The sequence below is a fragment of the Malania oleifera genome, chromosome 3 (assembly GCF_029873635.1).
Source record: "Malania oleifera isolate guangnan ecotype guangnan chromosome 3, ASM2987363v1, whole genome shotgun sequence".
Classification (NCBI taxonomy): Eukaryota; Viridiplantae; Streptophyta; class Magnoliopsida; order Santalales; family Ximeniaceae; genus Malania; species Malania oleifera.
In genome coordinates this window covers 44,277,138-44,349,226 of record NC_080419.1, presented here as the reverse complement: position 1 = coordinate 44,349,226, position 72,089 = coordinate 44,277,138, and the positions used below count along the sequence as shown (strand labels likewise).

The following is a 72,089-nucleotide window of genomic DNA, read 5'->3' as shown; positions in this document are numbered from 1 at the left end:
TAAAGAAAGAGTCTAAAAAGAAAAACAAGAAGGCCATGAAAGCCACTACTTGGGATAGTACAAGTAATTCGTAGAATGAAATAAGTGACCAAGAGGTTGCTTACACGTGCGTTATGGCATGGGATAACGAAGAAAGCTCCTCAACTAAATTTTCAAATAATTCTTGTAGTGACGAATCAAGTGATGAGGGTATGCCATCTTATGATGAACTTCAAAATGATCTATTCAAAGTACATAAGATGCTGATAAAAGCAAATAAACAAAACACCTCATTGAAGAATAAGAATGAAAGTTTAATGAAAGAGTTAGAATTCCTAAAGAACATAAGTATGAATCAGAAATGAAAAAAATAGAATCCAAAAATCTTACTGAAAAAGAAAACAACTTGAAAATTGAGAAACTAGAAAACAAGAATGACCAAATGATAGAAGATCTTCGATCCTTTTCCTTTACCGTATATAAGAAAGATATGTATATTTCTGAATTAGAAGATAGAATCAGAAAATTATCTTTAGAATTAGAAAAATCATTAAAGAAGGTTGATAACAAGAAAGACATAGAGTTAAATGATCTCAAGAATCAAATCAAAGATAAGGATAAAATTATTTACAACTTCACAAAAGGAAAGGAAAACCTTGATAAGATGATTAGCTTACAAAGAATGTCTCTAAATAAAGAAGGCATTGGTTTCAATGGAATTGAAAATAAAAAGGAAAAGAATTCTAACATGGGATATTTCTCGAAAGAATCCAAAGACTATACTTGCACATCTTCTAATGTCTACACAAACATCATATGTTATCAATGTAAGAAAAAGGGGCATATAAAGTTTGAATGTCCGTTTAAGAGGAAAGGTGTTAAAACCAAACAAGTATAGAAAATAAAAGAAATCTCCCTTGAAAAATCCTCTGGACCCAAGAAAATATGGGTACCAAAAATGAAATAATAACTTCACACATATATAAAATAGAAAATGGCATTGTTGGCCAAAATCAAAAGATGACTTTTTACTAGGCTTAACTTAAGAAAATATAAAGAAAATATCAAATTTGAGCTTATTATATAAGTGCCTTGATGTTACATGCTACATGCTTACATGTTTACATGTGATGTATTGATATGCTATATGCTACATGCGTATTAATAAACTTGACTTGATTTATATTGAAAAGTATGGCTCACTATGTTGAAATTTGAGAATGAGATTTTGAACTTAAGCATAAATTTTTTATATAAGGATAATTGCGGAACATGCATGATTGTAAATGAATCACATGGATAAACATACTGCTCTTTATCTATGAGTTATGAAAGATATAGTAGTTATATTGGTATCCATGAACTATACATTATGTGATATTAAGCTTTGGTATCTATAAAGTATTTTTGGTTTCACATGTTAAAAATTTCAATAGATATCAAATCTAAAAGCTCACTTGGTATCACAAAGTTAAATTATTTATAAGCATGATTATGTCTATGAGCATGATGTGACATTGATGATCTTAGCATGATATTGATATTTGATACATGATATGATTCAATATTTTACATGGGATAATAAAAGTAAAATTAATAACAAAACTGAATGTATTGAATTCAGGGGAGGTGTCATGAATCATTAATCAATTGATATCATGAATTAAATTTTAAATTTTAAATTGGTAAAATAAAAAACCTTCAAATTAATTTCAGTTGGTATCTTGAATAAATGTTGTGAGCTACACACTACCCATGCTATATTAAAAAACAATAACTTGAGTGTGTACATATGTTTGGAATATATGATTATTGATATGTTTAAAATGATTTGTATTTCAAATTAAATCATTTCTTTTCTTTTTGAATGATGTCAAAAGGGGGAGAAGTTGTGAAGCAAAAATTGAGCATAATTGAGCATAAACATTATATCTATTCAAAATAAGTATTTAAGTATTTAATATTGATTGAAAAAGCTTGTAAAACCAAAAGAAAGTGATGAGCATGATTGATGAAATTAATATTGATTTAATTAAGACAAAACTTATTGAAAAGGAGAGCCTTTTTAAGGCTTACTCAAATTTTTGCTTCTCGTTTGTCATCATCAAAAAGAGGGAGATTGTTGGCCTTACAAGGCTTAAAATCTTGTTATCTTGTTTTGATGCTAAGAAACAAGTGGGATTTAACATATTTGTGTGAGTAATGTTATTTTAGAGCTCAAATATGATAAAGTAAGGTCAAAGTGCTCACAAGGATCAAATGAAGCTTAAATATGTCAAAGCATCGATTTAAAGATGATATATTAAACCTTGAAGAATATGAGGTCATGCATGATTTGTTGAAAGCCAAGGAATGTTTAAAGTCAAAAGAGCCAAATAAAAGCAAAGTGAGAGAGCTCAATGAATATTAAAGCTTGAAGACCAAGAAAGAACCAAAGCAAGCAAGAAGACTTAAGCGTTTAGAATGTTAATGTCTTAGAAGTCTCATGTAAATGCTTTAATGTTTAAAATATCGTTTGAAATACTATGAAACTCTTAGGTTAATTTATTAGACCTAGATACCTTTTAAAATACTTGAAAAATATTTTTATAAGGTCAAAAATTATTTTAAAAAGGTTAGAATCACTTTTGGAATGAAAAGCACCAAAAAGAGTTTTTCCAAATGCTGTCAGTTTTTATACATCCGCATTGAGGTGCATTTGTCTCTATTACAAACTCATTATTTTAAAAAGTGTTCAACATAAAAGTTGTAGGATTTTCTCTTATATTTCTTTTGATACCAAGAACACCTGATTTGGAGTTATATAGAAAGAGTTATGAGCAAAAAACTGAAGCGGGGTCACAGATGTCAGCCAACCGAACACTGTTCACGGGAGGAACTTCAGCTAACTGAACAGTACACAAAACCACTTCAGACGACCGAAGTGTAACTTCATATGTCTGAAGAATAACTTCAGATGACTAAAGATTAAGTTCAGTCATCTGAAGATTTTTTGCTGAATTTTTTTTAGAGGCAGAACCACCTCAGATGACTAAACCCGAGACTTCAGTCATCTGAACACTATTCAACGAGCAAAAATTTTAGAAGTTTTAATTTTTAAATATCTGTTGCTTGGGCTCCAAACTTTTTAAAATTTTGGGAAACACTCCAAGGAAACTTTAGCAACATGGAAACAAGTTTGAAAGCCTATAAAAACATGGTTTTGCAAATCAAAATACATCCAAGTATTGAAAAATCTGTTTTGAGAAGCTAAAAGCATTCTTGTTCTTCCAAAGTTCTCTTGTTTACTCATTGTGAATCTCTTTTTCTGAGATATTCTGAAGTGCTAATCCTTCCTTCTCTAAATTCCTACTGCTAATCCTCATCTAAGAAGGATATTGGTGAATTCTACACTTAAGCTTCATTCTATTTCATATTGACAGTTTACATTGAAGTATATAGTGCTGAACTTGTACTAACTTGCTCTTTGTGAGAGTATATTTGTACGCATACTATATCTTGTTTCTTGTAGTTCTTTGACATTCCAACGATTGTTTGGATCGTTGGCTAAGCAAAGCAAAATTGCTTAGAGGGGCGGGCTCTAGCCTAAAGGAGTGACCGAACGAGAGGACATCGTTTGGAGAGGTAGGCTCTAACCTAGTGAAGGAGTGTTTGAGCGTGGGGTATTGCTTGTAAAGGTTTTTTTTCACCCGTCAACGAAATAGGTTTAGTGAATCCTTTGGTGGTTTGCCAAAGGCGAGGACGTAGGCTGGGTGTAAGCCGAACCTCGTAAAAATCCCCGTCTCACTCTTTCTTTCCCGATTCTTTATTTTCAGTTCATATACAAATGCATTGATGTTTTAAATATCTAAATTATACATACTACTCATATTTGGAAATCAAATAAACTTAAAGTCTAATTTTGATTTGGGTTGCGGAAACCGAAAGGGAGTACATTGGTTACACCATATCTTACGGAAACCATACGGGAGTACATTACTTGGTTAACATCCCAAAGATAAATTTACCAAGAGTTTAATTGAATTCTAAATATTTGGAAAGAGTGATTTGATTCATTTATACAGGGCTTTACATCAGCAAGCATAAATTCTCATTCATTACAGGGCTTGGTTCAAAATTGGCTAATATCTATAAACAACCATTTTGAGTTTTTAAATTACATAAGTGTTGTGTATTGACTTGTTTGTTTGCTTTCTATTATAGTTAATTGGTTTGGTTGAATCATTGGATGGTTGTATGGTTAAGGATTAAATAAAGAAATTAAGTTCTTAAGTGCTTAACAAATTAAAAAAATAAGTCACGAATTGGTTAAAAAAAATAAAATAAGTTTAAGAATTCTAAAAAGGAATTAAAAGAAAATTTTAAAAGTCAATTCACCCCTCCTCTTGGGAAGTTATTCCTAATTTCATAATGGAGTATGGCTCTTGAACTTGCATTTCTTTTGTTCTTTTGAAGTTTGTCATTTAAGCATTCCGGAAATATCATCACTTAACAAAACATGTTAAATCATCCTTTATGTGATATCATCAAAACGAGATCCGAAAGTCATGTTAGGCTAATAGGGTTGTAGAGCCCAAGCACCACCACATTCTTGAGACAGCTTGAGCTTTTCGTTTTTGACTCACTCGAAAAATGAGCAGCTCGAAAGCTATCCCAAGTATAGGAGTTACGTCATGTAATATTAAGCCCAAGGGTTAGATCGTCTCCTCAGGGAATGCGTTTTAATTTCAAACTTCACGTTTTTCCAATCGAAAATAAAAATGGTACTGAACTCGGTTCAGATTCGAGATTTTCAAAATTGTGGAGATTCAAATTAAATACACATGCAAATTAAAGTCCTAAAACTAGAACGCACGAAATTAAATAACAATAACGGAAACCCTAGTCTACTTAAGGAAACACCGGAGCACAATAACTAAAAATGGAAACTTTAAACATGGAATTAAAAATACGCAATGGAAACTTAAATGGATTTAACACACACACACTAAAAATTGGATCTTTAACCAAAACAATAACTCATACCACAATCACAATTTAAACACGAAACAAACAAAAATTTAACACATAAACGATAACAAAAAAAATAATAATAAAAACATGAGAAATCAAACCAGACTTAATTAAAAAGACTAAATTAAAACTCCCACTAACAATGTCCAACTTAAAAATAAATTTCAAATAACATTAAAAAACTAAACTTTATTTAGTATTTAAAGACTGAACAAAAATAAATAAAAGAGTGAGAGAGAGAGAGAGAGAGAGAGAGAGAGAGAGATAAAGAGAGAGAATGCAAAGAGCCATGTATGCTGCTGTCGGTGTTTCCGTAGAGTTCCTAGTGTTGCTGTGAAGGCTTGGTTTGCTGCTGGAGGTCTGCTAGTCTGGAAGAACTGTGGTGGGGTGGCCATCGGGAGAGTTACAGAGGATGGCTGTAGGTGGTTGGTGCTCTGTTCTACTGTGGAGGCTGAGAGGCAGAGGTGGCCGAGAGCTATGCTGTGTTTCTACAGAGGAGTTCTGGCTGCTGTGGTGGCTGCTGGCAGTTCTCAGGTGATGGCTGTCGGGTGTACAGCAGGGAAGAGGAGAGGTTAGGAGTTGAGAGAATGAAAGAGTAAGAGAGAAAGGAAGAGCAGGGGAAGAAGGAAAAGGTGAGAACAGAGACAGAAGAAAAACAGAGAGAGTCAAAGGAGAGAAGCTAAGGGAAAGAGAGATAGCTAAAAGAAGAAGAAGAAGAAGATGAAAAGAGAAGCCCCGCAAGAAAGCTGCACTGGAGTTATATAAAGGAGGCATTATGCAGCCCTACCCGGATGGGGAAATTCGACCCAATTGGGTCTGACCCGGGTTACATGGCCGGGTCACATCACATGTCCTTATATATATATTTTATTTTCTCCATTCTCTGTTCATCGCCATATTTGACCCTTCTGGAGCCCATATCTTGCAAAATGCAAAACACAAAAGTTGTAAATAATTCTTTCCTATTTCTCTAGAAATTTGAATTGTCTCGAATGGAAAAGTTATGCACAAAATACGAACAGGTGTCGATTTTGGTTCCCAGGACTTTTCCTGCTACAAAAAATTACCAAAAATTCATAAATTGTACAATAAAATTCAAGAATAATAAATTTGGCACTTTGTTAAAATATTAGACAAATTTGGACATTTAATTAAAAATATAAGTCTTAAAGACCGGATTAAAGTGCCCAATTACGCAGTTTTGACGCGTAATCACACCCCCCAACTAACATTTTGCTAGTCTCTAATAAATGACGTGAATGAATTTCAGGGTAGTGCCTACAACTACGAACTCTAGTGATCATGAAATCAATGCACATGCGACACAAGCATACCGTTTCACATACAAGAATACCACTGAATTTCACACAGGCTTATTCATATTCAGTACACACAACTCCAAAGCACGTCACTCATGCAAGTTTCATCGTTTATATGTCATTTAAGAGCAGTATACTCACATGAAGTTAATCAGTGGCACATTCAGAGTTAATGCAGTCATATAAGTTCGAGTATAAACAAGTAAACTCTCAAGGTGTGTGTGATGTGTGTGACTCAATACACCTAGGATACCAGTGGACACCTACAGAGCGGTCGCTTTGACTCGGCCTAACTGGTATACCCTAAAAAATACTCAAAGAAGATGGGTTCACTCGTCATATGTGAGGAGGAGTGTCGCGATCAAACATCCCACATATTAAAAGGAACAAAAGCTAAGTATATGGAGTGGACTAGTCTGGAAAGGATCTAACCTATCTATGAGGTGTCAGGTCCTTCACCCTAGCATCTTCTCACCTACTCGCCACATCCAACCGAGACCACCCTAGATCAACTTACTCACAAACTTGTCATGAATGCATCTGAGGCATTAATCGGTTGAAGAATCTTCATACGTGGAAAAACATGTGTCATGTCCTTGACTTTTTGTGATATGTACGTGGACCGGCACTGACATTTCATTTCATGCGCATGTGTATTGCTTATTATTCCTTCTGCTCTTTCTTCATTTTCTGTCTTTTCTTGATCAATTAGGACAATCATAACACTTCTTTTGTAATTTTCAAACAATCAATGGGAATTGAGCTCGAATAGTGGTCTATGAACTAAGTATATCTCTAGGGGTGGCTCAGCCTTCACATCTTGAGTAGACCATAAGAATTAGGTTTCTATCTCCCCACTAGGTGTCACCTCTAGGCTAGCAAATCAAAACATAGACTAGTGTACAATGGAATCATCTAGAAAAAAGGAATTGAGTTCCATGAATTCTGATTTGATATTAACGCTCAAAATGACTATAAATAGCTCAAGGATATCTCACAAGGTGTCATAGTCGCCACGGGTGCTCTCTCAATGCTCACAAGAAACCCTAAGTGCAATGAATCACGTGAATGTGTTTATTCAGCCTCGTGAGATGCCGTGTAAATACAGGAAATTATATAGCCAAATTAACACGAATGTACTACCAATAGATTCTTCATGGAGTCATAAAATCATATAAAGAGAAACTATACATGATTGACTCAAGTGTGTCATTCTTAAGTTATACGCGAGTATGTGAAAGGTATATGCAATGTTAAGCATGGCACATTGCAATGTAATCCCTCAGTGCTCCTCTTCCTTTCTCTTTTTCTCTTTGATTTTTTTTTTTTATTTTTTTTGTTTTTTTGCTTTTTTTTTTTTGAAATATAAAACCCGGTACGTGTTCGTGCACAGTGTCACATGTGAATGCTCACCCCCCCCCCCCAACTAAAGTGGAACATTGTCCTCAATGTGAAAGCATAAGGAAAATAAAATTGTGCACGGTGAACAACTACTGGGAAATTACTACCGACTAATGCAACAGGAAGGAAAAAGGAAAGACACAAATAAAAAAAATAAAACAAAAGGAGAAAAGAAAAAAAACGACAAAGAAAACAGTAACATAGAAAGGTCAGAAGACTCCCCTAGGGTCTTGCAGAAGCAAGACCGCCTTATTAGGATCGAATGGAATCGTGGGAGGCTTGAGCTGCTGCTCCTTGTCTTTGACATTATTATTATTCATTGGACCCACTAGTTCTACTGTGCTGTGGGAACGAGCATGTTCAACGATATACGAGCCACAACGGGGTTTTAGCTTCCACGGAAACAGACTGTATTTAGAGTTGCAGAGAGAGTCTTGCTGACTTTGGGAAGGGTTGTTTTTCCTTGAGTTTATGGAGCACCTTCATCGGCCTCTTCTCTAAGCTGTCCTTGTCATTGGCTTTCCTTTTAGATTTTGTGGGCGCATGCACCTGCAATTTTCTCAACCCTATGGCATTATCAAGTAAAAAGTTAATCTATTTTATGATCCAAAATATATAATGCTGAATTTTAACAGGTACATCACATGTCTTACCGTAAATCAACCTGTATGGAGTCATTCTTGAAATTATCTTGATTGCAGCTTGGTAAGCCCAACGCGCATCGTCCAATTCTTCGAGCCATGCTTCGTGGTTAGGACAACCCATCTTGTCAAATATAATCTTGACTTTTGAAAAGAACTATTGCTTGTCTTGTAGTAATGTTCGATTGGTAGCAAAGTAGTTCACAATATCATCAACTTGAGGGTCGTATGACATGTCAGTGATTGGATTGGTGATGTTTAACATAGTCAATTCCGGCGGTCTCCATTGCTCATCACGGATCGGTATTTCATCTATCCCTATGGACAGCTCATCAATTACCTCAAGTTGTCCAGGAGCTTCACTTTCACATGTACCATCCAGACCAACTGCTGAAAACAACTCCAATGCATCCAAGTCATCCACCATGTCTACTGCGTGTACCTATGATTCCTCACGCCCAGTCGGTGTTTTATTAAACACGTTCATTTCCTATGTCATGTTCCCGAACGTAATCTTGAGTACTCCACTTCAACAATTAATTAAGGCATTATAAGTTTCAAGGAATGGTTGGCCAAGGATAACAGGGGTCTGATAGATGGTGGACACAGGCTGCTGCATTTTCAGAACAACAAAATCCACTAGGTAGTAGAATTTGTCGACCTGAATCAATACATCCTCAATGATGCCTTGTGGAGCTTTTACGGATCTTTCTGCTAACTGTAGCATCATATTGGTCCTCTTCAGTTCACCTAAACCCAGCTGTTTTTATATCGAGAATGGGAGCAGATTCACACTACTCCCCAAGTCAAGTAAAGCTCTCCCAATGCGAGATTCACCAATCAAGATCGAAATCATGGGAGACCTAGGGTCTCTAAGTTTCTGTGGAGTCTGATTTAGTATCAACACGCTAACTTGTTCAGTCAAGAAAGCCTTTTTCTTCACGTTTAATTTCTTTTCTACTGTGCATAGGTCTTTCAGAAATTTTGCATATGCTGGGATTTGCTGTATGGCCTCTAGAAGTGGAATATTGATCTTCACCTATTTGAAAATCTCCTGGATCTCCATATGATACTTATTCTTTTGACTTGATGTCAACCGCTGAGGGTACGGTACCACAGGTTGGTATTCCTTAACTGGCTCATCCTCTTTATTATCTGACTTTGTTAAACTTGAGCTGGCCTCATCTGATTTTTCTTTTCCTTTATCTGTCTCATTTGTCACCTCAGGTGCCAGCGCAGCTGTTTGTTGGTCAGTGGGCATTTCAGAACGGGAAACTTCTTTTCCGCTTCGCAAGGTAATAACTACCTTTACTGACTCAAACGTATCCCCTGAAACATGGTGCACCGGTTGCGGTTGTTGTCTATATACCTGGGGATTAGGCTGAGGCTGTCTAGGGAATTTTCCTTTTTCCAGGGTATTAAGCTGTGTACTCATCTTACTTACGGCATCTTTCAGTTCTCCATTGGTTGAAACTTGCATTTGCATGAATTGCTTAAGCATGGTTGCCACCGGCGCTACACTATCATCAGAAGCTTTCTTTACTAGAATGGGGACTAATGCTGGTTGGAATCCTAGTGGTGCGTAGCTCCAAGAAAATTGTTCTGGTTGATACTGCGGTTAAGGATCTATGACTGGATTGTATGTTAGTTACGGAGGTGGTGCAAATGATTGAGGTGCCTGCTAATACCGTGAAGATGATGGACCAGGCTAATTATTTTTCCATTAAAGGTTTGGATGATTCCGCCACCTCGGGTTGTAAGTGTTTGAAAGCGGCTAATTCTGCGTCTTGTTGACCCAATTTACCGATAACACCTGATCAGATCTGCTCTCTTGCAACACAGGTAAGAATTGACAATCCTGAGGTCTATGGTCTGAAGTCTCACAAATCGTGCAAATCTCAGCTTTCGACTTTTCGAAATCCATAACTTTCAATTTCTTAGATAACGCAACTACAAGGGCCTGTAAGCTAGTGTCCTCTTTGACTTCGTATCTGCCCCCGCCACTAATTGCTCGGATAGGTTGGGCAGCTATCGACACCCGTTCAAGTCGTGCGTTCCACTGCTGGGCACTCTCAGTGAGATAGTCTAAAAATGATAAGCTCTCGTTTGGTTCCTTACGGAAGAACATCCTATTGCACATAGACTGGACAAATTATTTGCACACAGGGGTTAAAGCAGTAAAAAAAAATAGTTCACTAACCTCCAGGATTCGAAATCGTGGTGCGGGCATATGTTCATCAGGTCCTTGAATTTCTCCCAACATGCCTGGAATGTCTCGCCATCTTTTTGCATAAACTGACTGATCTGCTCCTGCAGGTACTGAGTTCTCTGAAGAGGAAAAAACTTATGTAAGAACTCACGCTGCATTTCATTCCAGCTAGTAATAGAGTTAGGGCGCAAAGAATTAAACCAGATTTTTGCCTTGTCTTTCAAAGAAAAGGGAAACAAACGCAGTTTAATGTATTCATCAGTCCCAGCCCTATAAATGAATGTGGTGCAAACCATCTCAAAATCTATCAAGTTTTGGTACGAACACTCAGAGTCCATCCCGTGAAGCTGGGGAATCACAGATAACATGCCATGCTTAAGAGTGAAATTCTGTGCATCTTGTGGCAACACAATGCATGAAGGTGTAGATGTGCATGTAGGCTGTAGAAAATCTTTACGTGTACGTGGTGCATGTGCAGCCATAGCTTCTTCGAAATAGTGGTCAAACAGATTATTCAGCTCAAATTCAAAATCACTCTCAGGACTAACAGGTGAACAGTCAGATTCGATACTATGTGTATCCCTACTGGTGCTAGGTGAAAGTCTACACAATCGATTTGAATTATCTCGAACCCAGGGCATCAAACATCACAATGGCCAGCAAAAATCCACTAACACAGTAATAAACAATTTTTCTTTCAACTTTTTTTTCAATTTATAATTTTTTTTTATTTTTCTATATAGTTGAAGAGAAAAAAAATCAAAAAAAAATAATTGGGAAAACGCAAAATTCGAAATTAAAACTGCCAATCCCCAGCAACGGCGCCAAAAACTTGACTCACTTGAAAATGAGCGGCTCGAAAGCTATCCCAAGTATAGGAGTTACGTCGTGTAATATTAAGCCCAAAGGCTAGATTGTTTCCTCAGGGAATGCATTTTAATTTCAAATTTCATGTTTTTCCAATCAAAAATAAAAATGGTACTGAACTCGGTTCAGATTCGAGATTTTCAAAATTGTGGAGACTCAAATTAAATACACATGCAAATTAAAGTCCTAAAACTAGCACGCACGGAATTAAATAACAATAACTGAAACCCTAGTCTACTTAAGGAAACACTAGAGCACAGTAACTAAAAATGGAAACTTTAAACATGGAATTAAAAATACGCAATGGAAACTTAAATGGATTTAACACACACACACTAAAAATTGGATCTTTAACCAAAACAATAACTCATACCACAATCACAATTTAAACACGAAACAAACAAAAATTTAACACATAAACGATAACAAAAAAAAAAATAATAAAAACATGAGAAATCAAACCAGACTTAATTAAAAAGACTAAATTAAAACTCCCACTAACAATGTCCAACTTAAAAATAAATTTCAAATAACATTAAAAAACTAAACTTTATTTAGTATTTAAAGACTGAACAAAAATAAATAAAAGAGTGAGAGAGAGAGAGAGAGAGAGAGAGAGAGAGAGAGAGAGAGAGATAAAGAGAGAGAATGCAAAGAGCCATGTATGCTGCTGTCGGTGTTTCCGTAGAGTTCCTAGTGTTGCTGTGAAGGCTCGGGTTGCTACTGGAGGTCTGCTGGTCTGGAAGAACTGTGGTGGAGTGGCCGTTGGGAGAGTTGCAGAGGATGGTTGTAGGTGGTTGGTGCTCTGTTCTGCTGTGGAGACCGAGAGGCAGAGGTGGCTGAGAGCTGTGCTATGTGTTTTTGTAGAGGAGTTCCGGCTGCTCTGGTGGCTACTGGCAGTTCTCGGGTGATGGTTGCCAGGTGTGTAGCAGGGAAGAGGAGAGGTCGGGAGTTGAGAGAATGAAAGAGTAAGAGAGAAAGGAAGAGCAGGGGGAGAAGGAAAAGGTGAGAACAGAGACAAAAGAAAAATAGAGAGAGTCAAAGGAGAGAAGCTAAGGGAAAGAGAGATAGCAAAAAGAAGAAGAAGAAGAAGAAGAAGAAGAAGAAGAAGAAGAAGAAAAGAGAAGCCTCGCAAGAAAGCTGCGCTGGAGTTATATAAACGATGCACTATGCAGCCCTACCCGGATGGGGAAATCCGACCCAATTGGGTCTGACCCGGGTTGCATGGCCGGGTCACATCACATGTCCTCATATATATATTTTATTTTTTCCATTCTCTGTTCATCGCCATATTTGACCCTTCTAGAGCCCATATCTCGCAAAACGCAAAACACAAAAGTTGTAGATAATCATTTTCTCTTTCTTTAGAAATTTGAATAGTCTCGATTGGAGCTCGAACGGAAACTTTATGAACAAAATACGAATAGGTGTTGGTTTTGGTTCCCGAGACTTTTCTTGCGACAAAAAATTACCAAAAATTCATAAATTGTACAATAAAATTCAAGAATAATAAATTTGGAACTTTTTTAAAATATTAGACAAATTTGGACATTTAATTAAAAGTATAAGTCGTAAAGACCGGATTAAAGTGCCCAATTACGCAGTTTTGACGCGTAATCAGTTTTCAAGCCCACCTTCCTTTACATTTTTGGGAAAAATGTGTTTCTATTTCTATTCATATAATTAATCGTTTGCCCACACCACTCCTTTCTTGCCAAACTCCTTTTGAACAACTTTATGGCAACCTTCCTTCTTATTCCCATCTTCGAGATTTTGGGTGTCTTGCATATGCTAGTATTGTGCATGTTCACCATAAATTCGCTCCTCAGGCCAAATGTTGTATTTTCCTTGGCTATCTAGTTAGTCAAAAAGCTTACAAGCTCTATGACCTTGCCACCCATCAAATGTTCACTAGTCGTGATGTTGTTTTTCATGAAACTATTTTTCCCTGTAAGTCCATTATGTTGGCCTGACAAGGCTTAATCTCGTTTTGATAATGACAAACTAAAGAATCTAATTGTGCTTTCAAGTGAAATTTTAGGCATTACATTTCTTACAAGAACAATGGTTAAACTCAATGAAGATTGGCTGAAGCTCAAGTTAAATTCAAAGCCATGAAGAAAACAAGCTCAATGAAGATTAACAAAGCTTGGGCGAAGTTAAAGCTTCATTGCATGAATACTTAGGATTTACTTTTGTTTAAATGTAGTCGAAGTCTCATGTAAGTGCTCTTCAACTTTAAATTTGTTTATGAAGCTCTTAGGATTAAATATTGGACTTAGAGACCTGTTTAAAAACTTGGAAAATATTTTATAAAGTTCAAAAATCTTTTCAAAATAATATAAATAAGTTTTGGAATCAAAAATATGGAAAATACTAAATTACAGAGTATTCAGACACTTAACGAATATGCTCATTCGACTGAATTTCTACGGCCAGTGTGGAAAGATCATAACAGTGTTAGTTTAGGCGATTGAATGAAAACCCAGTCACCCGAACATGGTCAGGAGACTGAACTTATAAGTTCAGCCGACTGAAATGCTACTGCCAGTTCTGGAGTGCATATTTTAATTGGTTCAGGCGACTGAAGATCGCAATTTAAACTTGCGAACAGCTTGATTTCATTGCTATTTTTACGATATATGGTTTCCAAAACTTGGGCAAATGGTGATATTTCTACCCTAGTTATTTAAGGGTAATTATAAAGGCATTGGGGCACCAAAAATATAGTGAGATTTCTTGAATACATCTTTATTCATTCTTGAAAAAATTGTTGTGTGAAAACCTTTTGCTCTAAACTGATTTTTGGTTTTTACTTCTGATTTTCACATTCTCCAAACAAGAAAGCCCTTGATTAATTTCTAAGCTTCATTGCAAATTTTTTTTTAGAGAGTGTGATTTTCTATTATACAAATTCACCCTTTGAGAGAGTACTTTGATTGTATGAAAAATTGTTGTTACTCGTTTTGTACTTGACAATTCGGGGATAGTGTTGGTTTTTTGAGTTCGATCTCTATTTTGATGCTAACAAACCACCAGTATCTTTTGTGTGCATTTAGTGTGTGAACAGGTTTCCAATTCAGCACGAACATAAGACACCGACAATGGATGCCAGACAAACTTGAAGAGCGATATTATCTGGCATATTTCATAAGGACATGAGAGCAAAGAAGAAGAAGAAGAAGAAAACATTTGTTTCAATTTGATATGCATTTTAATTTTATTACTCTCATTTGTAATAATGTATGCATATGCATGAAATGATTTGAATGCTCAGACAGAACCGTAGACAAACTTTAGGGCTGACTGTCGACTGACGCCAGGTTTTTAGGGTAAATTAAAATTCCTAGACCTTAGATTGACCCTAGATCCCTGCACATAATTTTTCTAAAAATTAGGAAAAAATCGTAAGTACAAAAGGGCTTTGGGCGACCGAACTGTGTGCGTTGAAAATGTCTCAGTTGACCAAATGTTTGACTGGTCAACAAATTTGACTTGGTTTGGGGGACCAAACCAAATTGAACTAAGTGTCCCTGAGCGGCCGAACATTTGAGCGGTCACTTTTCACCTTCCCCGGGTGCCCGAACATCACGTTTAAATTTTCCTCGAGCTACCAAACACATGCGTTCGACAGACCAAACTCAGGACAGGGCATCCAAACCACGGTCTTTTGAAATTGCCTTCGATTCAGAAAATCGAGCCCATTTTCAAGCTCCTGAACCTCAAAAACTCGTTTTTTCTCTTATGTCTGTTCGGGCGACTGAACTCAAGTTCAATCGACCGAAACTCTCGGGTTGCTCATTTTTAACTGCAGTAATTAAGGTTAAAACTTAATTAAACTTTTCTGAAATTTTCCAATAGGTCCCTAACGGTCATAATTTTTAGAAAAACTATAAATACCCCTTTATTTGTCAAAATTAATAGCTTTGATTAGCCAATTTTTCTCTCTAATTTTCTCCAAATCAAAGTTCCCCCAAAACGTGTTTTTAGTGCAAAAATTTTTTATGGGGTAAATCTTATACTCTCCAACTCTCTCTATTATTCTTTGAAATATTTTTTAAAGAGAGTATTTTAGTTGGGCATTTGTTTTTTAAGTATGTTTTCATTACAAAAATCTTTTGAGCTAAAAACCCTTATTTTCCATGAACTTATTTTTAACATCTTTACTTGGGAAAATATCTAGAGGGTCTAAAGATCTTTGAAAAATACTTATTGCATATTTCATTTTTGAAATCAAAGATCATATAAATCTTCGATGTGCTTTTCATATAAATCATTTTCAAAGATTAGAATTTTATTTGAAAAACACCCTTACTCTACTGAGCATACATTTCATATCATACTAAAGTGTTTGCATTTGAGCTTAAATGTGTACATTTCTGCTTGTATCTAGAAGCATTGTATTATGTACAAAAATGATTTTTATTGTAACAGTTGGATTCATCCTGGAATTGACTGGGGAGTCTCAGCCCCGTAAATGAGATCAGTTCGGTTTAGCCCAGAAATTGAACTGGAGAGTCTCAGCCCCTTAAGTGAGACTAGTTTGGCTCTGCTTAGTAATTGAGCTGGGGTTTTCCTCACTCCGTAAGGAGAGGATGTAAACCACTTCTGCTCCGCCCGTTTAAGTGAGCAGGTATAGTGTAATCCTTGGAAGGGTATGCCCAAGGCAGGGACGTAGGCTGATTTGGTCGAACCTCGATAACAAATCGTGTGTCTCTCTCTCCTTATCTCATTTAAATTACTGCACTTTAAATTCAGTAAGTGTATGCTTATTTATTTACTGTTATATTTAGTTGCATGCATACATTTACTTTGAATGAGATACGCATGTATGCATGAACCTAATAGCTTAATCTTTTTGTTGGAATTGGTGTGATCCCAAGAGGGGGGGTGAATTGGGTTTTAAAAACTTTTTGACTAATTTAAACAATTCGTCGATTCACCACAGTATCATATCCCATTCAACTTGTATACGTGTATGTAAAGCGAGTTTAACAATAAAAGCAAACATACACGTGTGCAGTATCTTATTTAAATCAAATGCGTGCATGAGAATAATTTTGACATTAAGTAAACATTCATATGCATACTGAAATTAAAGTGCAGGAATTTAAATAAGATAGAAAGAGCGACACTAGATTTGCTATCGAGGTTCAGCCAAACCAGCCTACATCCCCACCTTAGGCTTATCCCCAAGGATTCCACTATAACATGCTCACTTAATCGGGCAGAGTAAAAGTCTTTTACATCCTCTCCTTACAGGGCGAGGAAAACCCCAGCTCAATTACTAGGCTGAGCCAAACTAATCTTACTTACGGGGCTGAGACTCCCCAGTTCAATTTTGGGCTGAACCGAACCGGTCTCACTTGCGGAGCTGAGACTACCTAATTCAATTAACAGGCTGAACCGAACCATTACATGAAAACCATTTTTGTACATAAAACATACTTCTGAAATACAAGCAGAAATTTACATAATAAGCTCAGTAAAAGTATGCACTCCAATGATATGAAATAATGCTCAGGGGAGTAAGGGTGTTTAATTATATTTAAACCCTAATAAATGTTTTCTCCAAACAAATATTTCAATAACACTATAGGAGAACCTAGGGTTTTTCTCTTTCAATGATTTTTTGCACAAATAGATTGTATATGAATGGGTATTATGTTCTCCAATCAAAGATTTATACAAGTTAGAAATACTTGGAGAATTTAGGAGTTAAGCTCAATAAAATATTTGCACAATAGATAACTTCTCCCAAAATATATATAATCCAGGAGAAATGCAAGCAATACTCTCAAAGATTGATTTTCAAAAAGTAAGTAACAAGTGAAAGTATATGCATGTAAATACAAATATAAAGCCAAAAATAAAATATTTTCTTTGAAAGTGATTTTGAGATAAAACAAGTGAAAGAGAGTATGAGAGATTTGAATAAAATATTTTGCCCCAAAGAAGAAATTTTTGCAATAAAAACAAGTTGGGGGAACTTTGATTAATAGAGAATTAGAGAGAAATTTAGAATTAATCAAAGTTGCTAATCTAGAGTAATGAGGGAGTATTTATAGAGTTTGTGGAAAATATGACCATTGGGGACACATTCGGTATTTTGGAAAAGTTTAATTAAGTTTAATGACGTTTTAAACACTTAAAAAATATTCCAACCTGAGAGCACTGGTCGACTAGAAGACTTTCGATCGACCGAAGTTCATATGGCTCGGTCAACCGGGCCAATTTTGAACTTCAGGGTCGGTCGACCAGGAAGGGCGATTTTTCCAAATTAGTGTAGTTCGGTCGACCAGAGTGAAAATGAACTAAAGATTCGATTGATCGGAAGAGGCGATTTTTCAAAACAGCGAGGTTAGGTCGACCGGAACATTTTGAACTGAGAAGTTTGGTCGACCAAGTTGTTAGGGCATTTCCCGAGGACCCTCGGTCGACCAGAGCGTTGGAATACATTTTGAGCTCGGTCAACTAGGTGGTCAAAAAGTTGACTTCCTAGGAGGTTCGGTCGACTGGGGCCATTTGAACTACAAGAGTTTGGTCGATCGGGACATGGTCAACCGTTGACCTAGATTTAGGTTCGGTCGACCGGGTTACAAATGAACTATGAGGGTCGGTCGACCAAAAGTGCAAAACTTGTGCATTTCGGTCCTATTTGAGCCAATAATCACCCTATTTCAAATGACCAAGTATGGGTATGCATAAGTGAGTGTCCTAAGGTCATTTTTAGGTCCTTTTTGAAGACACCGAAAAAATTCAGTGTCGGTCGACCAAAGTTTTTGTAAACTTCGTTCTAGTTCTGATTTTGACCCTAAAGCTATTCCAAAAACTTTGTATGATTTTGGTCTATTTAGAAAAGTTTTTTTGGTGAGATGTGCTAGTCCCTAGGGTCTATCTATGGTCGTTCTAAGCATTCAAACACATCATGCAGATGCATGCAATATTACAGACCAAAGATAAAAAAATAAATGCATATACAAATTAAAAACAAATTTCTTCGTCTTTTTGCTTTTTCGACTTCACGAAATGCACTTGATCGTATAGTCTTTAAGTCCTGTAAGCTTCCATCGTCGTTGCCTTATGTGTGTGTTAAATTAATGGACATGTTCACATGCTAAGTACACACATAAGAAACATGTGCATTGTCAACATCAAAACAGGGTTCGAACTCAAAAAGTCAACAATCTCCCCCTTTTTTACGATGACAAATGCACCAGAGCAATATGGGTACAGCTTAAAAAGGCTCCTCCTAAGAATATGCATAACATAAAATACAAACAATAAATCTTAGGCATATTCACAAAAGAAGACATTACAAATGATTATGCATTTAAATTTTTCATTAAAGCACATGCTCAGAAATTTGCCCATATGTTTTTTTCCCTATGGTCATAAACATTTTACTCAAAAACATTCTCCCCCTTTTGTCATCAGTAAAAGGGCAAAGTTAAGTAGAAAAGATTGATCATTTAAAACAAACTTAGCAAAGAGAACTCCCCCTTTTTGAAAAACTCTCCCCTTATGTGATGTAGCAGTTGGGCATAAAAATTTTATAACTATTTTAAAAATATGTGGCAGTTAAGTACAGAACAATTTTCATAACTAGTCATTAAGAAATTAAAAAGCATATAACAAACAAGATCAAACCAGGATTATCCACAAACCATGACAAATTAAACATACCATAAGACTCGTGAAAGATTTAAGTTCAACACGCACGACATATGATAGCAAATGTAGGTTTGAGCATAAGAGTGGTCTAACGAATACATATGCATTTTATATATGATCCATGAACCAGTTATGTAGCACCCTTTAAAAAAGATTTCATGACACAAAATTTCAAGACAATACAAGCACAGTCATGAAGACATTTCAGCATACAAGCAAGACATAGAATATATTCTATATAATTTTAATTCTTGCTTTCATAAATGTGTATATATATGTATGTATAAAAATATATATCCCCTTAAAATTTTCAATGAATACTGGAGGATTTATGCTTGCTGAAAAAGAAACTTTAATTTAAAACTCAAGCAAGCATTATTTTCCTGGTTTATTATTTAAACACAAATCACAAAGTACCAAAAAAATGCAACTATATAGATCCAAGGATATTAAATAAATTTAAGAAAGGGGATCATCTAGAAAAACCTAAAACACTGTGGCAAACAAAATATTTTCATTTATTATATTCAATGAAGACATTACAATTAAGCACATGACACAATGAATTAGAAAAAAAACAAATATAAGCTAGAAATGTTGTGAGCACAACAGGATAGAAAAAATAATTTCTAGGTGCTCCCCCTATCAATTTGAATACATGCTTGGATTCTTTTAACTACTTATACTGATATAATTTGTGAAAATTCATTAAAAGTCCTAACAGTATAAGTATTAATTTCATTTTTTTTTACCGGATAAGTGTTAGACGAATAAATTTCACCAATAAAATATCCCTAAACACACATGCGCTAAAAATCAAACACTAATTCATGCATGGTGTTCGTGTGTACCCGGAACAATCCATATCAAAGATATTCAGTAAAGACAAGATATGATGTTCATGGTTCCTAGACAACCTTCGAACTCAAAAAGTAGAAACAATAGAAATAATATGAGTCCATATTCTTTTCATTTTTCAAAGATGGGGCTTAACCTCCCCGGTATAGTCTCAAGCATACAAAAGTGCATTAACATTCAAGGATGGATTTCATTTAAGCATACTTAGCACATGTTCATCCTTCTAAATATTACTTAACATGCAGAAGATTATAGGCATTAAGTTCAGGATGATAGTCAATTAAGAACATTCCTCAAAAAATCATCCTTTCAAAAGATTTTCAACATGCAGCAAATATAGGCATTTTGCACATACTAGCATGACATATTGCATTTCAATTTAAATGGACAATAGTCAATCAAGGTTATACTCAAGGGTAATGCAATAGGGGTTCAATAAGGATGACACAACTCAAAATTCACAATGAGTGTATGTGAAATGAAAAACTCCCCCTAAGTCATGCAAATTCCTTAGTCAATTGACCATCATCAAAATATGGGGCGTTCAATTTAAACAGGATGATGCTTTACCATTTGGTTCCAGAGTGAAAGTACATAATCTAAAGAATTTGACCAAATGGTGTCCATGAACTAAGTTCATCCTAAGACACAACCTAAATGTGTACATGTCTTCAAAATACATAGCGGTTTGGATTTCACATGTACTATCCTATGTAATTACTATGCATCCTAGGAAGGGAAATGTGATGCTTATACTAATCAAAAATTGATTTCACTAGGTATACTAGATAGTATAAGCGGTCCTTTTAATGCAGCTATACTAGTTATCTGTTAAAAGATTTTGTCATATGTTCAATATGGTCTTCCCTATAAGCCATAGATGCATCAGAAAATATATATAGAGCATGCAATAATATTCATGACCCAAGAACATTTCATATCAAATCATTAGACTTTAAGCACTGGATATAATGTTTAGGGTATTCTCAAGAGCCTCGATATTCAATAAATGAAGATGATGCATATGGATCATTTTTGTGCTTCCTATAGGGATGGAGCTGGGCTCTCCTAGTTATTCGATGATTATGCAAGGATGAAGATTAATTATCTACTTGAGTTTTCACTCATCCTTTAAAAAATATTTTAAAGTTAATTTCATCATAATCATATTTAACACAAGGTTTTGGTTTAGGAAAAATCCTGTCGAAATCTCGACAGCATGCCGTCTGTAAATCGGACATTTCCCAAATTTACCATGTACCTAAAACCAAATAGATTCACGCAATCAACAAGTAATAATCTAGTTTAAGCATGCAAGAACCTATTTCCACTACCAGCATGCAATTCTCATCCGCCATGCAGGAGGCATTTTAGACTAAGCATGCAATCAAGTAGTTCAATCAATATATCGAATAAAATATAAACTATCCATATGAAGATATGACCATTAGGCGAGTGATGGATAGTGGTATTCAATACAAATAAGTTATCCATCAAATATAATTGAACTTAAATTAAAAGATGGATATAAGCATTTATTTAAAAACAAATTATCCATTCATGAGACACTATAGTCATTTAAATAAGAATGGACATAGGCATTCAGCTCATATTAGATCATATTTAAACAATATCCATCCATCATAAAATATATTCATTTAGCACACATGGATATTTGCGTTCAGCTTATACAAAGCATCCAATATATATGAAATAATAAGCACAATACAACAAAGTGCATATTGGATGAATTTTCAAAACATGCTGCTCCCCCTCAATTATGTAGCCAAAGAATTTTACATTCACAGTATTTGGCATAACAAAATTTTCGAATATGGGGATGAGCTTATGAATTTCTTGAATTTAATTTTATCATTTGAAAATGATTTATTGTTTAAGCTCCATAAAAAGTTTGGGGTAGCATGATATATAATATTATGATAGATTCCCTAAACTTTAATCTGTGTGATGGACAAAACATGCTATATTTAAGATTTTTCAAATTACAGTACGCACACACACACAGATATATATATATATATATATATATATATATATATATATATATATATATAGCATTATGAATATAATGAACTTTTAAAATCAATTTGTCCACTTGAATGGGATTTTATTTAAACATGCTTGTGACATTTGAATTAAGAATTGATAGTTCTATATAAGCATGCACTAACCAAAATTATCATATATTAACCAATCATAGTTATATGTATACATATTAAGCTCAGATTGGATGTGATCACTAAAACTCAATATTGGCTAGATTTCCTTAGGGTTCTCGGAGTGATAATAGTGTATATTAAGGTTTTGAATTTTAAGCATTATACACTATTTAGGCATTTAAAGTATTATAACCCTATGTATAACAATTTCTAAAATCTTATGAGTATATGAAATTTCCTTTGAGATGTATCTCATAAGACATCTTGCTATTATCATAAAGGATTTATCATAATTTATACAAAGATTTAATACAAGATATATCTTACAAATCATGACATGAAATTAACACAAATGTCATATGATTCACAACAACAAATAAATCAAACACAAGATATATCATGTGAATCATACTATGAGTTATTCAATATCTTAGACGAAGAATAGATATACCTTTAAGTTTTACTCCTTAATCGTTTAAGCTTGGAGTGGTGTCATCTCTATTTCGGTTCCTTATATCTCTTATGATTCCCAAAGGACCTTAGCACTCAAAAGAGTGAACTTACAAAGGCATTAGTGACTAAGGCTCACACAAAAAATATGCATGGCGCACATATGATATGCATTAAAACATGTGTCATGCAAATTTAATTCATTTTCAAAATTTGAGAAATTTGAAATTTGAAAATATTTTCAATGGGATATGATAAGCATAACAAATACAAATACTTTCCAAATCCACCAATCATTTGATTTTATAAACATATTTTCAAATTTAACACAGTAAAATCTATGCAATAAAACAGTGGAGCATTTGCAAAGCGCTGAGCCTCAAAATTGGGATACACCAAAAAGTTGAGTCCTTGTGATCTTTATGCATAAGCAGTTAAACCTTTTGCAACGAGGCTCTGATACCAATTGTTGGAATTGGTGTGATCCCAAGAGGGGGGGTGAATTGGGTTTTAAAAACTTTTTAGCTAATTTAAACAATTCGCCGATTCACCACAGTATCATATCCCATTCAACTTGTATACGTGTATGTAAAGCGAGTTTAACAATAAAAGCAAACATACACGTGTGTAGTATCTTATTTAAATCAAATGTGTGCATGAGAATAATTTTGACATTAAATAAACATTCATACATATGCTGAAATTAAAGTGCAGGAATTTAAATAAGATAGAAAGAGCGACACCATATTTGTTATCGATTTACATACACGCATTTAATATTAAATGGGATATGATCTGTGTTGAATCAGCAAAACATTTAAATTATCCAAAAAGTTTTTAATTCTCCAATTCACCCACACCCCCCCCACCCCCCCCCCCCCCGGCGTCTCTTGGGATCACTCCATTTCCAACAGATAGAATCGTTGTCTAGCGAGAGGGGTGTTCTTGCTAAAGAGGGGTCTCCACCTACCAACGAAAAGAGGGAACTCCACCTATTGAATGGAGAGAGTAAGGAAAATCCTCACAGCAAGTTACTTGGGGCAAGGACATAGGCAGGCCACTGAACCTTGTAAAAAATCTGCATGTTCATCTTCTTTCCCTAAATCTCTTTAATTTTCTACACTTATAACTTGCTTATTAACTGTTGTATATGTTTTAAATTGATTGGAAGATTTGTTGAATTCTGACATTGATTTGAGATTACCTTGAATGATTAAATAAATTTGTGAATGCTTTGGATGGTTTAATATTTCATTGTGAATCAAACGTTGCTAGAATTGCAAAGTCTGAAATAATTTAATAGGCTGAGATTACTTTATTTTAGTTAATCAAATGTTCAAGAATAAGAAGGATATTTGATTGATTAATATTTTTGAATATTGGTTTATATATATTTGTTCATTGTTCAAACTTAGGGTTGATATTCAAATCTTTTGAAAGTAAAATAAAGCTTGTGTTTTCAATTACATATCTATATAGGATTGATTATTGGTATAGTCGTTCGCTGATTAGTTGTTTATAGTGATTGAAACTATTTAAAGGGGACATGATAAATTAGAATTAAAATAAATCAAGCTTCCGCGTAATAAAATTTAAAATACCCAATTCATCCCCCTCTTGGGATGACACCATACTTTCAATTGGTATCAGAGCTTAGGTTGTACCAAATTCTAATAGATAGTTACACAAAGATCGAAATGGAAAACCTAGGTGTATCCACATTTGGTGAAGGACAATCCTCCACTAGACCCCCAATCTTTTGCGTTATAAATTACAACTTCTGAAAACAAAGAATGAGGATATTCTTACAAACCATGGATTGGAGAGTCTGGAGAGTAGTAATACAAAGGAACTATGTTCCTTCTAAGACTGTTGAGAACAAAGAAATTCCTTAGGAAGAAAACTAAATGAGTGAGGCTAATATGAAACAATTACAAATAAATTCCAGTGCAATGAATGCCTTGTACTATGCATTAGATAAAAATGAGTTCAACCGGATAATAGGTTGTAAGATTGCTAAGAAAATTTGAGATAAACTAGAGGTAACCTATGAGAGAACCGTAGATGTTAAAGATAGCAAAATAGGCATGCTCACCAGTGAGTATGAAGCTTTCAGGATGAATCCCGATGAATTTATATTGAGTATGTATACTAGATTCACCCCCATCATAAACTCCCTAAATGCACTGGGGAAGAACAACTCAACTTACGAAATGATTAGGAAAATCCTTAAAGGACTTCCAACCATTTTGGAACCCAAGGCCACTGCTATAACTGAACGCAGGAACTTAAAGAACACAACCTTAAAGGAACTCATTGGCTCACTTCTCATGTATGGGATGGCAATAAACGAAAAAGTTAGTGAAAACCCTAAAGCCAAAAAATCTATCGCCCTTAAAGCTTCAAATGAAAGCTCTAGTGATAAAGATGAAGAGAAGATGGATGTAAATGGCATAGCCTTCATAACCAAGAAGCTCAAAAAGTTCCTTAGAAAGAAAAATAAATTTACAAGAAAATTCTAGGACTCCAAAACGGACAAAGAAGAAACAAGTAGAAGAGAAACAAAACCTCCAATATGCTATAACTGCAAAAAAGTTTGGTCACATTAAACCATATTGTCCACAACTCAAGAAAGAGTCTAAGAAGAAGAAGAAAAAGGCAATGAAGGCCACTACATGAGACAATTTAAGTTCCAGTAGTTCAGGAAGTGAATCAAGTGACCAAGAGGTTGCTAACGTTTGCTTTATGGCTTAGGATGATGATGAAGTATAAAGTTCCTCGTCCAACTCATTTAATGAATCATGCAATGAATGCTAAAATGATTTATATGATGAATCAAATGATGAGAGTATGTCAACTTATGAAGAACCACAAACACAACTATATAAGATTCATAAGATTCTAGTTAAAATGGCTAAACGAAACACTTCGTTGAAAAATAAGAATGAAGCTTTAATGAAAGAATTCGAATCTCAAAATTATTGTTGAAAAAGAAAAGGACTTAAAAATTAAAAGGTTAGAAAACAAGACTGAAAATGTGCAAAAGAACTAGAAGATCTAAGATCCCATACTAATATTGAAAATGAGAAGGATATGAAAATAATAAGCTTAGAAAATAAGGTCAAAGACTATGCTAAGATCATTCATAAATATACAAGTGGTAAAAAGAACTTTGATAAGCTATTAGGTTCACAAAAGATGACTTTAGACAAAGACGGCATAGGATTCAATGGCAAAGAGAACAAGAAAAAGAAATCTCTCTATATGGGGATACTTTGCAAAGGAATCAGAATTTATGCTAGATCTTTGTCAAATGTAGATATTCACACTACGTGCTTCCTGTGTAAGAAGAAAGGTTATATCAAGTTTGATTGTCCATTTAAGAGAAAAGGTGTGAAAACCAAATAGATCTAGAGAGTCAAAGAATCATCTCTTACTAAACCATTAAGACCCGAGGAAGAATGGATACCAAAAACAATAACCTAATCCTTGAAATAATTCTTCCATAGATCTTAGGATTGGTCGTCCCTTTTAGGAATTAAGAAATGTTCAATTATACCAAAATGAAAAGGGTTAGTGATGCCTTAATAACCTATAGAGTTTGAGCTAGTCAATCCCAGTATATGAAGAGATTTAGTAATGGCTATAATTGTAATGACCAGAAAATTTATGCCATTTTTTTTTATACTATAAAATCTTATTACTCTGATACCTCTGATAAAATCTATTGTAACATACCTATGCAGTAAAAAAAATAAAATCATAAAACCATAATTACGATACTAGAATTTCAATATTATCCCAAAATATACATACACGTCACTCCAAAAACATCCCTCAGACCTCCTAAATCACTTAAAAGTACATCTCCTTGAAACACTCACCTTGCTAATAGGGCAGTACAAATGTCCCCTCTAACGCCGAGCCTGATCTGCTCGTTTAGTTGGATCAGCTGAAATATTTAAAATTCTGAGATGAGACAACTTTCAGTAAGACGAAATATGCTATTACCAGTGTGTGGTAGCTGAGTTTACATGAATAATATACTGTTAAACAACTGAAACTGAGATAGCATGTAAAATAATATATAGTATAACTAACATCTATGTGTCTTGAAGTACAACTCTTTCTGAACTTTCTATTTAATCATACTTCTAGTAATTATAAATATATCTGTTGTTTTTCTGAAAATCTATATTTATACATAACTGTGAAAACTTACATGGATGGTTGTATGTCATGATTTAACCCCTCATGATAGGGTTGTGCGGCCCGTAAGCGAGACTTAACACTAGTTGGCCTACCAAGATAAGTCAACTGAAACCTTTGTCGTCATATCGGCCGCCTCAACCCAAACTACTGGGAAGCCTGCAACCACTCCCAAGGAACAATTGACTACTCACAAAATCCACACACTATCTAAGACATGTAAGCATTCTGATCTAAATAGCTACGATACCGTGCTCTAAAATATGATTTGATCCATCAGGGTCTGATACTGTATAATAGTAATCTATATATTTATCTTACTGTTTTACCATGATTCTGTAATAACCATAACACTGTAAAAGCTTATCTGAGTAAACTGTAATATCTGATCTAAATAAACTAAAATATCTGAATAAACTGAAATATCTAAATAAACTGAGATATCTGAATATTATGGCTCTGTAATCTAAATATCTTGGTATTCTATAAATACTGTAAAACATCTTTCTATATGTATTCTGTAAATCATGATTCTGTATATTCTGTAAAATATCTTTCTACAAATATATATTTACTGTAAATCATGAAATTTTAAGAGTTATATAAATTTTGTGCTAAACTGGTATTTACTCATGCCACATAATAAAATAAATAAATAATTAAACTCATATACTGAAATCTATAAAACTGTATAATTTACTGGTAAAATTCCTAATTTAATTAGCATAACATATTTCCCTTACCTGGTTAACTGAACTCTTCTACTGATTTTTAACTCATGCCCACGACATTCAAAATTCCAAAACCCTGAAATTATACATACATACATACATATATATATCTCTCCCTATCAATCAACTGAATATCCAAAATAATTATCATATTCACATCTTTCCTGAGCACACATATTCATAATTTTCTAAACTATAAACTATTTATCATTTTTACCTGGTTCCTAAGAAAACTCCAACTAAGATCCTTAGCTTGCCTATTGTATACGCACCAAACCCTGTATTTCACAAAATCCTAATTCCTCATTTCAACCCCAGAATTACATTCACATCTACACTTACACCTTCAATAATTTTATAAACCAACTATAAACACCCAAATAACACCCTTACCTCAGTTTTGGGATGGTACCCCAGAACCCCAAACTGAAATTCCACTCCGCCTAAGTTGCATAAAATCTTACCAAGAACCCCGTGATGGTTCCCGATCATCGATTCGAGCTCAAACGGAGTGGAAATTGAATAGGATTGATGGATGAGCCATAGGGTTCTTGAGGAAAGAGAGAGGGTTTTGTTTTAATTTTCCCAAATGAACTCTCTAGTTTCCCTTTTTATTTTCAGTACTAGCCCAGAAAATCGTCACTAGTTTTCTATGCTTCTTAGAAAATCATCGCTAGTTTTCTATTTAACCAGCCTAGAATTACCGTTTACCTTTTACCCGACCGCGATAATTTACCAAAATCGTTGCTGATTTTCTTCCCCCTTCAGAAAACCGCCGCCGATTTTTCTCCTACCTTAGCCAAAAATTCATTTTTCCTTATTTCCTTTTATTATTATATTTTTGGGTCGCTACAATAATTATGCTCTGATAATATATAATTCTTAAAATATAAAATCCTAGTAGATATATCTATTATATCAAAGACCTTAAAAAGCTAAGTCAATATAAGGAACTCAAATGATCAATCTAATGCATCCTCTTAACTGTGTATATCATGGTTGATTGGTTAAAATACTAGCTATAGCTCAAGGGATGAGATAGCATAACGTAGAAAATCCACTTCCCATAGACAAAAGTGCTTACCTTAGTTAAATAATTAAAAATAATTTATGTATGCTTGAGGTTAAATATCTAAAGCATAGCATATATTGTCCAATGCACAGAATTGAGTTTTAGGAAAGCAAATCATAACAGCTTTAGTAGTGTTTACCATCAAATCCTAAATTCATCTTTAGACATTAATGATTAATCAAAAATTGAAAGACATTCAAATTAAAAAATCAGTAATTTAGCATGTCAAATATTGAAAAAACAAGATATTCATCTTATCATTATCTCAAGACACTGATAGGTTCTCAAGTGCTAGTGCAATACAATTGGTTTTGAACAGTCACAACATATGGTTGATTCAAAAAGAAAAATGCTTCCAAATACTCATATGAATTTATTGTTAAGTGAGCCATTCATAATCCCTTAAAAGTTTTCATTCCTTGATCATGTCAAAAGCTTCTACTAAGAAGTTCAAGCTTTCATCAATTCCAAGTAGAGAATTCTTATTTACTTAATCTATGAAAAATTCCTTAGTCATTGTTAATACAAGAGCATTGATCAAAAAAAATTCAGATACTCCTAAGTGCTCATTGCCTAAATGACTATAACATGCTTATCATACTTAATCCACAAGCATGAAGATATTAAGCTTATTTTTTTATTAAAGTCTCTATTCCCTATTCAGCCCTTAACTCCTTATGAAACACTTGGTAACTCTCTATAGAGCAACTACTAAACCAAAACTTTCACTCTAAAACATAGATAATTATTCTGCCCTTGAAACTCAATAAATTTATCTTGAGCAAATCAAAGTTGAAATGGATTAAAACAATCTTGAAGATTAGTTCCCAAGCCTAATGATGACATAAGTATTGGAAATAGATGAATATAAAAATTTCATTGTTGGCCGCAACCAAGTAAGGTTGAATTGGACAAGGTTTCAATTAAGATGAAAGCATTGATTTCAAAGAGACCTATGCATTAAGGACTAAGTTGGGAAGCCATTTGAAATTTGGCCATTCCTACACAAGAAGAATGACTTTAGATCAAAAAGGAGAGAATCTGAAGTAAATCAAGCTTATTGCATGCTCAGGAAAGTGGTTTTAGAGGAAATTATTCATTATCTAAGTGTTTCGGTCAAAATTTTAAGTTAGTCCAAATTTTCATAACTTTAGGCAACTGAACTCCCTTCTTCAGTCAACCAAGTAGCTACTGGTTTAGGTGTTTTTAAAATCCAGGTAGTTCAGGCGACTAAACCACACAGATATAATTTCAACTATTCATGAGAAACCCTAACTTTAAGCACTTTCAGCCAAACCCTATTCATCTCCCACCTGAACTCTTGTTTTTCCCTCTTCGAAGCTTTCCCACTCAAATTTTGCTCCGAAACCTTCATCAAAGCTTCAAATCTTGCAATCTTACCTTTGAATTTTTGGTTTTATCTACACTCCCTCTTCAAAAATCATGCCAAGGGCGAAAACTAGGGCTAACAAGAACCAATATTCATAGCAAGATGACTCTATGCTTATTCAACACTGGCTCATCACTCTGGGAGCTAAGAAAACATACAACAAACATATTTGATCTACCGAACCTATTCCATGTAAGATTCTGGATATCCCCTTTAGGCAAGAAAGCTTTCTGAATATTCTTCGTATGCTTGGTACACTAGGTTGGGATAGGTTTATTTCGTATCAACCTAGAGGGTTTTACCCAAATTTTGTTCGCCTAATTTATGAAAACTTAGGAAGGAATGGAAATATATATATATATATATATATATATATATATATATTCAACCAAAATCACGAATAAATCCTTCACACTCACCCCACAAAACATAGCGACGAGACTCCGAATTCAATTTGGTGAGTTTGAATGTCCTAACTTAGGGCAATCTTGGTTAATGGGACATTAATTTACTACCCAAGAGTTTTTACCTCTCATTATGACTGAGCAACCAATCTACTGTGGCCATCCACCATTATATAGGCAGTTGACCCTTGAGGCGAAGATCATTCATTTGCTTATCACATACAACATTCTACCTAGGAGTGGGTCTCAGGACCACTTTGCTACCTAGACTATTTCATTATGTGATGTTTATACAAGGGAAAACGTCTTGATCTTCCAACCCTGATACTCAAATGGATGATTTCCAAGGAAGAAATAAGGCAAGTCATTCTTCCATATGGAGGAATCTTGAATCTCATCTTTGATCGTCTCGGTGTTGCGAATTCATCCACCTTATTTATTAAACAAACATCCTATGATAAATTTTCGTCAACCACTGTGAAACCCATGAGACATGTGTTGGACCACGTACTTGGATGGGTACCTAAGCACAATAGAGCTCAACAAGGAAATGTGATTGTAGACTTACAGGAAGATCAGCCTCGTGACTGAGATCCACATCATGAGGCACCACCTGCTCCAGCTTTTCAGCTAATGATGCTCCTTTTTAATTTATGGATTTTCGTCAGGACAATGACTCACAGCTGAGTGCTTTTTGTGGAGATTTAGACACTAAATATAATGCACTCCAGTCCACTTTCAGCTATTTTGATTAGAGACTCACACGGATTGAGAGAAATATGGGTAGTGCTTCCTCTACAAAAGGAAAAACTCCCATGGTAGCGAGTTCAAGTGATGAAGACGACGACGATAATGAGGATGAGGAGACTTCATATGGTGATGATGACATTGATGAGGATTGGATGTTTATCTTCTGTTGGAATTGGTGTATTCCCTAGAGGGGGGTGAATTGGGTATTAAAAAAATTTCCTAGGTTAAATCCAAATTACAATTCAGTATTTCACAACCTAGGATCTATGCAAATACCAATTACCCACCAAAATAAAATTGAGCACAAGATATAACAGTTATAGCAAACTCGGTACTTCCCAATCATTCACAATATTAAAGATAAAAGCATTCAAGTGCAGAATTTAAAAAGCTTAGGGTAGAGAAAGCGCAACACGATATTTGTTATTGGAGTTCGGCCAATACTGCCTACATCCCCGCCTCTAGCTCACAAGTCCGAGAATTCTACTAATGATCACTTGCGGGTGGAGCGACACCGAATACAACACCTTACAGGATGGTGCACCTAATTCTCCTAACCGGGTCTACACCGGTCCAATGCTCTCCTAACCGGGTCTGAGCAAATCTTATGCTCTTCTAACCGAGTCTGAGCAATTTGGGACTTTTCACAGGGCAAGTCTCCCTCTTCTAGCCACACGTCGGGAATACAACAGATATTCAATAAAATATTTCGTACATCCAGATTGCTTCTTAAAAACTGATGTATACAACAATAAAAGCACAATTAATACACTCACATATGATAAGGATTTATGCTCAAGTGAGATTGGTCAAACAATATATCAACTCACAAAAATATGTGTTGATTTTTTGAATCTAATCCCTAGTTTTGATAATGACAAACCGTGAGCTTCTTATATACGTATCTAGCATTTGAGCAGGCTTAATATGTTAGTGCACACATAAAGGAAAGGATAGTGGAAACCAGAAGACCTTAAAGCTCACATCCACTAGCGTTTTCCACGGAAGACAGAAGAGCAAAGAAGAAGATATTTATTCTAATTGTAATTGCATTTTGTTTTAATTTGGTCTGTAATAATTGCATGGCATGCATGATGTGGATGTAAACTCAAAATGACCATAGACTGACCCTAGCGACTAGCACTTTACATAGAAACTCATTTCTTAAATAACTAACTAGTTCGGGTTAAATATTAGGGTTAAAACGAAGTTTACAAAAACTTCGGTCAACCAACACCAAGTTTTGGGTTTAATTAAAAGCCTTAATCGACCGACCATTGCAAGGTCATTTGACCTTGGTTGACCGAACTGAGAAAGTTAACCAAAGTCAAAGCTTCGGTCGATCGAACCCTAGCCAGTTCAAAAGCCTCAATCAACCAAACTAACCAAAAGTCAACATGTTGACTTCACGGTCGACCATTCTGAAATGAACGTGCCTTCCACAATCGGCCGAACTGACACGTGTTTGAACCCTAACAACTTGATCGACCGAACCATTAGATCAAAACAGACTTGGTCGACTGAACCTTAGAAAATGGTCAACTGAACTTGCCTTGGTCGACAGAACCTCGAAGGGTTCGAAATCGCCTTTGATTGGTCAACCATATCTCCAGTTCAAAATGGCCACAGTCGACTAAACCCAATAATATGGTCGACCGAACCTCTCGGGTTGGTCGGATTTTTATAATGGTTAAACAGGGTTATTTTTCATTAAACATGATTAAACATTTTTTAAAAATACCCAGCGTGACCCCAATGGTCATATTTTCACCCAACTTTATATATACCCCTTTATAAGTCATAATTAGTAAGATGATTAGTTAGAAAACTCTCTCAAATTGTTATATCCTATTTCCATCTTCCCAAACCTTTTTTTTTCATCCTCTCTTATTATTACTTTGAAAAATTAATTTCCAAAAAGAGTGCTTTACATATATTGGGCATTTGTTTTTCAAATCAAAATCGTTTTTTACTCTCATAGTTTATTCACGTTTCATATCTTAGTCTTAAGAGTAAATCAAAGTTTCCTCCATATATATTCATTGATATATATATCCTTGGAGAAAATCTACTTCTTTATTTGTGAATCTTGCATACTCATTACAAGATTCAAAGGCTCATTTACTTGTACTTACAAAAATATTTTTGAGTCATAAACCCTAGGTTCTCCAGCACTTTATTTAAAGAAGTATTTTTTTAATAAATTTCTTATTTGGGCATAAAATCTTTGAACACTCATCAAACACATATTTGTTCAAAGATTACTTTTGTGAAAATCACATTCTCACATTGAATTTATTTGTATATCATACGTGAGTGTATTTGTGCTTAGTGTTGTACACATCTGCTTGTATTAGAAGCATATTTTGTTGTACAAAAAAAATATACATTTGTTGTATTCCCAATGTATGGTCGGAAGAGGGAGACTAGCCCTATGAATAGTCCCAGACTGGTTTAGACCCGGTTAAGAGAACTAGGTGCACCAGCCTGTAAGGTGTTGTATTAGGTGCCGCTCCACCCATTAAGCGAGTCATAGTGGAATCCTCTTACTTATGAGCTTGAGGCGAGGACGTAGACAGTATTGGCTAAACCCTAATAATATATCGTGTGTCTATTTTATTTCCGCACTTTCAATTTCAGCACATGTATGTTTTATATTTGATTTATTATATGCAGTACATGTATTTAATTGTTTGAATATTTGACTAGATTGCGAAATACTACTGATATCTAGTTTAACCTAGGTAGAAATTTTTAAATACCCAATTCACACCCCCCCCCCCTCCCCCCTTCTTGGGAATACACAAATTCCAACAATATGTGCGTCTATATGTATATGTGTGAGTAAGTGAGATATTTGAATCAAAATGGTATGATCACAATATGAATACTCAAAGATTCTCTACAACCCTAGGCAAATCTCAATAAGATTTTTCAAATATCAATCACAATAGATATTAGGGTTTATGGCTCAAAAATATTTTTGCAAGTACAAGCAAGTGAGCCTTTGAATCTTGCAATGGATGTGCAAAATTCACAAATAAAGAAATATATTTTCTCCAAGGATATATATCAATGAACATATATGGAGAAAACTTTGGTTTACTCTCAAAAATACGATATGAAATGTGAATAAAATATGAGAGTAAAATAGATTTTGATTTGTAAAACAAATGCCCAAAAGGATGTTTAAAGCAAAGGTCTCTTTAGAAATTGAAGTAATAATTAAAGGATGATGAAAAATGGGCTTTGGAAGATGAAAATAGGATATAATAATTTGAGAGGTTTTTCTAACTAATCATGTTGCTAATTATGAATTATGAAGGAATATATATATATATATATATATATATATATATATATATATAGTTGGGTAAAAATATGACCGTTGAGGACACGTTGGGTATTATTAGAAAAGTTTAATTAATTTTTAAGTGTGTTTAAGCATTTAAAAATGGTCTGACCCGAGAGGTTTGGTCGACCGAGGCTGAGGCCGGTCGCCCGAACACTCACAAAGAATTTGAATATTCTTTATAGTTCGGTTAACCGTGGATAATCTTGGTTGGCTGAGCCAAGGCGATTTCTTGAGCCTTCGTAGGTTCGGTCGCCCAATGAGTGGTTCAGTTTGCTGAACCTTGAAGTTCGGTCGATTGAAGCAATTTTGACCTAAAGGTTCGGTCGGTTGAGGGTGATAGAAAAGTCAAAAACCAATGGTCGGTTGACTGAGAACATTATGTTCAAAAAGGGTCGGTTTACCAAACCAAGTCAAAGTTTGAATTTTGACCTGTTCAGTCAACACAGCTGTTTTGAACAGAAATGGTTCGATCGACCGAGGGAGTTTGGAAATTTACTATTTTGCCCTCATGGTTAGTTCGGTCGGCTGAGCAGATTTGTACTAAAAGGGTCAGGTCGGCCGAGGCTTCTGAATAAAGCCTAAAAATCTAACGTCGATCGACTGAAGTCTGTTTATGGTCTTTTGATTTCTTTATAGTCAGACTATGGCCTTTGAGCATATAATTCTTATCATGCATGAGATGCAGTTATTACAGACCATAATATAAAAACCAAATGCAATTACAATTGAAATGAAAAAATGTCCTCTTTCTTCTTACTTTTCTACGTGAAATTCGCCTGAAATGCATAATCTTTAAGTCCATTAGGCTTCCACTTTCTTGCATCTAATGTCCGTACTAAAATGTAAACGTGTTGACACACTAAGTGCACACATAAGATACAGATGTTTTGTTAACATCAAAACAGGGATTGAACTCAAAAAGTCAACATCTTCTATTACAAGATGAGAACAAATTTTTTTGTTGTATCTAGTTGTACTTTGTTAGTACTTATCTTTTACTTTTCTTGAACACTTACTTCTTTTCTCTCTATGGATGTTGAATGCTACTGCTATGTTCTACTGTCTGATATTCTGAACATTGTGAAATGCAATGCTGGCTGATGGACATATTGATTAAGAGTTGCATGCTGGATGATGGATATAGTGCTTATAAATTACATGCTAGTTGATGGACATATTGATTGTGAACTGCATACTATTGAATGGTACTACTGAGAACTACATGATGGATATTTGATATACAGAATGTTGCGTCATATTGCTTAAACTTTGTTGCATTCCTTTTTATTGATGTCAACAGAGGAAGAATATGGTAAGCAAAATGTAGATGCATGATGCATGATATTAAGGAAGTATGATATTAAAGGGGAGAGTAAGCTAAATAAAATTCTTGTGGTATACATTTAAGTAAAATTTTGGTGGTATACATGTTAAAATTCTGGTATACAAGTTATTCTTGCAAAATAAAATTATTCTTAAATATGCATTTTCAATATATTTCAAAAGGGAAGATTTTTATTATAAAAGACTTTTTAAGGACAATCTTTCTGAAAAATGAGAAAAATCAAATCACGTTTAAGCTTGAACAAATATGCATATATTGATTATCTTTTATGTTTTATGCTTATTGTGAGGGCAAGCCTCATCAAGACTACCTCATTTTACCCCTTATTTGTCATCATAAAAAATGGGTAGATTGTTGGTTTAACAAGGCTTAATCTCGTTTTGATAATACCAAACTAAGGAATCTAATTGTGCTTTCAAGTGAAATTTCAGGCATTACATTTCTTACAAGAACAATGGTTAAACTCAGTGAAGATTGGCTGAAGCTCAAGTTAAATTCAAAGCCATGAAGAAAACAAGCTCAATGAAGATTGACAAAGCTTGGACAAAGTTAAAGCTTCATTGCATGAAACCTTAGGATTTACTTATGTTTAAATGTAGTAAGAGTCTCATGTAAGTGCTCTTCAACTATAAATATATTTATGAAACGAAGCAAAAAATCATCTCTCTCCTCAGCAAAAGTCGAATATAGAGTCATGATAAATACATGCCTTGAATCATTCTAGTTACACTTAATATTGCATCTGAAGCCAACATTGTTATATTGTGATAACACAACCGCCTTACATATAGCAGTCAATCTCGTTTTCCATGAAAGAACCAGACACAAAGATGGATTGTCATTTTATTCATGACAAAATACAAGACGGTTCAATTGTAACTTGCTTCAAGGGACCAACTTGCAAATTTGTTCGCCAAACCATTGGGAAAGGAAGTTTTCTCAACTATGATGCACAAGTTGGAAGTTCTTGACATTCACTCTCCAACTTGCGGGGGAGTGTTGAGAAGGTCAACAATATCTGTGAATTTGAATAAACTATCTTTACTAAACATAGTTATAACACATGAAAATTATGAAGTGTCAGTTGAGCGGAAGAGAGAGAGAGTCCCAACTTTCAATAAGAAAACAAGATTTATCATATGCCCTCTCAGCGAGGTGAATTTGAATAAACTATCTTTACTAAACATAGTTATAACATATGAAAAATTATGAAGTGTCATTTGACTTAAAAAAAAATGAATCAAAATAAACGCACAAGATTAGCAAACTATTACTAAATACTAATTGAGGAAAGATTCCTCATAACATGGATGTAAATATGACACATTTGAAACAGGAGCATAAGCCAAATTCCCCAGGCCAAGAATAAACCGCTCTGCCCACTGCCACTGCCCCAGTTCACCTGGGGCAATACAGCAACAACAATGCTGGAAGCTTAATACAATTATTTTTTTTCCAAAATCTGATAACAATGCCGGAAGCTTAAGCTTCTCCCAAAGAACTTGATAAGCTCCACTTTTCTGATTTGAGCAACAAAATTAAGGTGTTGAAAGAATACCTCAACATAGCCCGTCTGCAATTCCTGGCAGGCTTCCTTTAACTCGCATTCCTTCAATTCCATGATTCATAGCTAGTCTGAGGCTAAAATCCAAAGTTCATTGGCTTAAGCGAGGTAATAGAAATAACAAGTTCTTTTGGTTACTTATGACGGGAAAGATAAAAGTGAGATCAAATTCATGACAATATTCTAATGGAAAAAAGCTTTGGAGATATCTCTAATGGGCTGCTACTCTTTTACACTATTCTCTTGCGAAGGAAAAATACGAAGTTATGCATTACAACCCCGAGTAATTGAGATCCACGTATCCTTTCAGTTTTCTTAGGCTGATGATGCTAAAGCAATGCTGAATAAAGAAGTGGACAAGGATGAAATCAGAAGGGCAATCTTCTCCTTTTCTTGATGATAAATCCCCTTTTCTTTATGGGTTTAATGCTAAATTCTATTGAGTTTTGGTGGGGTATTGTTGGGAATGATGTATGTGATGGTGCTAAGTCCTTCTAAGTTGTTGAACTTCAAAAACAAGTAAATGTTGCCATGTTAGTTAGTTGTAGTGGCTAAAGTTAAGAATCCTTCTCACCCAAATGGCTTCACACTTGGGGCCTACTGTTATTATATCATACATAAATGTATTACAAATGTTCTAGCCCACAGATTGTACAACTGATGTCTTCTTTCATCAGCTTAGATCAAACAACTTTCATAGAAGGGGAGAAATATTCAGGACAATATAACTCAAAAATTACTTTTTGTTCTAAAATCCCTGATGATGTAGTTGGGTTGATATACGAACCTTTAGGGATCAAGTTAGGCTTCCTCCCTGTCAGGTACCTGGGCCTGCCATTGGTGACAAAAAGAGAATGAACAAACATGATTGTTATATGCTTGTGGAAAGCATTTCTACAAGAACTTACTCTTTTTAAGTTTTTATCTTACGCTGGAAGATTGCAACGTATTAATCCATTCTGATGAACATCCAAGTTATACCCATATGCCCTCTACCTTCCATCCACTAGTGTAAGAACTTGATAAAAAAATTTGAAGCTTTTTTCTACAAGGAAATGACTGGGATACAATGAATTCCAAAGTGGATTGATGTTTGTAAGCCTTTGGAGGAGGGAGGGCTTAGTTGAGAGCTTATTGCAGAATGGAGAAAGGTTACTACCCTAAATCTACTTTGGTTATTTGCTCATCTAAGAACTTTCTATAGGGTCAGTTGAGCTCATTCAAACAAATTAAAAGGGAGAAACTTATGATTAGTCAAATCAGCTCTGAATAGCACTTGGACCTGGAAAAAAAAAACGTGAGTATAAGGACTAAGGCATACAAATGAACCAAAGTTTCATGGGGGAATGGTCAGGATCTTCTTCATGGACAATTGGTTAAAGCTTTCTCCTCTTACTGCTACCTTCATATCTTAATTTGGTAAGGACCAAGTGACGGGCTTCTAGTCTAATGTCTACAAAGAAATGGCCCCAAAAGGCTATCACATAATGCTATGATGCTAAAAAATAAGCTTAATGCTGCTCTTAATCCTGCAAAAAAAGACACAGTTATGTAGAACATTTCCTCTTATGGGAAATTCACCTTCTACTCGGCATGGAATCTAATTAGAACCAAGAAGAACAATGTGCCACAACATAAAACCATATGGTTCAAGACGGCAATCCCTGAACAAGCTTTTATTGCTCTTGCTCGGTTAGCAATTTTGGGTAGGTTGCCGACTCTTGAAAAGCATTTTGCTCTAGGTAAAGCAGAAAGCTTTGGCTGCAAATTCTTAGATAGTTGAGATCATCTATTTAATAGTAGCTCTGCTAAAATTCCCCATGAGGCTGCTCGTTCTGCTCTGCATAAAGCTGGGAACTTAGTTCCTCTAGTGATGAAATTAGCTGGATCTCTTCCCAAATGGGAAATAAGGAGGAAGGTGATAATAAACAGGCTGATTTGGTCATCTACTATTTGCTTTGTTTGGAGATCAAGAAACCAAGAAATTCCCTTCTTTTATGCTCAGACTCATCCTAAAGATGAAAGAAATGGTTGGGAGAATTGTTCAGGAAGGATGAGAAAGATGCGGTTGTTGTTGCTTTGTTAATTAGCTGTTTTGACTAGGTGCCTTGTCTGGCTTTTTGCTTCTTGTCCTGTTGGGTTCTGGAAGCTTGCATGCTACATGTTATGTACTTACCTGTACTAACCAAATTCTTTTACCTTGTGCAATAATAATAATAATAATAACAAAACAAAAGGGAATGAACGGCATGTTAGAGAGAGAATCTCTCCCTTCTCTCTAGGAGGCGCATGGCCGTGGATTGGTGTGAGGGCTGCTTCCTTGATTGATTTCAGGAGTCCCCAACAATCAGTTGTGCTTGTTGACAGATCGGTTCATTGTTGGACTGTACGAAGCTCATTTAATCCGATTGGAGGCAGATCTTCTGCTTCTTTTTGGGTTTTGAAATTTGGACATCGTCTTCCCACTTTCCCGCCTATGCGGGAAGGTTTGAATTTTGAAGCTTCAGTTCAGTAATGGGGCATCGGGATGCTTCTAGAGACAGGGAAAGATGCACGGGATGAGGAGATGAAGGAGGAGAGAGATCTTGAACTGAAATTTATTAAAATCAAAGGAGGTATAAGGAATGAATGGGTTAAAAAGAAGCATGAGGAGATTATGGCCGAATTCAAAAGACTGTCAAAAATAGCTTCCCAAAGGGTTAATGCATCTTCGAAGGGACTGAAATCGTCGGAGGAATTGCTAGGGTCTCTTCGTTCGCAAAGGGGCATGCATGTTGATCAGGTGAAGGAAATATCAAAGGAGGGTGTCAAGAAAGTCCAGAACGAAGGTAGTCATAGCAGATGCCTGTGTGATGATGGAATGTGTTGTAATCAACAGGGAGTAAAGAAGAGCACGAGTCTGTGTATCGAAGGGAGAACTGATGGAGGAAAAGGGTCTACCTCAGACCAATAGTTCTGAAAGTGAACATGAGAAGAGTTGTGAGAAGGTTGTCCCATGTGATAAAGCTCTGTAGGGCTTTCCTGTGGGGTGTAAAGAAAAGGCCTCTGGTTGCATGGAATGAAGTTTGCTTACCGAAAAGGGAGGGAGGTATGGGGGTAATGGATTTGAAAAGCTGGAACCTTGCTTTGCTCTCTAAAACCTTATGGAATATCCATGACAACAAGAATTCCCTATGGTCCAAGCGGGTGAATCAAGTTTACCATAGGGATGGCTGTCTACGGGACGCTACGGTTAAACATGATGACTCCCCCCTATTCAAGAGACTCATTGAGATGAAGAACAGGCTGATTATTCAATGTGGAGACAATAGGAAAGCAGAGAAGATGTTAAGATGCTAGGATGAGGGTCAGAAGTTCCAATGTCATGAAGCATATCAATTCTGGAGGAATAAAGGGAACAGGGTACCATGGTATAAGCTGATCTGGAAAATCCCTTGTGACCCGAAGCACTCCTTCGTACTGTGGTTGGCTGCTAAGGGTAAACTATTGACTTGTGACAGATATAAAATGGAAGACATGGATGATACCTGTGTAATGTGTGGGGTTGAAAAAGAGATAGCTGACCATCTATTCTTCGAATGTAGAATTTAGAAACTGTTTTGGAGTATGTAAAAGGATGGCTTGCCCAGCCCAGGGTGATGTCCACCATCAAAGCTAGCACTAAGTGGATGATGAAAGAAGTTAAAGGAGCAAGCATGCAGGCGGTGGCCAAGAGAGCATGTTTTGCTCTAAGTGTCTACTTGCTATGGCACTTTCGAAACAAAAGGAGGTTTGAAGGAACCGTTACTCAACCTAATACTATTGTAAAAATGATTCAAACTCACTTTTAGTATAGTATATGACAAGTTTCCCTTCCTTTGTACTTGAAGTGTAGTTATTTTGGATACTAGAGCCCCTGGAAATGCCCAGAATCTAATGTAATTGGAATCATAGATGACTAAAGTAGTTAAGTTGTATATGCTTAGAATCTCCTGGGTATATATCCTTTTGATCTATATAATTATAATTTTCAGATCAAAAATAATAATAATAATAATAATAATAATAATAATAATAATAATTGTTGGATCAGAATTACGGCTGCCACTTGTCTCTTACTGCTACACAAACACCACCTGTCATTGATTCAACCATGTGCAAAATAACCGCCATACGCAGGAAGGAGGCGCGTAAAAACCAGTAAAGAGAAAAAAAAATAATAATTTTAAATCCCTTTCAAGTCTCATCAAGTTGTTGCATGAAAAAAAAAAATGGATGAATCACACCACTTGTAAAAATCCTTAATCACAGTCCGTACCAATAAAAAATAAATTGGAACAACATATCTGCGAAGAGATGCACCAAGTAGTAGCTATTGATTTGTAAGTGTTGCATTCATCTGTATGAGTCGGGACGCTTTGGCTTGGTTTGAACAACAGCCTCTATCTTCTCCAGCACAGCAGGAGTCAGTAATGGAATGACATCTACAGCCTTCATGTTCTCCTGTATCTGCCTCAACAGAATACAAATTGCATGAGGGGAAAAAAATCAAAATTATCAAAAAGAATCTCACATAAATGAGTGCCAGATCTATATAAACAGAAGCTATTCATTGAAGCAGGGAAAAGAAGAAGAAAACGAACCAGAAAGAGTAAAACCTACTCTTTGATCAATCAAACAAGATCACACCCAGTGAAAATATTGGATTCCAGAAACAGAAAATATAATGCATCTTAGGTTTTGGAGAAAGGTTTCTGCAAAACCATGTATCAAGCTTACTACTATTTTTCACCTTCCCCCAACCTTGCACTTGGAAAAATAATCAAACTGCACCTTTTCCCCTTCCACTTACTCCTTCATGCCTTCACTCTTCAATTTGGCATATAAAAATATAAGCAATCATACCAACCCAAAATCTTGACTTAACCATGTGCACTAATTGAAAGCTTGTAATGCTTTTTCAGTGTTGTTTCTTTCCACTTAAAAGACAAAGGTTACATTTGGTTCATGGAATGGTCAAAATAATAAGAATTTAATAGCTTATAAAAGAATGTCTCGTTGTAAAAAAGCAAATAACAAAGCAGAAATTTTATGAATCTATAACAAGGAATAAACAATGGGAATATCAACGGAATAGAATAAGATTTAGAATGCATAATTTTATTTATTTATTTATTTTTGTAGAACTTGGGAACAGTTGTTTCTTATTTATTCCATACTATAGATTCACAAAAAACTTGGCATTATCATTTTCTTTATTGTGACAATTTAGGTTCTTTTGTAAGATATCAAATTCTTATATTATGACCATCCTGAACCAAATGTAACTTTCATTTGAGTAGAAAGAACTACAATACTAAGAATCCATTACAGGTTTCCAATCAATTCACATGGCAAAGTCAAAAATCAAAATTTCTTGTGAATCCATAACATGGAACAAATAAGAAATAACTATTCCCAGATTTTACAAAAAAGTTATGCATTCTAAAGCTTATGTTATTGCATAGATATTCAGATTGTAAAATTTGGGAATGGGTGTTACAAGTTGGATATTATTATATTTGCATGCAATTTATATTACATCCCCTTATTCCATTCTATTCATGGAAATAGGCAGTCAACAAAAGAAACATAACCTAAGAGACTCGACTAGAAGAAATTGGCATAGTAATACATAAATTCAACTACAAACAGTTGCAAGGATTTAAATCATGTTTTTTTTTTTTTTTTTTTTTTAAACTAGGTATTAAAGGAAATAAGGACAAGCAATCCAGTAGTAAAAAATTTTAACAAGCACATTCTCCCGTGGGGCTTCAAATTTATTCTTGCCTTGTTTAAATGTAAACACAAGTGCCACTTCCAACTTTGAAAAATATTGCACAGTGAATATAATGGAAAATAAATACATAAGAAACATTCTGCATAAATAAATTAACTGGCATGTTGACTAAACATATGCAACAAAATAAAATGAATATGAAACAAATTATCTGACTTCAGAAACAGGATGGATAGGATAACATAAAGGAGACTAACCTGGGCCTCCTTTGTAGCACCAGTAATAACAGATGAAACATTAGGATTTGAAGCACACCAAGCAATTGCAAGTTGAGACAAAGGCACACCCAGTTCATCCGCAATTGGTTTCAGTCCATTAACCTTCTTCAGCACATCATCAACCAGTGATCTGCTGGCAAGATTCTACAAGAGTACAAGGCACAAAACATAAAGTTATAGCATGAAGAAATGAAGTCTTCATTGACTGCAGGTGAATATGCACCAGAAGGAATGAAGACTTAAAATGAAACACCACATGCAAAATTTAAATAAAAAATCAACTAGATAACACTGGTATAATGAACTCAAAAGAATCTAATATTCAAAATCCTAAGCTGAATATCTCCATCAAAACAAACTTATTCCTGCTTTACAGTTGATGAACTGCACTTTGTCTCCATCTCAATTCATTATGGCTGATGCATAAAGGACCCATTAGAGTCTTACATGGTGTACTAAATATATTAATCAAGTGTTTTAACTTTTCAGTTTTAATACATTTTCTTGTTTTAAATTTTCTTTCAGAAACTGTGAGAAAGTTCAGTAGGCAGTTTCTGCATGTTTTATGTGAATTCTGAACTTTGTAAGATTGATAATAAACCAATTAATGACTCATAATGAAACTTTCGGAAATGGTAACGCTAGGAACCAGTTTGAGAAAATTAGTTTAGTTTTACTCCCAGGATATCAAGTACAAAAGCAACATATCTATCAAGAACATTCATGGAAAAATATATGGGCCTAGGGGGGAAAAAGGGAGTTGTACATGATTTTTAATGACAAGAAAAAGTGTATGATAAGTTACATAGGGACTAGGTTCAATAAAAAACATAGTAATAGGTACTAGATATATAGATGTCATTAAGGATATGTATGCTAGAGACTAGTTGTAGGAATATATGCAGAGCCCCCAGGGAATATCTAGGTGTGCATCAAGGATCTGCCTTGAATCCAATCTTTTTCCTTTCATGATGGATGAACTTAGGACATACCCAAAATAAGATTCCATGGCATATATGTTGTTTGCAAATGATATTGCCTTGAGGATGAAATTAAAGGAAAGAGTAGAATATATGTTGAAACCATGTAGAGAAGTTTTGGAATGTAGATGCCTTAAGTAGAAGGTAAAATACATGAAATTCAAGTCATTTTAGGAGAAATAACGGAGAAAAATTAAACTTGATGATAAAAAATATTCTTAGTACTCGACGATTTGATTATCTTGGATCTATTATGCAAACCAAAGAAGAAATTGAAAAAGATGCAACACATATGGCTAAAGCAGAGGTCATGGAGAAAGTGATTAAGGTGTGTTTTGTGACTGTATCATTTGCAATACAAAGGAAAGCTTTGTATGAAAGCCCACATGGATAAAAAATTTTGAGCAACTCAAAAACACCATATCCAAAATGCAAATGTTGTAAAAAATTGAATTTTGCTTCAGATAAGTTTTTCGAGTCAGTTTGATTTTCAAATATTTTTTAACAGCCCTACTAGGTGAGGTCAGCTACATGAATCCTTTTCCGTCATTTTACATGGTTTTGGGCAATTTCTTCTAGAAAATTGAGGATTGTTAAATCCTCAATATCTCATTCCGAGTTATTTTAGGTCTACACTTATCCCGTCTACTGCCACTACCAGTAAGTAGCTCACTTCTCTGTACATAATGACCTAAATGCCCAAAACATCTCAGCCCCATCTCCCATATCTTATCTTACACAGGTGCTACCCCTAACTTACCACAAATATATTTCGTTCGTTAATTTATTTTTAACACTAGACTGCTCATCCACCTTAGCATTCGCATTTCAACTTCTTTTTTTTTTAGATATGTTGTTTCTTAGTTGTCCAACATTCTAATTCATACAGCATAGCTAGTCTTACAACTGTCCTAAACTTAGCTGGTCTTGTAGCCATCCTATTAAAATTTCCTTTTTAATTGAAGGGTATTCTACGATGACACAACACGCTCGAAGCACTTGTCCATTTCACCAGACCTGCTTTAACTCTATATATTAAATCTTCTTACGACTCGCCTTCAACTTGCATAAAAATTCAAGGTATTGAAATCTACCAGCACTGTTAATTTCTTGGCCATCAAATTTAAACTTCTTTCAAATATTCCTCCTACCCTGCTTGAAACTACATTCATATATTGTCTTAATTCTACTGATCCTAAAATCTCTAGCTTCTAAAGCTTCTCTCCATAACACTAACTCAGATTCTACTACAGTCCTAGTCTCATCAATCAAGACAATATCATTCGCAAACAACATACACCAAGAACCTCATTTTGAATACTCTTTGTAAGTTCATCCATCACTAAACCAAAAAACATAGGGACTCGAAGCAAATCCAACACCTGTTGTGGTTGGAAATTCCCTCCTCGCCACAAGTAGTCCTAACGCAAGTCAATACTCTATCATACATATACTTAATGACATTTGTATGCCTACTACATACTCTTTTGTTTTTTCTAGAACCAACCATACAAGTTCCTTGGGCAAAAGTCAATAAAAATCACGTGCAACTCTCTCTTCCTTTCCCTAAACTTTTCTATTAATCTTCTTCCATAATCAATCTTCTAGGCATAAAAAACTCTACCTCTAACCTTAGCCTTTTTATTGGTAATTACCCTTTTTCCCATAGTTCCATTGTATGACTTTGTGGAACATAGTTTCATTGTATGACTTTTAATTCCACAATGGTTGCTATAATTTTGAGTATCCCCTTTGTGTTTTTTGCATATGTACTGAAGTTTTTTTCCCTTCAATTTGCGTGGCATTTTCTTAGTTCATATGATTGTGCTAATAAATTAGTAAACCAAATAATTTCATTGTCATCTAGGCATTTCCAAACTTCGATAGGGATGTCATTTGATATTATAGCTTTTTGATTTTTCATGTTTTGTAATGCAAACTTAACTTCATTAACTCTAATTTTGAGAAAAAAAAATCTCAGAATTTCAGCCTTTTCCTCATTTGTCAATTCTATGTTTAAGCCTTCTATTAAGTAACTTTGCCATCTTTCTTTTGTGCGTTCTTCTTTAACCAACACACCATGTCCTCATTTTTTATACATTTCATATTTACCCAAGTCCTTGATCTTCCTTTCTCTAAACCTAGCAAGTTTAAATGTCTCTTTTCCCATCTTTTATATCTAACCTAGTATAAAAATTATTATATGCCTTGTGTTTAGCTTCACTAACAAATTTTTCTGCCTCTTTTCTTGCCTCTTCATATTCAATAAAGAGAAATGAGAGGAAAGAATGCAAAAAAGACTCAAACTTATTTTAGTTATTCATAGCCAGCCTAACATTATAACAACAAGGGCCCATAATTGTAGTTATGATACTGTAACAGCCATATGGTTGCGAATTAGAGGAATTTTGAGATAACACCCTGTTACAGTCTTAAAAGCCACCACTACTACCTGTTATGCACCAATTTTTAGAACTACGTATTCTCCTTTCTCCTTCTTGCCTTATCTCATTTGTTTATTTAACTATTTGAAAATTTTCCTAATTGAGTGTCCCCCATTTCTCCATCTGCCTCTACATGTCATTGTATTGTTTACCCCCTTTACAATCACCCTCACCTCCACGTTCTTATTCTACAAACATTCCACTGTCTTATTGCCCTTTTTTTTTTCTAAAGGTGTCACCACTGTTATTAATGAAAATTGTTTTCTTCTCTTTAGGTTATCTCCATAATTTTAAAGTTTTAGAATACTCTCCCTTGAAAGATTCAAGAAAGGTGAGAAGATTCCTTCTTTTTCTATGCTTTTCATCTCTCCAAGTTTTGCAAAATGGTGGCCTCCATTGAGAACAGCCAGTTCAGAAAGTGCAGCTCTCTCTCAAACACACAAAATTATAATAGAAAATATTTTCCCTAATTTGGAAAATTTTAATAAATACTAAACCAATTTTTTCAATGTAGAAAATCTTTCCTAGATACAACAAACTTAACACAAGCATCTAGCCCCATACTGCACTATTTTTTTATCATTTCGAAAGCTCTCCCCCTCCATACAAGCAAAAAGATGACAAAGGGACAAAAAAAAAAAAAATTCATTAGATAAAGAAAGAATATACAATCAGAAGAGAAGCCATCTCCTTGACGAAATCTGGGAATCCCCAGAAAAACAAAACATAAAAAAGAAAGCACAAAAAAAAAATACAGCAAACTCAAATCAGCACGCCCTTAGAAGGGACTTCCAATCCTGCTGAACATCTGTCAAACACATCTCCTTCAAATTTCCATTGCCCACACATGACAAAGAAACCATAAAAATCATCTTTTCCCACACCAACCATTATGGAAGAAAAAAAAACTTAGTTTGTGTTTCCTTCCACAAGCCCCATAACACTACAAATAAAGCACAATTCCATAAAGTAATACCTTCCTTCCTCCTCCCAAACCCCGCAAAAGATATTACCAAGAACTCCTCCACTGTTCTTGGACAAACCCAGCTTTCTCCAAAATAATTGAATAGCCCATTCCAAACCATCCATGCAAAATTTCAATGCAAGAAAAGATGAGGAACTGCTTCTGAACAATCAAAACAAAGCATATATATGTCAGCGGATAGAGCGTTTAAAGGTCTCCTCATCTGAGCAGGTCATTAGTATTTATCCTATTAAGCACAACCAATCAAAGAAACGCTTTACTATTATTGGGGATTTTGACCTTCCATATTGCTTTGTTGAGAGGAGAGGAGTGATTGGCACCAACCAAGAAATCAAAAAAGATTTACAAGAAAAAATAGCTGAAAATCCAACAACCAGGATCGACTATCATCCTCAGAAGATAACCCTACAATTATTCAACATAACCAAAAAGAAGATACTTCACTAGTTTCCCTATCATTCAAGGCTCTCCTAAAATGGAAATCCCAAGAAGGTGGAGGATTGCCAAAATCTACAATAAAAGAAGAAATTGAATCATTTTGCCCTAAGCTCAAACGAAATAAACAAGGAAAAGAGGTGGCCAAAACAATATTCCCCAACAAAATATCTTTCCAAAAACGAATGTTGCAGCTCTTACCCATCATGAATTTGGAATGGGGAATAAAGAGAGGGTAAATCAAGGAAATAGCTTTCCACGAGCTTTCCGAAGAACATCTACAACCCAAATTAGTATCCCACCCATTCCCATCAAGTCCAAATTTATTTTTGACAACTTTATGCCACAAGGTAGAAACCTCTAACGAGAACCACTAAAACCATTTAGTCAAAAGAGTCGTGTTCTTAGACATCAAATTTCCAAGACCCCAACCCCCCTCTCTCTTAATCCTACACACTACTTCCCAATTCACCAAGAGATCCTTAAAACCCCTTATCATTGACCACAAAAAAACTCTCATAATTCTCTCAATCTTACTAGTGATTCCCATTGGAATTTTAAAAATAGACAAAAAATACAACAGAATTCTAGAAAGATAAGCCTAAAGTACAATAATCCTCCCTCCCAACACTGGACACTCTCTCCACCACAGAATCCCAAAAATTAACTACTTTAGGATTTCCCCCCAAAGGAACCGCTAAATAGGACATCGATCACCCCAACTCAGCCTACCCAACTTCCAAGGCTAATTCCCTAACACTCTCTACAGGCACGTTAATAGTCAAAATTCCACTCTTTCCCACATTAATCTTCAACCCCGAGACCCTCTCAAAAATTTGAAGAAGCCCCACGTTATTTAACAAAAAGCTTAATGTCCTCCAACAAAGAGATATTATCACTCGCAAACTGAAGATGTGACACCATCATCTCCTCCCTACCCACTTTATGACATTTCACTATACCTCTATCCACCGCTCTATCAACCAACCTACTAAAAAAATCTGCCACTAACACAAACAAAAATAGAAAAAGAGGATCCCCTTTTCTAATCCTATTCGTAACCCTAAACCAAGATGTAGGCTCACCATTCACTACCACCGCAAAATTCACATTAGACATACAACCTTTTGTCCATTTACACCATCTTTCTCTAAACACCTTCCTCACTAAAATCTAATCCAAAAAATTCCAACTCACTTTATCATAAGCTTTTTCAAAATCCAAATTAAAAACAAGCCCCTTCTTCTTCCTCCTAAGATCCTCAACGGTTTCATTTGCAATCAAAATTGCATCCACAATCTGTCCCCCACAAATGCACTCTGCCTTTGAAATTGTCTCATCAAGCACCATACTTAACCTATTAGCTAGCATTTTAGTGATTATTATATAAGCATTAGAAACTAAGGGGCTGTTTGGTATCAGTGTCAAAAATTAGAGAAACAAAAACCGAAAATGAAAACCAAAAACCAGAAATAAAAACTAAAAACTAGAAACCAACAACCTGTTCACTTAATTATAAAACTAATACAAATTTAAAATTTAATTAAAAAATGCTCAGTTTCAATTTTAAATCAAATAATATTATAAAATATTATTAAAATAATTAAATTACAAATAATACACATTAAAAATTATTATAATAAAAATAAATTCTATTATAACTATTTTAAATAATTGTTCTACTTTCAAAATTTACTCTACAAAAAAAAAATTATTGGATATGACAATTGAAAATTAGTAAATTGGCTTTATTATTATATTTTGAAAATTATGGTAATTTTTCTTTTAATTATATTTAAATTCATACGATCATTTAATTTTGATTTTAATTTAAAAGTGTATAAAATGAATAATTTAATCCAAAAAAACTATTTCTAGATATTAAAATTTTTGGTAACGGGTTGCCAAACAACTGAAAACCATAAAATCTGGTTTCCAATTTTTTGGCGAACAGCTGAAAACTAGCAACAAAAACAGAAAATCGAAAACAACAACGATACCAAATAGACCCTATGTTAATCGGTCTATAACTAGAAATCTTGATGGATCAATTTTTCTTCGGCAACGAAGTGATAAAAGTAGAATTAATACTCTTACTAAGAACCCCATTCCAATGGAATTCATTAAAAACCTTCATAAGGTGATCCTTCACCACTGTCCAACAATCTTGATAGAAAGATAAATCAAAACCATCTAGCACAGGAGCTTTATCCCTCTCCATCCCAAAAACTGTAGCCTTTCCTCTCCTCAAAATGTCTCTCTAACCAAGCTATCTTATCAATAGGCAAAGGATCCCACTCTAATCCTTCCACCATTGGTCTACTCTCATCCTCCTCAAAATACAGATTATAATAAAAATCAGTGATCTCTGAAACAATTCTGTTAGAGTCCGTAATAATTAACATCTCCCCCCCCCCCTCCCCAATCCACCTCCATCTCCCTTATCAAATTCTCTCATTCTTCCATTAGCTATCCTATGAAAAAAAAAATCTAGAATTGCAATCTCCATTTCTAACCCACTTAAACTTCGTCTTTTGCCTCTAGCTTCTCATTTCCTCAAAGATCAACTCTTCCAATTCATTTTTCAAAGAAAACCTTTTAGCCACTTCCTCACTCAAAAGGGTCACTCCTATGGTTTTAAATCGCAGTAGTCGGTAGCGTAACATAACAGTAACGGGTGTAACGGGAAGCGGGGCTGCGGGAGTAGCGGATGTTACATAACGGGAAGCGGGTGTAACGGCCGTGAATTTTTTTGAAACATGCACAACCTTGTGCATATTAGTGTACTTGCATGTTTTAAACTTTTAGCCCTTCTTAGAAAGAGTTTTAGTGTATTTTGGGTCCTTTAGTTCGAGTAACTAAGTTTTCTGGTAAGGGCAACAAGTTTACATTTGTTTTAAATCACCATTGATAGAAAAATTAAGTGTGTGTGTGTATTTATACTTCTCATTGTTTTTATCCATGATAAATTCTGTGTTAAATTAATTAATAAAACAAAATACATTATACACTCCTTTAATCTATAAGGCATACAAATAATGCAAATATAAAATAGTCAGAAAATAAAGAAGGTTGAAGTTGAAAAATATAGACCATAAATATCACATTACTAATATTATCAAAATAAAATATTTTCCAAACAAGTTAGTATTTTCAAATTGTTAATTAATGCATCTATTGTGAGTATTTAAAGATATAGTAAATTTTGTATCATTGTCATACTCATTATAACTTTTCTCCCTCTTGTAACTTGGTATATTGAGAATGATATATGAAAGAGAGGGAAAAAGTGAGAAGAAAAAGTAAAAAAATAAAATAATTTTTTGGTGTAATAGTCCTGTAGCGGTTACGTAACGGTCGTAGCGGCCTTTACGTAACGGTCGCGGTCCATAACGGCTGCTACGGCCGTCATTTTTCTTCCCACCGATTTCGTGGTGTGTAATGGTATCGGTAACCCAAAAAACTGTTACGTAACGGCATTACGTAATGGTCACAGCCTTTATTTAAAACCACGGTCACTCCTCCTTCCGTTTCGTCTAACTCTTCCAAATCTCCTAGAATAATATACTTTTTAACCCTAATATCTCCAAGCACCTCCCTATGCCATACTCTCAATTTTTCTCTCAACCTCATCAACTTTTTCATAAATCTAAACCCCTCCTAACCTCTTTCCACCTCCTCATCCACGAATCCCTAACCAAGGATTGAAAGGAGCCATGGTCTAACCACATATTCACGAACCTAAAAGGGTGGGGCCCCAAGGCACTTTCCTAGATTCCAACAGTATAGGAAAATGATCAAATGTGGGTCTCGGTAATACTACTTGAGATAGATTAGGTAACTCCTCCTCCTAGTCATTAGAAAACAAGAACCAATCAATTCTACTAGCGCCCCCCCAAAAAAAAGCTGACAATGAAAAATTGCCATTAACCGAGGGAAGATCCCTCAACCCACACTCCCTAATAACCAAATCAAACTTCTGCGTACATGCATTAACCCTGCCATCACCCTTCTTTTCTTGAGGGAATCTGACTGCATTAAAATCACCACCCACAATCCACCTCAGCGAGTAAAAACCAAAAATAAAATAAATGAGCAGGGCTAGAAAGACCATACGCAGAGGAAATCCACCATTGACCCCTATCCCTAATTTCAAGAAGGACCAAAAGAGAGGAAAAACCAACCAAACTATTCACTATAGTAATAGACCGAGTATCCAATAACACTAGAATGCCGCTGGCAACACCCCAAGAGGGTGAAAAAAAAACCCAATCCTTACACTGCCCTTCTTTAATCCCTTTAACAACCTCCCCGTCTACTAACTCAAGCTTAGTCTCGAGTCAAAACAATATCAGGTGATATCCTTAGTAAACCTCCCTAATCAAACACCTCTTTCTAGCATCCCCTAAGCCTTTAACATTCCAACTAATAATCTTCATAATCTAACACGCTTACCCCCTTTCCCTATCCATTTTCTTCCTCCATAATTGATGCAAGAAGCCAGATTTTTTAATTCTTTTTCCACGCTCTTTTTTTCCCTCTCACAAGTTTTTGGACTCAACCCCAACATGACCTCAACACCTATAGGACTCACTAACTTTAACCCCATATCATATAAGAGCTCATTTGCTGTAGTCCCCCTCACTAGCCCCTCAGCCAACACCAAAGTCACTTCCCCCATTAGTTCCCTCATTGTGGCACAAAGACTCAGCAAGAAAAAAGGACTGAACAGGAATAGGTAGAATATCTTTTCCAGGTTTCGAAGAATTCAGATCACCCATTGGATCACCCATTTGTACAAGCTGGAAAATTTAGTGAGAAAGGCCATTTCCCAATCAAGGGCATTTCTAACCAAAGGAACATTCCAGGAGAACCCATACTCCATAAACCAAGGGTAATTGTTAATTAAGGCATCTTTATCAAACAAATGGAAAGGAATTTAGTGCTAAAGGGGGACTAGCTACGCCAAACATCATGCCAAAATAAAACATTGTCCCCATTCCCAACGTCAAAACTGATGTAGCAAAAGAATTTATCCCAACTACTCCTAATAAATTTCCAAACTCCAACACCGTAGGCATAGGCACCTTTCACTTCTTTCATTGCCCAACCATTATGATGAAGACCATATTTAAGGGCAATGATTTCCAATAATGATCCTTCCCCTTCATAGATCTCTAGGGCCATTACCCCAAGAGGACTTGGAGAGAGATTTAAGCCCCAAGCCTTCTTTTTGATTTGGTTGTTCAATTGGTCCCCATTTAACCAAATGACATTTGAATTCTCTCCCAATCCACCTAGCAGGAATCTTTTTTGAATTCCTTCCAACCTTTCAGAATTGAGCAAGGGAAAGGGAAGAGGGACATAAAATAGATCAGGAGATTAGAAGTGCGCTTGATGAGGACATGTCTCCCAACTTTTGCAAGGCAATTCTTTTTCCAACTAGCCAATTTCCTCTCAAGTCTTTTGATGATTGGGTCCAAACTCTTTCCGTCTTCAAATTTGGCTCCAAGAGGGAGACCAAGGTAGGTAATAGGTAATGCCTATTATTTGAATTTGGCTCTAAGGGGAAGATCAAGGTAAGTAATAGGAAATAATGGGGTCCAAAAATGTTTTGTTTTTGTTTTATTTCAATTTGTTTTGATGCTCTTTTATGCTCTTCAGGAGGACTAGTTGTCCTTTATTGTTGTGTTGTAATTGTTCTACTATTCTATTAAAAATTTTCCCTTTATCCAAAAACCCTAAAAAAAAAACACCGATTTGTTACAATATAATAAGAACTTGTTTGGAATTGATTATCTTCATTATTTTAAAGGTTGGATATAGATTAAATAAAGATAACAATTGTTAGAATACCACTTCACCTAAAAGCTTAAGCTATTAGCGGTGGCGGATCCAAGAACCTACAGTTAGTGGGGGCTAAGTTGTTGTGCCCCAAGAATGAGAAAACTCTTTAAAAATTTTTTAATTTATTTTACAAGATTTAAGTTTTTTTACAATTATCCAATCATAATAATGAACTATTACATTATTAATTTAGACATAGCATTGGAGTAGTACTAATAAAAAAAAAACTCAACACTTCACTAAATTCATTCCAAAAAAATATAATACAACTTACAATTGCCCTTTATAGGCTTTCATGTTTTGCAATCGCTCCATAATAATCTTATTTGTAATGTTATTGAAAATCCCTCTCAATATATTCATCCAACAATTTAGGGTTTAATATGGAAAAAATAACAGTACACCTCAAATAAGGATGCATAATAAAATAATTCAATGTTCTACATTAGTTATATGAAATTTTTAGAAGATATAGATAGAAATCTAAGAATCTAATATTGTTTATTCGAATCAGCCTGCAAATAAAATTTAAAAAAAAAAAAACGGTTTAAAATTTTGAATTAGCCCTCCCAAATCTTGTTTAATTGGACTTAAACCTAATGTTGAGTGGGGGCAAGTCCCAAAGCCCCTGCTGCTCTAAGCCTAATATATGTATATTATTTAGTGATTTTTTGTGAACATAGATCCCCCCCTGGCTATCAAGTTGTGGGCCAACAATATATATCAAGCTTTAAGACTCCCCCACACTTGGAGAGATAAACACACGATAATAACACCCATCATAGGGTATACAATAATTTTTTAAATATCACACAATAGAAGCGGGCAACAAGACTAAAACCCAGGATCTCCAGCTAACCAGCTCTAATACCATGTTAGAATACCACTTTACCTAAAAGCTTAAGCTTCTAGGTTGCGAGCCAACAATGTATAATGTATATCAAACTTTTAAAAAAATAATAACCCCTATGCAGACATTTGTGCAAGAACAAATTTAAATTTTAAGCCAGTCTAAATTTTTTCCCAGACATTTCTATGGTAATGCATACATTTTAATTGTTGCAAACAGTTGTCAAAGTTTCCTGCTACATACACAAATCATTTATTAACTTCTTACATCTACACAGCCTTGAATTTCCTTAAATTTTCTTATGCCAGAAAGAGTTGTCTCGTGATACTTATTTCATGCAAAAATAAAATATAGGTATTTTTAAATCAAATGCTTTTTTATATAAATAAAAAACTGTATTAAAGGAAGAAATAAAAGTATATTACAATGAGGACAAGGTTTTCTTCAATAACGAAAGGGTGACAACAAAAGATAGAATAGAAAAATAAAATCCAAACGACTCTAATGAAGTAAAGGAGTCCGGTCACGCTGCAAGTCCTCTAAAGCATTCCTCTGAAAAAACCATTCACCAGCACCCCAATGCAACATAAGGGACACCAATCTATTCTAAATCAAGTTATTAGAAGTGGCAACACCCTTAAAAATTCTAGCATTCCTCTACATCACCACAATTTTTTCCAAGATTTCTGGACAAGTTATTCCAAAGCCTCCAAGAAAAAGGAAAAAAGGTGAGAACAAATGAGAGCAGGTTTCGACAAAGGATACAAGCATCTGGTGGCAAGGCCCTTTCGGGTGTGCACTTCTGAAGCAAGTCATTAGTATATTTTCTTAAGGATCAGCTCTTATCTTAGAAGGAACTCTAACTTCCCAAATAAAATAGTCAAGCAAAAAGCGATTGGCATTGGGAACACAAAGCAAATAAGCAAATGAGAACCAAAAATAATCCCTAGACAAACCTAAATTCCAATTTTTCTATCATTCCCCAGCTGAAGTACTGAACATTAAAAGAAACAAGAACATGAATCAAAAAAGGCAAGATCATTTCTCCCTCTCCTGTCAAAACTCCTCACAAAATGAAAATCCCCAGGCTGGTTTACCTCGTGTGAGAGAAGGAAAGCAGAAAAGGACTTTCATGGAGAGTAGATAACCGAAAAAAAACAATAATACATACAAGCCAGAGGAGGAGCCTCCCCAATCCAATGATCCTCCTAAAAATGAATTTTATCCCCATTACCAACTCTATATCCAACATTAGCTTAGAAAATGTGACAAATCTGTGATACAAAATTCCATGAACTAACCTAAGTGATGTTACCTTACACTTCAAGTGCCATGACCACCTCCCTCAAGGAAATGTTTTTGGACGACAAATTATCTAATCCCGAACCTCCCTCCCTCTTTGATCTATTCAGTCTCCCACTATACGAGGTGATCTCTACCCTTTTTACCCACATGAAATCCCTCATCGATTTTTCTAATCCCCTCACCACACACACAGGAATTCAAAGGGGCAAACAATACAGCAGTATGGAGGAAAGACAATGGACAATAGTGACACCCCCCCCCCCCCCCCCCCAAAAAAAAATAGTTAAAAAAAAAACCCCCCCTTTCCACCCATCTAGTCTCCTAGCAACTCTCTTGTAGACTACGTCCCAAAAAGAACCAGTAGTAGGATTACCACCTAGACAGAAACATAAATAAATAAAGTGCCCACTCAAAACACCAGTACCCACTCTACTAGCAAAGATGCAATTCCCAGAATGCTGCTCTTGGAAAAATTAATTCTTAAACCTAACACTTCTTCAAACACTTTCAAGATGGATAGCATAATAGAAAAGCTACTCACATCCTTTGAAAGAAAGAGGATAGTATCATCTGCAAATTGCAAAATGTGAGACCAATGAATCCAGTCCCACATTGATTACTTCCACCAAACCTCCCATTCATTCATTACTCAAAGCACCTGCCACAAGGGTAAATACAAAAGGGAAAAGAGGCCCTGGCAGAGACACTAGAAACTCCAAACCAACATTTGGCACCTCCATTCACTAAAACCAGAAAGAAAGGAAAAGACAAAAAAAAAAACACACGCACACACATACAAATAGAGAAGAGAGACATCCTCAAATATATTCCCTCCATCTTATCTCAAACCCTTTCTGTCCAAAACTTCATCCTAGAAACCCAACTAACTTGATCATGTGCTTTTCCAAAGTCCAATTTCAAAACCAAAGCCCCTTTTTTCTTTTCTAACATCTTCAACAGCCTCACTCATCTAAAATCCTATAATCACAAATAAAAGCACTCTACTTATGGGAAATGGTATCCATCAAACTCCATCTAATCTGTCAGATAAGACTTAGTCAAAATCTTAGAAACACTAGAAACCAAAGTACTGACCCTAGTGGCACAATATTTTTAGGGACAACGGTAATAAGAGTTAAATATTGCTCCTAGCCCACCACTCCATTTTCAAAAAAAAAAAAAACTATTCAATATACTGGAAGTATCATCCTTCAAAGAATCTCATCAATCATGAGAACAGGCCATTGTAAACCCATGCAGCCTAGAAACCTTTTCTCTATCCATCTCAAACAAAGTGTCTCTAATTTCTTGTCTGTTGGAATCACAGTCTTACTCCACCATAAGTGAGGGATTTTCTAATAAAGATAGGAGGTGCCGCCCTCTTTTACCCAAAAAAAAAAATGTGTCTCTAATCTCTTCTTTCTCAAAGGGCCTCTCAAGTCATTGTGATTTTTCTTCTGTACTAGGGCATCAAACCAATTCCTCAATCATAGCCCTACCATCATCCTCCTCTAAAAGCAAGTTTATAAAAATTAGAATCATTTCAGCAATACAATCAGAATCCTAATAGCCATTTTACTGTTATCCTGTTTTTACTCGGCAACTATCCTTCTCCTCCTACCACTAGCCACCTTACAATTCCCAACTACGACCTATTTCATTCTAATGCTCTCATGGTTCTCAATTAACGTTAACAATCCACGTAACGGTAACAATCACGGTGTAACAGTCGAAGCCATCACGGAAATTACGCAACAGGTAATGATCACCACATCTGTGAATTCATTTTTTGCATTAGTGAACTTCTTAAAATCATCTAGATTCGCATGCTTTGATCGTAAAAATCCAATATACTATACTTTAAATTATTAAAATTTTAATCAATTTAAATGTAACATATACTACAAGTACTGAATCTCACTTGATTGTTTTAGTTGCTAGTGGCAAGGAGAAGCATGCATTTGCTACTTTTCAATACTTTATTGATTATAAATGAAATTCAAACTGATTTATCATTGATTATAAATGATATACTATACTTTAAATTATTAAAATTTTAATCAATTTAAATGTAACATATACTACAAGTACTGAATCTCACTTGATTGTTTTAGTTGCTAGTGGCAAGGAGAAGCATGCATTTGCTACTTTTCAATACTTTATTGATTATAAATGAAATTCAAACTGATTTATCATTGATTATAAATGAAATTCAAACTAAGAAATCATAACTATAAAGAAACATAAAATATAGAATACCATCTTTGTACTCTTTGTCTTTAATGGAATTTTTGTTATCCAAAAAATAGAATATAAAATGGCCATATGTTAAGCAAGAACAAAAATGCATACAAAAGAACGTATATAGTCTCCAAACTAGTGTAAGAAAAACAAAAATAAAAAATAAAAAATAAAACTGAAAGAACTTAGAATACAAACATGTGTAAATTAATGAGAGGCAAAGTTGGGTCTATTTTATGGTAATTATTGAAAGAATGCATACTAAATGTAAAGGAAAATAAACCCAAAAAATATGTTTTTTTTTTTTTAGAAAAATCACCAACTAAATAAACCAACTTAAAATTGAGTTTCTAAGCTTCAATAAAGGGCAAAGAGAGGAGAAAATGCGAAAAAGGGACTAAAAAGCCTGTTTTTGTCATTCACAGCCAGTTTGGCACTGTAACGGCCTGTAACATTCCATAACGGACCACAACAGCCATTACGGTTGTGAATCAGCGTACCTCCAAGATGTCACCCCATAATGGTCTCGGAAACCACCAATATCGCTACATAACATCCGTAACAGCTGTTACACACCAATATTTAATACTAGAGTGTTCTGCCTCTGACTTGCCCCATACCACAAAAGAACATGTTCAATCTCATTATACTCTACTGAACTCTTCGTCCAACTAATTCTTCTAAGAAAGGACTCTCCTTCTCTACTCTATCTCACCTTGCTTCTATGTAAGATCTCCCTTTTCCTATATGCACACTACCAAAAGCCTAGTTCCAAATTCTGGGTTTATGCACAAACTTCAATCTCCTCATAAAACACCTCCCTCCCCCAACCCTTCCATGTTACACTCACATCACCACTCCTCAACAAAGGCTACAAAGCTTTGAAAAGCATTATGCATCAACCCCATATTCTCTAGTCTAAACGGAGTTTGGGGCCACTTCACAGGATTAGACTCGAACACTAAGAGGCAGTGATCTGAGATCACTCTAGGAAGCACTTCTTGGGTTAAAATTTTGAAACACATTCCCCCACTATGTCATGAACAAAAATCTATCAATTCTAGTAACAATTGTCCTATTCCCAACACAAAAACAAAGTGAACTGAACATTAGAGAGAGTTATATCTCCAAAATCACAATCCCTAATAAAATAGCCAAAACCCCTAACTCCCAATTTTTCAATAATGGAGCTAATAACATTAAAATATCCCCCTAACCTCACACTTTTGGCTGAGCGGTGAATCTTCCATCCAAAAGCACCTAGTCCTGGAAGAAAATTCAAAGCTTCAGAAATATGACATTTCCCTGCATTAGCCAAACTCATCTCTTCTTTGACAATTGGCACCCACGGTCCCTTGCTTAAAAGTTACAACCCCCACTCTGCAGAGCTTGGTCTCTCCATTACAGACGCACTAGCAGAAATTATCCTCAACTTGGCACTGACTAAGACAAAGCTCAGCTTCCCTCCAGGCAACCAAATCAAAAAATCAGACACTCTCACCATGCAACAACCAAAGACACCACAATCTGGGATATCAGCCCCTCAGGCACCTTCAGTTTTGCTCAGCCTGGAACCTTTTGAGGAAGAAGCTCCCTGCAGCTGCTCGGTCAAATGCTATTTAATTCAAAAATTTCATCCTTAAAGCACGCTACCACCTGCTGGCTCACCCTTCTAAACCCCTTTCCAACTATAGACAGCATCCTCAAATGGGGAACTAAGCAGAACAGCAATAGCCCTTTGCCCCCTCACAACTCAGCAAAAGAGTAAAGGAACCACATCTTCTTCAGCTGCCCTTACTCAAGTAAGCTGTACATCAACGCCTCTACTTCCCTTGATGTACACTGAATACAACTAGATCTCCTCCCTCCAGAATTCAAGTCAGAAGTTCACAAGGAGAGCTGTTCTGCTCAAGCCTCATTCACCAAATTCAAAGAAGCAGGAATTCTAGGCTCCATGGCAAAATCTCTTCAGACGCTAACCAAGCCATTCATAATGTTTCTTTGACATTCAAGCTAGAATGGGTGACCTTATGGCCCAAACCCTTTGTAAAGGAAAGCCTAGCCTTCCTCCTCGTATGATTTTTTTACCTGCCTTCCCTCTTGTATAATTTTCTTGTTCTAATAAATTCTTATTACCTTTTCCCAGAAAAAAAAAAAAAAAATTTTAAATTGCTTACAATAAACAGTTTGTAATAAAATTTTAGTTACTACAAAATAAAATAATTTATTCTAAGGAAATTTTTCATAGCATGTCCACGAGTTCGGTCCATCCTCTATGATATTAGGAATTGAACTCTTAGTAAATTTGATTTTGTTTTTAATTTTAATTGTGAATTCAGTTTTAAAATTTTGTTTGGGTTACATATTCCTTTCCTTGTATTTAAAAAATAAATAAATAAATAAGAAGAAGGAGACACATTAAACAGAAGGAAATACAATCAAGAGAAGACAAGAAATCCTCAGCAAGAAAACTGAAAAAATTAAACCACAACAAAGCTTTAGCTCTACTTTTTAAGTAGTTTAAATTTATTTAATATTAGTTTTCTATAGCAGTTAATTATGAACATTTGTTTTATTTTTAATAAAAGTATCTATAAATTGAATAATATAACATACTTAAATCAATATTTTCTACCTGCTCATGTGCAACAAATGTAACAAATTTAAGAAAAATCACACAGAGGATGGGAATGATGAACTGTTTCATATTTTAAGGCACACACTAAGAAGAATTCAATGGTGAATTTGGCATCAAAACCCCACATTTGCACTTATGAATATATGAACCCAAGCATGCTGCAATCATGAAAAATAGCAACAAGAAGAGACATGACACAAAACAGGTTAGAAGGTCTGCTAATAAAAAAATAAAAGTAATCCAACAATGGTTAAGAAATGATAAACACTAAAAAGCAATCATTAAACAACAGGGAAATATACTAACATTTAAAAAGAAAAAAAATAGAGCAATCAAAATTAAAAATGTGAAAGAACATTTACCTTGTAATTTTCTAGTGCAAACCGACTATCAGCCGGTATGTTTCCCTTGCTGTATTTTCCAGTCAGCACTCCAGATGCAAGTGGACTCCATGTTGTAAGACCCAGGCCATAGTTGCTATATAGAGGCAGGTATTCAGATTCAACCTGTTTGTGTAATTAGGCCAGAAATGAGTACCAAGTAAACAATGCATCAGAATGTATCAGACATTACAAAAATTTCTAGCAACCAATAATGATCTATATATAAAAAGCCATTCACATGGTTAGGAAAAAGATATCACACAAGTGCAAAGCTCCATGAAGAGAGCTAAATTCAAAAACAGATGATCAAGCTGCAGTGACCAATCACAAGGCACGCCCAGTCTCCGCTTCTTTTCTTTTATTTTATCCTATAAGTTTTGGTTTTAAATTTAAATATTGCGAACAAAAGAAAAGAAGATCACCACATTGCCCCTTGTGTGCTAAGGCTAACTGCCAGTAAATGATGAAGTTGGATACCTAGGATACAGCATGTTCTAGGTCGCAGCACAGGTATGATTATGAGGTCCATGACATTGCTTGGTATGTGATACGTGTGGATCGGCTTCGTTGCTCCGCTATTTCATATCATAGTATACTCTTTGAAACATTTATTTAGGTTGCATACTAAATATTGAAGGCAACATCAGGATGATAACTTTTTTAGCCAAGTGCATCTTGATTAAGAGTTAATTTGCAGAAATAACATAAAATGAGATGTTAGGATGTAATAACATAGTTGATTTATTAATTGCCATGTAACGAAAACATTAACATGATAGGAATACAACAAAAATACAAAAGCATTGATGGTTTACTTATTTTAGTATTCCAGCACACAACACAAATATTAAAATGATAGGACTTATCACAAAAATATGGAGAAGTTGAAGGCTTGCTTCATTAATTTTAAGTAATATTTAATCTAACTGTTAATAGGCAGCCCCAAACTGATTTTTCATTGAGAGAGAGTGCAAGCACACGGAAGGACGGGAGAAGGGTGCGTTCGGGTGGTGGGTAGAGATTGGAATAGCACTAACTGAGATCTCAAGAGAAAGAGAGGTCGCAAAGCCAAAGATCAATTAGGCTGCTGCTCCTTCTCCTTCTACTGAGAGGAAAAGATCCACATTGAATGGACATCTACTTCTTCTTCATTCAGACTTCAAATTTTATTTTTTTTATTTTTATTTTTTTCACTGAATAGTGCTATGGTTTCATGTGTTTGCAGTCAAGCTACACACAACATGATTGTCACTAATTTTAGCAATCCAGCACAAATACCACCATGATCTGGAATACAAAAGAATTTCAAATTGAGTCACAGCCCAGATTGCCTAGGCCATAGTTGCCATATAAAGGCAGGCACACAGATTCTGCTTACATTTGCCCAGTCAGGCCAAAAATAAATAGAAAGCAAATGATGCATCAGAATATATCCATTACAAAAATTTGTAGGCTGATAATAAGCTATATATAGACAACTGTTTGCAAGGCAAGGAAAGGAATATTATATGTGCAAAGCTCCACACATGGAGCTAATTTAAAAACAAATAAATCAAGCTGCAGTGACTACTCACAAGGGACATCCATTCTCAGCTTATCTTATCCATAAATTTTACTTTTAAGTTCAACTATAGTAATCACAAGGGGAAAAAAATAAAAAGAGACCACATGGACCCTGGTCTGCATAAGGCTCACCGCCAGTAAATAACAAAATTACTCATTCTTTCATGTTACTGATGCTTTTGTAGGATGACTATCAGGTACAAGGACAATAAACAATAAAATAGCTAAACATGGGATGTTCTCAGCACTAAATTATCAGGTAAAGCAGTCAACTAACATTCACATTCTGCAAGTAGAGCAGACACTCCTTTGATTTATTGCAGATATTTTACTTTTGTAACATTGCTGTTGATTGATTAAAAGTTATTGCAGATATTTTACTTTTGAAACATTGCTGTTGATTGATTAGAAGCTATCTTTTGGAACTTTTAGCAAATCGCCTTATAATGAAATTTGAAGCCATTAAACAAGCAATAAAATGGCAAAGATCATGTGCTATAAACAATGCGGAGCAATGAATAATGACCAGTAAAACGTCTTTGTCTCCAAATATGAAAATAAGCATAATGATTGGATCAATCGCTTGGCTCAAGCATTGCCAATGAAGTCTCCTCCAACATTACTGTAGTTGCTCACCATCCATATAAAAGTTGGAGAAGGCATATTTGACAACGAAGCAAGTAAATCTAGTCGATACAATGCCAGCTAGTTTTCTAGTCAAAGAGACATTCATCCAAATAAAATTTGAAGAAGGGACAGTTGACCAGGAAGCAAATAAACCTAGTTCATGCATACCAGCCAGTTGTCTAGTCCGAGAGACCTTCATGCATTTATATAAAGAAAAATGCTGAAGGATGCAGGCTCATGCACATTGCAGGAGTTCAGTGGGTGCATCACTGCTGCGCCCACTGAAAACCTGCCACGGGCCTGCATTGCATAGAAATACCCTTATATAACCAAAAATGCTCCTTAAAACAAAGTCCACCACATTAATTCATTCCTACTGTTTCATAGAGACTACAAAACCAAGGAAATCAACTGCGTCACAAGGCCTAGGAGTAAGATACTGAAACTTACTGGAAATCCATCTAATTACTCCACATACTTCTTTGATGAAAAAGGAAAGGGTACCGTATTTGAATTGAAAACTAATCAAACAATTTGGGCTTCTCCTTGAACAGTAATCCATAGTATTGTCAAATCCCGTCTAATACTCCATTTTTTTTTTCAATGCCGGGGACTGACAGAGTTTTCAGATTTACGTTGAAAAGCTTGTGTAGGATGGGGATCCCATGTCTGTTTCAGAATTTAGACGAGAACTACTCAATTTGAAAGTAAGTTAGAATTGAGAAATGACGTGACCATTCCGGAAATAAACCGAAATCCACATGGAGTGAAACACTCAATTTGTATAGCCAGAGAGCAGCAACCAGTACCAAAGCACAAAAACAACATCAATAGCCTCCATCAACAGCCTCCAAAAAAATAAAAATAAGAAAACAAAAACAAAAACAATCCCAGTCTTCGTCCGACACCAAAACCACAAAACAACAATAATATTAAAAAAAAAAATCCCCATCTGGTTCTGCATTTTTAGTTTTAAGAGCCATTCACCTTGTGCCTAGACAACAAATTGTACTCCGGCTGCTCCACAATGGGGCCGACGAGATCCAAGCGCTCCGCGACGCCACACGCCTCAGTGATCTGCTGCGCCGACCACTCGCTGGTGCCCCAATAGAATGCCCACCCGTGATCGATCACGTAATTCATGGCGCGCACGGTCTCCTCGATGGGCGTGGACGAGTCCGGGCGGTGGCAGTAGATCACATCGACGTACTCCATGTCAAGGCGTTTGAGGGAGGCCTTTGTGCCCTCCACGATATGCTTGCGGGAGAGGCCCTTGTCGTTGGGCCCGGGGCCGCCCCAGAAGATCTTGGTGGAGACGACAATATCGGATCGCTTCCAGCCGAGCTCGCGGATGGCCTGACCCATGATCTCCTCGGCCCGGCCATTGGCGTAGACCTCGGCGTTGTCGAAAAAGTTGACGCCGTTGTCTCTGCAGCATTGGAGGAGGGACTTGGCTTCTTTAACGTCGAGCTGGTTGCCGAAGCTGACCCAGGCCCCATAGGAGAGCTGGCTGACCTTGAGCCCTGAACGTCCCAGGTTCTTGTACTGCATCTTCTAGTCCTTCTGCTGCTGGTGGATCTGAGACCAAGAAGAAGAAGAAGCAGAGCAGAGACAGGGCTGGGTCAAGAATTAAGAAGCCAGGGGGTTCGTTGTAGTTTGCTGCTGAGGCTGAGGCTGAGGCTGAGGCCTGAGCTGAGCAGTGTGCTTAGTAGACACTTATCACAACTGGAGAATGCTGTAGATTTATCGCGAGCGGTGGAGGGGGTTACGAATTAGCAGATATGCCATTTTTGTTGCTGACGCTGAGCATACAAAGATGCCTTTAGGGGGCGTCTGCTTCACGAAAGCAAAAATATTAAATAATCATCAAGTTAAATTTTAGACCAAAACAATTACATAATTTTACCTAATTTTTCATTTTTATAACATTTGTATTAAATAAATAAACTATAATAAATAGTTTTGATACTATTTGCTTAGAAAAATAATTTTATTTTTAATTTTTTAAATACTTACAAACATGTCTTATTATTGTTAAATTTAACTCTAGAAGTAGAATTCTCATAGTAACAAATTTTGCATTAAGCTTATCACGAATAAAGTTCTTATGTTTTGTGAAAATTCTTTATTTTTAAAAATATTAAATAATCATCAAGTTAAATTTTAGACCAAAACAAATACATAAGTTTACCTAATTTTTCATTTTCATAACATTCGTATTAAATAAATAAACTATAATAAATAGTTTTGATACTATTTGCTTGGAAAAATAATTTTATTTTTAATTTTTTAAATACTTACAAACATGTCATATTATTGTTAAATTTTTCAAATTTATATAAAAAGCCTAGAAAATATTTTTCGTTATTTTTCTAGATTTCTAACTATTTTCATATGGGAGCATGAAATTTAGAAAAGTTTCAAAATGTTTAAATGTAATTAACCCAAAATAACCCATATTTACCACAGTTAAAACATTTTTAACCCGGCAAGGTTTGGGTGGCTGAACCGTGGTTCGGTCACTTAAACAGACTGAGTTACAAATGACCTTTAAATAGGTTCGGCAGCCTAAGTCCCAATTCGGTGGTCTGAATCAAAGTCAGAAACATTTCTTCGGACTTTCGGGTGCCCGGTCATAGGTTCAGTAGCCCGAACTCATGTGTTCGGTTGCCCGGGGCTCAATTTGAACTAAACATCTCGGTAGCCCGACTTGGTAGAATGTCCTTTTCAGGTGGTTCGGGCGCCCGTGGATGGTATGCATAAATTTGTTTGGTCACCTAAGAGCTTAAGTCAATTATTGACTTCTCAATAGTTCAGGCACCCAAGGAGTTTTGAACTCCTAGGGTTGGTCACCCGAGCTCTCTCTATTTCCCTAATAATATTCAATTTAAGTGCACTCCTGTGTTTTGTATGATATATGTGAGAGTGTTGGGACTTAGAGTTATACTATGGTCTTACTGAGGCCGTTTTGAGATAGTCCCAAAAATCCAGCGTCAGTCGACCTTCGGTGCCCTAATGACATTTGGTACCCTATTATCAAACGACAGTCTTGTTGAGCTTACAATTACCTATATGCATGACATGTAGAGATTATTACAGACCGATATAAATTATTACAAACCAATATAAAAATGAATGCAAATACAATTGAAAATAGGTTTTCATTCCTTTCGCTTCTCCAAACGCCATCATACGGTGTGAGCATTGAGTTCCTTATGGCATCACATGTATCTTTACCATCCATGCATGCAAAGAATTAACCCTGTTCATAAGCTCAATGCACAGGTAAGATACATATGCTTTGTCAGCATCAAAAATAGAGATCGGACTCAAAAAGTCAACAGATTGCCATCACCTCCGCCTTTGCTGGAGCTTTCTCCGCCGCTGTCAGTTTCTATCCGGCCTTCGGCATCGTTATTGGCCATTTGACTTGGAAGGGCTACCTTCTTCAAATCTACTGGGATGGTTTTCTAGGTTGGACTGTGGTTCAAGCCTCTTGCTTAACCCCTGAATTGTCACCATTTCAGTATCACCCTATAGGGTTTGCTACTACGAGGAGATCTTCTTCCCGTGGCCATTTTTGCCATACCCCACAGGTTTTTTTTTTTTTTTGGTGTTTTGCTTGAAGTGTTGGCGTGGATTCATACGACGATTTCATTGAATGCCCGATCAAATCTTGAGCTGATTTGTTATAGACTGGAGGTTTGTAGCTTTGCTCTTGTGGAGAGCTTTAAATCCAGGAACAGTTTTATTTGTACTTGCTACCCGATTTTTGGTTGAGTTTTTGACCTTTTGAAAATTTTGTATTGTGTGGTTTACTCGTCGATTTTTCTATTTTGGAGTTTTTTTCGTGATAAGGTTTTATCAATGGAGGACACAAGCAACCTCAACATATCGAGTACTGTTTTATTTAATTCTCATCAAAATGCGAATAGTGACATTTGGATACTGGACTTTGAGGCTACCGATCACATGACGTTCGATCCCAATGATTTCTCACACACTTCTCCACCGCAACGCACAAACAATTCAAATGTCAATGGAGTTGTTTCTTTGGTCACCGAGGCTGGCATAGTGACTTTGTCGCCTTCTCTCACATTATCTAACACTTTATTGGTTCCCTCTCTGTCTCATAAGTTACTCTCTGTTGGTCAAGTAACAATAGACTTAAATTGTGTTGTGCTCATTTATCCTACTTTCTGTCTTCTTCAAGATATTCTCACAAAGGAGATCATTGGGTGTGGTACTAAGAGGGGGGGATTATACTACATGGATGATTTCAATGTGGGTCGAGCACATCATATGCATCATCCAAATGGCATCAAGGAGAAATATATTTGGCTTTTACATCGTCGATTAGGACACCCGTCATTTGGGTATATGCGACATTTATTCCTTGATTTATTTTCACATATATCAACTGCTGACTTTAAGTGTGATACTTGCATTCTTGCTAAAAGTCATCGCGTTACTTGTCCATTGAGTATGCATAAAAGTGATATTCCATTTGTGTTAATCCATTCTGATGTGTGGGGACCCTCTCCTGTTTCTACTGCATCTGGAATTCGCTGGTTTGTAATATTTGTTGATGATTGTACTCGCATGACTTGGCTATACTTGCTGAAACATAAATATGAGGTATTGAGTTGTTCAAATTATTTAATGTCATAGTTCAAACTCAATTCTCAGCCAAGATACATATTCTCTAGTCCGATAATGGTCATGAATATGTTAACCGAGGATTCCTTGATTATTTTCAATACCATGGAATTATTCATGGAACTTCTTGCCCATGGACTCCTCAGCAAAATGGTGTTGCTGAACTAAAAAACTAACATATACTTGAAATTTCTTGTGCCCTTTTACTTGGCACCCACGTGCCCAACTAGCACTGGGCTGATGCAGTTACTACAACTGTGCACCTCCTCAACAGTATGTCATCTAAAGTTTTTTATTTTAAGACACCTCTACAGCCTCTTTCAACGTATGTGTCTATTAATGATTCTTCCCCGGGTCTTTGGATGTGTGCCTTTTGTACATCTCCATAAGGATCAACGTAATAAACTTGATCCATGTGCTATTTGATGTCTTTTTTTTGGGATATGTCGTACATCAAAAAGGATATCGGTGCTATGACCTGATCACCAAACACACCTATGTAACTATTGATGTAATGTTCCAAGAATCTGAAATGTTCTACTCTCCCTTTGTATCCAATTCTTCTCTCCCTCAGTATCCAATTCTTCTCTAGTTGAGTGTGTTCAAATAATTTCATGTCATGGCTCAGACTCAATTCTCAGCCAAGATACAGATTCTCCAGTCCGATAATGGTCATGGATATGTTAACCAGGGATTCCTTGATTATTTTCAATACCATGGAATTATTCATGAAACTTATTGCCCACGGATTCCTCAGCAAAATGGTGTTGCTGAACAAAAAAATTGAAATGTACTTGAAATTTATCATGCCCTTTTACTTGGCACCCACGTACCCAACTGGCACTGAGCTTATGCAGTTACTACAGCCGTGCACCTCCTCAACCGTATGCCATCTAAAGTTTTGGATTTTAAGACACCTTTACAGGCTTTTTCAACTTATGTGTCCTTGCCTACAGTATTAATGATTCCTCCATAGGTCTTTGGATGTGTAGCTTTTGTACATCTCCATAAAGATTAATGTAATAAATTAGATCCATGTGCTATTCGAATGTCTTTTTTAGGATATGTCGTACATAAAAAAGGATATTGGTGCTATGACCCGATCACCAAACGCACCTATGTAACTATCGATGTAATGTTTCTGGAATCCGACATGTTCTACTCTCCCTCGGTATCCAATTCTTCTCTTCAGGGGGAGATCCAAGTTAAAGAGCAGAATTAGTAAAGATTTGATTGGCTAGAGGTCGATGACATAAATACGGTAGTCAGTGGGAAACTTGATACATCTACACCAGCAACATCTACATCAACCCCACCTAAAGCTAGCACATCAACCCCACATGAAGTTGAACAAGAATCCCCCCACTGCTCAGTACCTGAAGAACCATCTCCTGAGAAGATCCCTGAGGTAAACTCTCTTGTTACTCTTCCATCTTATAATGATATGGATATCTGTTGGCTTTACAAGGCTTAAAATCTTATTTTGATGATAACAAACAAGAGGAACTTAACATATTTGGTTGAGTAATGGTATTTTAAGACTTAACTATGAGAAAGCAAGGTAAAGTGATCAGAAGGATTCATGAAAGCTTGTATTTCAAAGGAGGATGATCATATGAAGCCTAAAGCATGGATTCAAGGATGATTTAATAAAACTTGAAGAAAATGATCACATGGAATGTTTTCAAAAGCTTACATCAAATTCAAGTGATCAATATTGAAAGCTCAGAGCAATAAAGATTTGAAGCTCAGAACCAAAGAGAACTCAAAGCCATAAACTTCAAAACTTCAAGGAGTTTAAGAAATGAAGAGTTTTAAAGAGTCTATAGGACACTCTTTGTAAGTACTTCAAGTATATTCAACTATGAAATTATTTTTGAAGCTCATTAGGCATAAGAGGCCTAGAGACCTAAAAACTTAAATCTTGGAACATATTTTTCAAGTAAACAAATTGAAATTCCAAGAATGAAGAAGCAAATAGAGTTCTTACAAAATTATTTCAAAATCAGAATTTTTGTCTTGACAGGAGCCTGACTAAAATCAACAGTAGGTTGCCAATATAATTGATTTTAAAACACACAGGCAAAAGGTCATCAGGCTACTACCTGGACCTTGACAGACGCCCGAAAAGGCAATATGAGAAGTTTGTATGGGTTCTGCCATGCTACTGCCACCCTATTGACTTTGATTTAAACTGAGAAATTCAGTGATGGGCGCTTAACCAAAAGATGATAGGCGACTGCCACCTTACTGACTTTGAAATTAACCTGTGTATTTCAGTGACAGGCGCCTAACCAAAAAGCACCACACTACTGCCACATGGCAGATTTCAAATTTTTATAACGGACAAATTTTTAAAATTAGATTGCTTGGGGCTCAAACTTGTTTAAAACTTGGGCACTACTCCAAGTAAACTTGGGGATCAAGTTAAATGCTTTTCTAAATTTATAAATAACCTAAAGATCATTGAATTAATTCACCAAGCATCAAAATCAGCATTCATACTCTCTAAATTGCTCTCAACATTCAAAGGCTCTCTCACTCTCATATTGTGCACGAATTCTATTGAAGTTTTGCTAACTCTCAATCACCAATCTTGTGCTACAATTCTGAATCCTTTCAATCATTGAAAGAATGAATCGGTGATAAAATTCCTTGAGCTTCAATTTCAATTTCATATTGTATTACTTTGAAGTATATAGTTTTGAAATTGTACTAATCTGCTTTGTGTGAAACCATTATTGTACGCAGCCCTTATTTCTTATTTCTTGGACAATTCTAGGTTGTTAGATCATTGCCCAAGCGTGGGGTATCACTTGGAGAGGTGCAACTCTAGCCTATTGAAGGAGTGACCGAGAGAGGGGTATAACTTGAAGAGGCGGAGCTCTTGCTTATTGAAGGAGTGTGTAATGATTTTGTTCCACCCGGAAAGGAACTGGTTTAGTGAATCCTTTGGTGGTTTGTCAAAGGCGAGAACGTAGGCTAGGGATAAGCCACCTCGTAAAAAACCCAGTGTCACTCTTTTTCCCTTACTGTCTTTATTTCCAGCAAACATATAAACTGCATGGATGTTTTAAATTCCTTAATCATAAAAACTATGTGGATTTGAAATTAAATAAAACAAAGTTTAATTTTGATTTGAGATTGCGAAAACTAGAAGGGAGTACGTTAGTTGATGAATACTTTTGCGGAAACCTTAAAGGGAGTACGTTGATTGGTTAACGCCCAAAGATAAATTAACTAAAAGTTTATTTAAATTCTGAGTTATTGGGAATTTGAATTGTGGTTTGCATTGAAGAATAAATTTCATTCTCTACAGGGCTTGAACCTTGCAAGCATTATAATCTATCTTTGAATTAATTTTGATAGTGTTGTAGTGCATACATTGACTTGTGCTTGGTAAATCAAATTGTTTGGTTGATTGTATGATTGTGGATTGAATAGAGAATTAAGATTTTGTTATGTGATTGTTAAATCAACAAGAAGTCAATAATTCATTAAAAGATTTAAAAGAGGTTAAGGATTCTTGAAAAGAATTAAAAGAAAATTTTTAAACCCAATTCACCCCCCTCTTGGGACTATACCTTAGTTTTCAATTGGTATCAGAGCGGGGTTATAGAAAATCTTAATTAGGAGCTATACAAAGATCTTAATGGCTCACATAGGCATTGCTCCCTTTGGAGAG

The 72,089-nt window shown here is 35.4% G+C and overlaps 1 protein-coding gene across 3 annotated transcripts; it reads right to left on the bottom strand.

The window, feature by feature from the left end:
* Positions 1-36,457: 36,457 nt before the first annotated feature.
* LOC131150653 (probable voltage-gated potassium channel subunit beta) lies at positions 36,458-65,613 on the bottom strand. 3 transcript variants are annotated; one of them, XR_009135582.1, is made up of 6 exons: positions 64,733-65,567; positions 61,535-61,678; positions 43,427-43,591; positions 41,709-41,899; positions 37,406-37,482; positions 36,458-36,865 (listed from the first exon to the last, which is right to left on the bottom strand). XR_009135582.1 is itself a non-coding variant. In XM_058101506.1 (4 exons), the coding sequence occupies exons 1-4, from the start codon at positions 65,294-65,296 to the stop codon at positions 41,786-41,788; spliced, it is 987 nt and encodes a 328-aa protein (XP_057957489.1). In that variant the 5' UTR covers positions 65,297-65,613; the 3' UTR covers positions 41,592-41,785. The 3 variants fall into 3 exon arrangements, 1 of the variants encoding a protein (XP_057957489.1); XR_009135581.1 differs by lacking the exon at positions 37,406-37,482 and having other exon boundaries at positions 64,733-65,604; XM_058101506.1 differs by lacking the exons at positions 36,458-36,865; positions 37,406-37,482 and having other exon boundaries at positions 41,592-41,899; positions 64,733-65,613.
* Positions 65,614-72,089: the final 6,476 nt, after the last annotated feature.

What these genes read in the sequence shown, in the direction of transcription:
- LOC131150653 (XM_058101506.1), bottom strand. Translation starts at nt 65,296, where the DNA reads ATGCAGTACAAGAACCTGGGACGTTCAGGGCTCAAGGTCAGCCAGCTC. An exon ending in ATTTGTTGTCTAGGCACAAG is followed by an intron (nt 61,679 to 64,732) that starts GTGAATGGCTCT and finishes TTACACAAACAG; the next exon opens with GTTGAATCTGAATACCTGCC. An exon ending in GTGCTACAAAGGAGGCCCAG is followed by an intron (nt 41,900 to 43,426) that starts GTTAGTCTCCTT and finishes CTGTTGAGGCAG; the next exon opens with ATACAGGAGAACATGAAGGC.